Genomic DNA, 72089 nt, shown 5'->3' with positions numbered 1-72089 from the left:
AGTGATAGGAGTACTTGTAGTAGTAGTCCTAGTAGTAGGAAAACAGGAACAAGGAAACTAAATGTTTATTTGTTGATTTTGCCAGCAGTTGAAAGTGGTTGGACTAAAATACTTGAAGATGTTCTAGTCTGATTTTTATAAATTTTGAATTCTCCAGACCACAAAGAGCAAAGTAGAAATTGAAAACAAAATTATTTTTCAGTTGCTCGTATTATTCTTAGAAATTTTTAAAATGAAGGTACAGTTAAGCGTACAATTGCATGACAGTCAAATTCTTCTAACCTGTTCCCTTCAATGCTAGCAAATACCTTTCTCCATTGTCAGTTGCTTTCCCACATTTCCAAGTATTTAGGTATAGATTCATCATTGTAGAAGGCACAATCTATAGTAAGAGGTATTTCGGATACTCTTCAAAACAAATTTCACCGTAGTCGTCATCATAAATTGCATAGTAAGTACGTATCTCTTCCAAAGCAGGCAAAAAAAGAACTTTTGATGATGGGATATTTCTCCACTTAGACGTATGTTGGGGGAATTAGGGATAGAAATTTGCGTCTGGGGTTAGAAAGATTTGACTTCAAATGTGTCCACAGATTCTATCTGTGTGATCCTAGGCAAGTCACTTAATTCTTCTCCCTTTCCTTAGCCACAAAATGGGGATTATAATAGCACATACTTCTCAGTGTTGTTGGAAGAATCAAATGAGATAATGATTGTAAATCTCTTAAGGTTATGGCCTTTGTTCTTGGCACGTATTAGATACTTAAGAAATATTAGTTTCCCTGCTCCAAGGACATAAAGATCATTGTCCATTTTATACAAATAATACTACCTCCCAAATTTTGATAAGCATCTCCAAATATTGCAAAAGACTTTTCTTAACCTGGCTAATTTCAGTAGACTTGGCTTAGTTAAAAAACTATTATGAGTTCCAGTCTCATTCTTCTGAAAATTACTTTTCTTTTGAATTTGTATTCTTGAGAAATTTTTCAAGGTGTCAGAAATCAGCACTGGAATGAAATAAGTTTTGTTTCCCAAGTAGCTCCCCTATCACTCCTTGTCTTCCTTTCCCTCACCTTCTTTCTGGAAGACCTGGATTAAAATATTAACCGTCAAAAGCTTTTTGCATCAGGATGCAGTCAAGAAACTAGGTGTGAACTGACTCCTGGAAGTTTCAGCAAGGAAGCAGTAATTTAGAATCCATCTTTGGTAGGAAGAGGTAGGTCAATTAATTGGCATTCTGGCCAAACTGGCACTATGTCTTGTCTAATTTCCCTGATCGCGCAAGTTTTCACTATGGAAGATTTCAGTGAAATTACAGTTTCTCCCTTGTTCAAATGTTATTTCATCAATTAGTGAATAATAATTATGTGAACAACACTGTGATAGACCCTGAGAAGTATACGAAGACTGTGTGTGAGACACGCACTGTCTTCTTGAAGAATTTTCACTCTCTCTGGGAAGTCAATACAAAAGAGAGAAAGTTCATTTGTAGCAAAAAGTAGAATTTAAACAACTACTAAGTGAACGATATTCCTGTAAGTATTTATGAAAGAAGATATCAGTACAGGTGGAAATTAGAGCAGATGGTATTAATCCATTCATGTTTTTATTAATGAGAACATTACTCGATGCAAATTGGTTGAGTTAGCAGCCCTAGTGGAAGAACAATTGCTGAATACCTACGTATTATACATATATATGTATATATATATATATGTATATATATTTATACATATGTATGTACATTTATATATTTATTTATATTGATATATCTGTTCCTGTGTGGATGTGTATATGTACACACAAAATTATACATGTACACATATGGAATTACACACACATGTGTGTGTTCATATAATTATATGTCTGAAATCTGGTAAAACTGTCAATCTAAGGGGGACTTTTCCAAGATTTTGTGTTCTGCTTCAGTCCATTGCCATCCACACGACTTTCAGCAAATGGTTTTCTGTCGTTAGGCTTCTGGTTCTTGAATTATAAAATGATGTACTAACTCATCAGTAGTGTCCCCTTTTGCTCTAATAATCTATAGTTTCAAATGCGTGAACTGCACTTCTGTTCCACACTTAGCAATATAAATAAATATAAGTATTTCCCTCATAAAGGTTGTGCAAATTGTAGGTGAGATCATGTATTGAAAGTACTTTCCAGACACCTTGAAATGTCTGAAATAGAATCAGCAGTGTGAGATAAAATGTATGGAGAAAAGGAAATCAAATATACTGAAAGACAGACAGCTTTGTCGGTCCAAAAACGCGTTCCAAATCTTCGATTTATGATGCAGTTTTAAGTCCTGTTCTTTGCGCAAATTAACAGAATGGGAAATAGGTGAAACTCCCTCAGTTAACTTTTCCTCTGAAGACACTATGCTTCTTGGACCTTTGGCGTTTATTTTGAATTTTTATGGAAATATCAGAATTTATAATTTTATTTTGAATAACATTTTTTTCTTTTTCTTATCTTTAGGTTCCTCTTAGGAACGAAAAGGAAAAATACCTGCAGAAAAAAAAGGAAATCATACAGTATGAAGTTGCCATGCACCAAATGGAATTACACACAGTAAAAAGTAAGGATAAGCGCACCAGAAAGCACCACACAGAAGAAACTGAAGCGTTGAAAGAAAAGATTGAAGAGCTTCAACAGAAATTACAATTAAATAAAGAAGCGTTAAGAAAAATCGGATTTCAGTGCCGTCGACGAATAATCGTTCTGAAAGCTCAGAATGCCATGCTGAACTCTAAACTGCAGAATGCAGAACAAAACATTGAGAAACTAGAGGACGATGGGGCATCATACGCGTCCAGGTTGATCAAAATCGTTGGCAAATATGAGTTATCAAAATTAGCCCTTGAGGATTCCTTTGAGGGTAAAAGAGATGAGTGGCTTCATTTAAAGGACAAACTAAACCATGACTTGTGTAGTCTAAGAGAGGATAACGGTGTCCTTTCTGAAAAACTCTCTAAGACTGCAAGTAGAGCCAAGAGTTTAGAAAATGAGCTAGACCATGTCCATGAATCCCTCAGAGAGAAGACATACATTTTAGAAAACACACAGAGAGAACTGAAGCATGCTGAACAGAAGGCAGAGGAACTTGAAGAACCAAATCAAGTGTTAAAGGAAAAGGTCAAGAGATATAGTTTGGAAAATGAATCTCTCCAAGAAAGATTAGGCCAAATCCAGAGTGAAAATATGGTGCTGCAGCAAGAGCTTGAAGACACACAGAAGAAAATCATAATTCAAGAAAAGCAAATGAGTGATGCCCAGGTGCAATTTATTGATCTCTTCAATAAAGTTTATGCTGATATTGATAAACAAGCTCTTATAGTAGAAGAGAGCAATAAAGTATTAGTTAATGTGTGAATGGAACCACTTCAGAGAGCAAACGTGGAAATATGAAAATGAGAAGGCCGCAAGAGGGTTCGCTTTTGAAGTGTTTTGCTTGGATAAGTTTTAGTCGTTTTGAAATGAAATTCAATTTAATTTTTATCAAGATATCTTAGGAATTTGAATATTCGACAGGCTGGTGATGCTATTATCTTTCATTGTACAAATTCTGATATATAAGAATTGAGAGTGAGAATCCATGATATGATAAATAGAACAAGTAATATAATAATTTTTAAGATCAAATGAATATAAAAATGAAAATAACATGTACTGTAATACAATATAAGTAATAAAGCAAACAATCGAAAGCAATTTTAAACATAAAAATAATAATATAAAAGCTAAAAGTATAAAAATAATTTACAAATTCTTCTTTTAGGTAACGACACATTTTGCTTCAAGAAATCATGCAGTCCATGACATTTGGCTTAATAAATATTTGTATAGGAAATCTCTAGTATCCAAATAAAGATAAATTTTTATTTCATTAATTTTTCTATTATTCCATTTGAATACTGAAATATCACAAATTTTTTCAAATGCTGCAATTTAAGAAAAGTCTTCCAACATAATGCTAGGAACAATATTACAGTTGAAGTATAAAATCTCTTTTGAGATAACTGTGCAATATGCCCTTTACGAGTTTCATTAAAATTTAAACATACTCATCTGTCTAACTAGTTTCAATTTAGACACTTTTGAACTAATTTTTGAAACATTAACGATTGGATTCTATTTGTAGTGAAATTCCGTAGTCGAGCCACTACTTTTCTTTGAAATTTAGGACAGTGCTTCTATTCAGAAACATTATGATTCTTCATTAAGCGTTAATTTTTCAGTTACTAATCTTATTTTTTAATTGTACCCCACTATTTTTTCATCTCTTTTTTTATTTTTTTTTTTTGGTTGGACTAACAAGTCTTGCTCAGTTTCCAAAGTTGCCAGTTCTGGAATCACTCCTTTTAGTTCCTTAATATGAATAATTTATACAGTCTAATAGCAGATCACATTATCTGTGATTTTTCATATATGCAGTGAGGGTCGATTCTACCACGTATTGTCCTGGGTAATGATTTCATCTAAAAAATTTAAAATTTTATCTAGTCATTCCATAATAGAGTACAGTTTACTTGTAGAAATTCAGTGAATTGAGCCAATTTTACTTTCTGAACTTTACATTGTCTTCTCTTAGCCTTATGTTTTCTTCAAAAAATTTGGCGTGACTCTACTAAAATTGACTTTTACAAAGTACTTCATCTTGTCTAATTAGAAAAAAAACATTTGGCTTCTTTTGATTTTTGGCTTCATTTGGTTTTCATAATTTATGTAATAATTCCCCTTGCTCTGTAGTGAAAGAGGAGAAGAATTGTTGCAGTATATCATTCTATACACATACAGTTATGTTTTTCTGTGTGGATATCTACATATACATATATGTGAACGGATGAATACGTCTGTATGTCCAAAACTCTGTACTTCTAACATGCTATGTACACATAGCGTGTAGAACTAGCATATTTTCCATAGTTTCCTGTTTCTTCTCCATTGACTGAAACCAGGAGTGTAACTCTTATCTGAACAGAGAAAGCAACTTCCTTGAAGGCTTAGCAAGACTGTTGAAGATGTGAATAATACCTAGCTCCCATATTTGTTGTTGACATTTTGACTTTGGGCATGTTAAGTGCTTTTACCAAGCCTGACAAGCATATCAGTGCCTATGTTCATTCTCCAGCGTAAACCATGAGAGGAAAGAAAGCAAAACCTTTTCTTGTAGATGTCTTTCTTCTACGGACTGGCACACAGAAATAAGGTAGTCAACTTTTCCGAAAAATGGAATGGGAAACCTTTACATTTTCTACCAAGCATAAGAAAGTGTACGTTCTTCCCTCCTCTTTCCTTTACTTTGCGTGGGAATTTCACGTAAAATGTTTTAGTGCCTAGATAGCTTTGGAGGTGGTCTCATTCTTGTCAATTAAGATGTAATGGGGAAAGCAGGCTGACTGTACTGATTTCTGAGGAGTATTCTGAGGGAGTAGAAAGATCTCATTTGCTCCATGCTAAATGGAAGTTGAGTGGTATAATCTAAACAACTTTGCTGTCTCAGGAGCCAAGTTTTAATCTTTTTCTTTCTAAACGTCTACCTTTAGGACCTTGGTTACTCATTTAACCTCTTTGGAGTTTAGTTTTTCTCACCTGCAAAATGAGGTTGTTTCCTTAATCCCTAAGAGATTTCTGTCTTTCAATCTTTGATAATTATGAACATACTGAAGAAATTAAGTTGTATGCAAAATTATACAGACTTTTGATTTGAATTTTAAAATTATATTTATTTTATACGAGCTAATGTTGCTTTATGAAATCTGTAATATTAGTAATTTGGACATATTTCTATCAGGCTAGAGTAAGAAATCTTCAGCGAGAGCCACCTGTTTCCTGCAATTATCAGTCCCTGACAGGAGTTTCACAACAAGTCACATCATTTAAGGAAATTGATTATGAAGATAAGGACAAACTACAGAAGGAAGTAGATGAAACCAAAAGTCAAGTACGTATGCAAAAAGATCAGTAATTTGTTCTGGAAACAAATGAGTGGAAAGTATATTCAGTGTGACATTTCACATTTTTAAGCAATATATTTAGTTTTAATATTCTCCAATCACTACGACAAAACTTAGATTTTTTTTCCCTCCCCAAGAGCCATACAATTCTATATAGAATCTACATATACATTCCTACTGAGTACATTTTCACTGTAGTCATGCTGTGTAGAGGAACTAAAATAGATGGGAGAAATCATATAACAAACCAAAATATAACACACACACACACACACTCACACACACACAGAAATGATCTGTTAAATTCTGCGATTGAATTCCATAGTTCTTTCCCTGCATGTGGAAAGAATTTTGCCTTAGGGCATCATTGGGAATTTTTTTTTTCTATGAATATCGAAGTCTACCAGAAAAAGCTCTTGCACACTTTGGTGGTTGCTGTGCACAAAGTTCTCCTGGTGCTGCTCCTCTTGCTCAGCATCAAACCATGTAAATATTTTCAGGCTTCTCTGAAGTCATCTTGCTCATCATTTCTTATAGCGCAATAGTATTCCATTACATTCAGATACCATAATGTCTTCAGCCATTCCTCAATTGATGGGCATCCCCTTGATTTCCAGTTTTTGGCCACTACAAAGAGTGATGCTGTAAATATTTTTGTACATGTGGGGTCCTTTCTCATTTCTATTATCTCTTGGGGATACAGTCATATTGCTGTATATTGCTGGGTGAAGGGGTGTGCACATTTTTGTAGCCCTTTCGGCACAGTTCCAAAGCGCTGTCCAGAATGGGTGGATGAACTCACAGCTCCACAAACAATGAATTAGTGTTCCAACTCTCCCACATCCTCGCCAACATTTATTATTTTCCTGTTCTGTCATGTTTGCCAATCTAATAGGTGTGTTGTGTACCTCAGAGTTGTTTTGATTTGCATCTCTAATCAAAAGTGGTTGAGAGCATTTCTTCTATGATTATAGGTATCTTTAATTTCTTCCTCTGAAAATTGTTTGTTCATATCCTTTTACCATTTATTAATTGGGGAATGACTTGTATTCTGGTACATTTGACTCAGTTCTCTATATACTCTAGAAATGAGGCCTTTGTCCCCAACATTAACTGTCAAAATTCTTTCCCAATGTACTACATCCCTCTGAATCCTGATTGCATTGGGTCTAGTTGTGTAAAAACTTTTCAGTTTAGTGCAATCACAATTATTCACCTTTCCCTTCATAATGCTTACTGTCTTTTCTTTAGTCAAAAACTCTTCCCTTCTCCATAAATCTGATAAATACACTATTCCTTCCTCCTTCACTTTGTCCATGATATCAATCTTAATCCCTAGATCATGTACCCATTCATTCTTGTGCATGGTGTCATGAATTGGTCTATGCTTAGTTTCCACCACATTGTTATCCAGTTTTCCCCTCAATTTTCTCGAACAGTGAGTTCTTATCCCAGAAGGTAGGGGTCCTTGAGTTTATCAACCCAGAGACTGCTATATTCATTGCCTGCTATCTCTTGAGTACCTAGCCCATTCCACTTCTCTACCCTTCTCTTTCTTAGCTACTACCAAGTGGTTTGGGGAATTGCTGCTTTCTCATTTTACCAGTTTTGTCAATTTTCTGAACACTGTGTCTGTAATTTCCGTTGACTTAGAATTATTCCTCCAACTTCCACAATCTGTACACGTAAATTTTAATACTTATATTCACTCTTTCTGTGGTTGACCATTTGGTTTATCTGTCCTTATGCAAAGAGTGAGGTGTTTGTCCCAGGACCAATAATAGCTCAATCATTTCTATCATACTTGATTTTTAGAAACACCTTGACCTTCATTTTCTCATTTAATCCCCCAAACAGCACTGTCAAGTACAAATTCTTTGTTTCTTTCTGTTCAAACTCCTCCTTGAATAACAAGAAAATGTTATTTCTTCACATTTTGTACATATAGAAATTGTACATGGAAAGGATAAATTGGAGTTGAAGTAATTAGATGGATGCTTTCATTAATATTCCCTAACTTAATCAATCTGATCTCACCCTGTGGATTTCCACCTCCATACCTCCATCTTGTTTAGTTACTCTTCTTGTTTAGTTACACTTCCTCATCTGTGCTACCTATTCAAAACCTTTCTACTCTTCACATTCAAGATGTTTTTGAATTACAAAAGTATGATTCTTTTCTCATAATGCTTTTTGGGCTTTTCACCCCTGTTGATTCCTGAATCTCCTCAAATCCACTTTTCATCTGATACCACAAAATCTGGTATTTAATTACAGATAGATTGTCCTATGGTGATCGCATTTCTTATCAAACTATCAATTGCTTTATCTCATTGTTTTTTACCCAATTATAATGGAGTTCCTTGAGGACAGGGAGTATTCATGCTTCCTTATTTTCCATAGAAATTCCTTTTCCCAGGATGTTGGCAGTAGAGTAATTGTTATTATTGTAGTAGCAAAAGTAGTAGTAGTTGTTGTAATAGATTTGGTAGTAGTACTTCTAGTAGAAGTAGTAGTGGTACTGGTAATAATAGTAGTATTACTAGTGGAAAAACAAGAAGGACAAAACTCTATATTCATTTCTTGGCTTTGCCTAGGTTGAAAATGGAGTTAAAATGAAAATTGGCTCAAGGTGATATTTGGACGAAAGCACCTTGAGTTTGTCTATTCTGGTTTTTTATATATTTTCGGTTTCCCAGAGCCTCCAATGGCCACATATAAATTCAGTAAAAAAAAATATTGTTGTTATTATTATTAGAAATTATTAAAATGAAGGGGAGGTTACGCATAGAATACCAACACAATCAAATTCCCCTAACGGGTTTCCATTATTAGGTCAAGTGCCTTTCTCCTTTTTCATTTGCTTTCCCATATTTATATCTAGTTGTGTGTGCTATTCATCATTATGCCTGCCAAAAAGTATAGAAGTGGATATTTCTGACATTCCTCAAACATATTTTCAAATTAGTACCCATCATAAGTGGTAAAGCAAGGGAAATCTAAGCCAAAGTGATCAAAAAGAGAATTTTGTATGATGAGATGTTTCTCAACTTGAAGGGGATTGGCAGCAATTATGGATAAAATCTTGAGCCTGGGCTGAGAAAGATCTGATTACAGATATAGCCTCAGATGCTCTTGGTGTGATCTTAGGCAAGTCACTTAATCTTTTCAGTATTCTCAAACATGAAATGGGGTTGATAATAGCACCTACCTCCCAGGGTTGTTGTGAGAATCAAATGAGATGATAATTGCAAATCACTCAACTTTATGGCCTTTGTTCCTTGCACACGTTAGACACCGACTAAATGCTAGTTTCTCTACACTGAAAACAAAAGACCATTGTCATTTTCATACAAATAACCACTGCCTCCCCAATTTTCATATCTACCTCCTAATTTTTCAAAAGCCTTATTTTGAACTCGTTAATTTCCGTATACTTCCCTTAGCTATGACATTATTACAAGGTCCAATCTCATTCTTAGAAAAACTTCTTTACTCTGGCATTTGACCCTTGAGACATTTTTCTAGGTTTCAGAACGCAGTACGAGAGTGAAACAACTTTTTTTTCCCAATTAACTCCCCTATCCCTCATTGTCTTCATTTCGCTCACATTGTTTGTGGAACACATCGATTGAAATATTACCCTTCCAAACCTTTTAGTTTCAGGCTGCAGTCCAGAAACTAGGTGTGGACTGAGACCTTGAAGGTAAAGTAAGGAAGAAAAAAGTCAGAGTCCCTCTTTGTCAGTACGAATTACCTCATGTAATTGGTATTCAGTGCAAACTAGCACCCATTTCTAATCTAATTTCCCAGATCATCCAAGTTTTCGCTCTGTAAAAATTAGTCAAATTACAATTTCTTCCTTGTTCAAAATTTACCTCATCAACTAGTGAAAATCCATATGTGAATTCCACTATGAGAGGTTCTGAGCAGGTAGCAAAAGCTATGTGTAAGACATGCACTCTCTCCTTGAAGAATTTTCAGTCTCTCTAGCATTCCAATGCCAAATAGAGGAATTTCATGTTTAATACAATGTAGCATATAAACAACTACTAAGTGCATGGTAAACATGTAAGCATTTATGAAAAGGAGAGATCACTATAGGTGGAGGTTAGAGCAGATGGTATTATCCAGTCCTGTTCTCAGTACAAGAAGTTCCCAGAGCAAATTTGCTGAGGTAGCAACTCTAGTGGAAGAAAAATTGCAGAATATCTGAATTTTATATATGCGTACACACATCTATACATCTGCACATATGTATGTTAATTATTGATAGCATATATAGGAGGGTGAACTTTCAAAATTTTGCGTCCTGGCTCAGCCTCTTGGCATACAACTTGTTTTTATGAATGTTTTTCTCTCTCAAACCTTGGATTCTTCATTTATAAAAAAATCTGTACTAACTCATGACTTATCCATTTTTGCTCTGCTTATAGTTCTAAATGAGTATAGTGCAGTTGATTATCCTGAAAATATTTAGTGAATTCCTGCTAGGTCCCTATACAATATATCACCAGTAGACACTGAAATAATAAAGAACTAAAATGAGAGGTGATTCTCAATGTAGGCATTAACCCGAATAGCATACTCACTCAATGCTGCAGACAAAAATCTCAAAGAATGTAGTGAAGGCAAGGTTCATTGAAGCAAAATAGTAAGGAAAGCATTGAAGAAAAGTGAGAACTTTGAGTTGCCTTCGAGATTTGGGAAGGGATCAGCAGTACAGGAGAGCAATGGAGTCCAATAGGCTAAGAAAGTGATGGATTAGTAGGATAGGGAGCGATAGGAAAATACGAAAAGCATAGGAGTGTGAGGAGGGGAGCCGTAAAGCAATTAGAATTAAAAGTTGGAAAAATGTGATGAAGTGAGATATAAGAGAAAAGAAGACGGAGAATTTAAGCCTCAATCTGATAGCCCATAGAAGTTCCTGTACATGGCAGTAACATGATCTCAACGATGTTTGATAGTACTTGGCTTAGCATTTTGTAGGAAAGATTGGTGTGCGGGCAAAATTAGAACAGAAAGACTCTGTAGCCCTTTTGTTTTTAATTAAACTGTATGCAACTGATTTAACACCAGTGTGATTGCTTCCTCCTTTGTAAAATGAGAAGGTGGGATTAAATGCTCACCTCCCTCACTCTTTGATCCTCGGCTTGAAGTCATGATCCAGGACCAAAGGGGTCTCCATGAGATAGAAGAGGAAAGAGAAACAGGGTGAAAGGATAATTTATAGGGAAAATAAATTACCAATCACAGAAGAGAAAGAGGATCTATGTTTCAGTGAAGTCAGAGACTAAGAAGAAAAGTTTTTGGATACCAGTATGACTTCTACCTCTTGAGAATGCAGTTGTAGTAGACTAGTAAGGAGGGAATAACTGATTTTATGGCAATGAAGAAAGGCACTATATTTTAGGAATAGAGATCTTGCCTCAGACGTAAGCGTAGGTTGAAATCCCAATGTTGACATAAATGGCTTCATGAACCTGGGCCAGTTTTGTATAATTTTGGTGCCCTAAGTTATTCAGTAAAACTCTGAGAGTTGCAGATTCTGAGATGTCGGTTGAGGGCAGGGCCTATTTGTACTGATACGTTATAAACGTTATGACTGGGAATTTCCTATACCAATTAAGTCACAGATAAATAGAAAATAAATAAGGGAAGAGTTACAGATAAATAGATGAATGAAATGGAAATAGGAAATGAAGAAATTGCAGCTGTGGTAATCATTCATTGGAGAAATGTGGAAGCAAAGAGGAGAAATGCGGTATTCACCACAATGAGCAGACTTCTGTCTTCCTTTGCAAGAGAGTAAAGAGCACCTGGCTCATAATCGGGAACAACAGATAACCACTCAAGGAGAAAAAGAAAACGTCAATTTACTCACGTTGCATCTCTCTTATTTCAGTACAAAGAGATTAGCAGAACTGTTTTACACCCTTACTTACAAAGACATACATTGTCATTTCAACATAGGAATGTGTGGAACATGGGTCAGGTGTGCCAACGCAAAGGGGAAGTGGAGCTGAACGGATAATTATCATGGGCTCTAGAGAAATAGGAAAGGCCAATGTTCCTCCAAGGTGTGGTGTGTTGGGAAACTTGGCCCACTTTCTATTCATTCCTATTCATTTCAATCATTTCTAAATTTATGAATATTGTCAGTAAAAGTAATACCTATATTGAATCAAATCAGAACTTTCATTGATTTAAATTTCAAAAGAAAAGAAATAGTTTGTAGTGAAATCACAGGAAAGGTATGTCATGTCAAGGAAGATCAATCATTTTCAAATCTTTCCATATTTGTTTTGGTTTAACAATCTATGCTTAAATTGATATTTACAGTTGCAGCTAGAGTTAATGAAGAGAATCCCTTTGAGAAATGCCAGTTCAATTGTGATATTTTTCATTGTAAAATTTTTTTAAAGCTTCGTATTGAAAGGGAAAAATTCACGAGACTCAATGAGTGGAAGCAATGTCTGGAAGATTCTCTAGAACTACAAATGAAGAGAAATGATGAATTAGAGGAAGATTTAAATCGGTAAGACCCCTTTTGGCAGGCCTTTCAAAGGAAACATTAAGTAAGCAAGGATTTCACTCTTTTGTTAAATACTGAGTACAAATTCATTTTGTATATTAACACTTAAAGAATTCCACCATGGATGATTCTAAGTGAACAAAGGGGTTTTTTTTTTTATTTTCATTTTCTTCACTAACCTACCGCTGACAAATATACCTTGTGTCCTGCATCTCTGAAGCTATAGTAAAATGCTGCATAGCACCTGTACCTTAAAGTATGTTTGGTGGAATGATACTATACAGCATTTGACAGTCGCTTGTTCTGTATACTATTTCTGGACACAAATGCTTCTCTAAGGTAAATTTCTATGTTTTCTGTCCTAATTTATTTCCTTCCTTATTTATCTAATTTGTTCAATTGTCATTCAGTCAAAAAGTATTATCAAACATCCATTCTATATAAAATACTGTGCTGGTCCTGGAGTGACAGGGGTCCATGACTAATGTGCAGTCCCTGCTTTGACAGTGAGTGATTGTAGGCTATTCAAAGAGGTAATGTAGGGACCCAAATAAGCTGTGCAAATGAGAATGTATTAAGTGCTTTAGAATGGTCGAAATGAAATGCAGTCAGAGACTGAAGGAGTAAAAGGCATCTTCTAATTTTGTGGGATCAGCCAAACTAAGTTAAGTATATGACTTTTGAGCTAGACCCCACAGCATTTCTTGACCTGGGATATAAGGCTCTTCACGATGTGCCAGCAGCGTGCCTTTTCTCTCTTCAATTATATTATTCTGTCTTCTATACTTTACACTCCTGTTCAACTGGACTATTCTCTGTGCTTCAAAACATGCCTTGGGCTTTCCCAAATCTGTCCTGTGCCTGTGATATTTACCCATGGTATCTACACTCATCCTCACCCAAATTCAGTTCCTCACTGAGGCCTACTCTGATCTCTGTTTTTGGTAATGAATGACCTTCCCCATCAGAGTTGACATTGAAATTTCGATTACACTCCCCTAAAGCTCTTACACGTGGTTGTATATTGTCATTATCTGCACATTTATTTCATATCCCACTTGGATGAGAGCATCGACCATAGTCTGTCTAAATTCTGTATTCTGTCACACTTTTGAAAGTAAGCATTTAATGCTTTCAAATTGCATTGTAACTGAATTCCAGAGGATGACTTCTAATTGAATGTGGCAAGAAGTTATCACCGCTGAGGTATCAGATCTTCTTACCACAGGAGAGAGGTTGCCGTATTAGTGGGAGAGGAGAATCTCCAAATGGTCCTGCATTTTCCAGGACTTTAATTTAGCAGTGTTATGATAGAATTAGTTTTTGCGGGGCTTTTATTGAACTGCTTTTAAGAGTACTACCTCTGAGTGGGAGGGAGAAATGCCTCCCCTGTTCCACAAAGTCAGTTTGCAAAGGAGCGTTTGAGATCCATCTGATTTTTCAAGTTAGAGACTACCTGTAATTCCATCCACTAAAGCAACATTTTAAATGCAACTTGGTATTCCAATAGCATTAAATGAGATCATTTGTGTTTTGTAGCCTAGGACCTTTAAACACTTGCCCAGCCAATTTACATGGATCGACAATTAAAATAACGAAGACACATCACAGCACTGTAAAACTTTTTTTATTCAAAATGAATTTCCTTATCCTTTAATTGTTGTATTATATTATTTGGAAGGCATCCTTCGTTCTACAAATATGACAGCATAACGAGAAATCATGTGGGCAGTGTTCTAAAATGAAGTGACATTAATGTAGAGCTGATGACGAATATATATCTTTTGAAAGAGAGATGAAATCATTGGTGAGGCTACTGTTTTTCTGGTTTTATTTCCCAAAATATCGTCAGATGTGTTGAGTAATGACAAGAACTCTTTTTATATTTATTTTCTTCTCTATGATTGAGGATAATTTAAGGTAGTGGTTCAAAAATTACCCTTTTGAAATGTATAATATGTAAGCTATGAAGACATTGACTTAATTATTCTGTTCATTGTCACAGATGTTTCAACGCGTTGCAAACAGCCACGACGGCATTAAAAGAATATGAAAATGGAGATGTTGTTGACCAGGGTGGGAGTGAAGTGAACTCATTCTGAAATGGATAGAGAAATTAATGCTTTAAAAAAATCAGGTAATTCTGAATATTGAATTGTGTCAAATGACTTCCCTTGATATACCTTTTGAAATAGTTACAATATGCACCAGGCCATTGGACACCAATGTCCTTGAGATTTACATCTTCCCCATGCTAGGAAGACAACAATTACTATTTCAGGCCTAGTCTCCTCTTGCTGTTCTTAGCAACTCAGTAAACAAGCTTGGGACTTGATAATCTCCCTGAAAATTCTGGGCTCTACTAACTTTCTTTCTAGATTTATATGCTAGAAGGTTTTCCTCTTCTGCCGTCTTGGAACTTATATCAAACAGAATGTATTTAAATATATTGTGTTAATGATACTTCTCAAGGATTAAAAAGCTTTCTCAGGTGAGAGAAATATTAGATTTGTTCTACTCATCAATGGAAGTGTGCAAAGACACAAATTTAGATTGGACCTCAAGAAAAACTTTCCAGCAATCACAGTGCTACCAGAGGGAGATAAGCTATTTGAAGAAACACATGATAGAAAGTCTTTTAGGGGCACTGATTGCAGGATCTCTTAGAACTTCTGAAGTTCTTCTGACACTTCTTCTGGATTTCTAAAGATCCAAATCATATCCCCCCAAAAAAGATGACTACTAAGCAGAAACAATTTGAAAAGCACTCGCTCTTTAAGAGCTTTTAAAATGGCAAAAACACCACCCCCCCCACAAAAAAAACAACAACGAAAGCAATTTGATTGCAAGGTGATTACCGCTGATTAAGAACCTTCATAATACAAGGTAATTGAGTTACAAGATTTAAAAGTGAAAACAGGACTTGAGTTGTTTTAAGAGGAGAAAGGAGTGGAATACTTAGGAGATTTTCATATCATTCCACCAGGACGTGGGTGAAACCGACTTCATTGCAGTATGGCCTATACATTGCTCTTCTGTTTTAGGGAAGCAAAGATTTTCTCGAACTTGAGGAATAATAAGTTGAGTAATTCATCTTGAACTATTTCTTAATTTGTAAGGATTCTAGTATTTGGTAATATTGAGCCATTTCCCCAACTCCCAGCAGGAGTTGGGGGAAATTCCTAGCAAGGTTTTGAAAAACAAGTGTTCAAATGTGATCCCACTGATAATGCTTAAAGTGCTATTTAAATGCTAACTAATAGTAATACTCTTTTTTTCTGTGTCAAGTGACTCCTTAGAAACATTTTATCTTAACTCTCATTAATGTTCGTAGATGATATCTCTTGTCTTGCAGTTCTCATCAATATTTATCATAAAGAATTAACTTCTTAACATTTGTTGAGGATTGGTCCTCTGGAAGGCAGTGGTAGCATATGTTTTATTGATCACTTATTTCATTCTGTCCTCTAACCCCTGGGTCTGAAGGAATAACGATCGAGTCCTGTTTAGCGTGTTGGTTTATTCCCTTAAAGCACTTGGGGAGCAGGAAGACGGCCATTTCACAACAGACGCTCTGAGAAACAATGTGATGTCCCTGGGTACTGTCACCTGAGTTTTGAGAAAGACCTCTCTGGTTTTCTCTGGCTCTGTAACCCAAAATCCTACCATGTCGCCTTCAAATGGCTATAAATGTATTTGCTTTCTCAGTGAAGTTTCTGAACATAGAATCAGTGTTCTCATTAGAATGAGAAAGGAAATTGCATGTCTTTCCAAATTCCTTTTGAGATGTCTTGATGCCTTAGGCCTGGCATAAGTGAAGAATTTATTGATCTCCTTCGAGTATGAATTTTATTGATATCTGCGCACTGTATTAAGAGCTGGAAAAAAGATGCATGAGAAAATTAGAGATCACAGAAGAAAATATGGGATGAAATATGAAATGTGGATTACACAGAGTATCAGAGCTAATCAAAGAAATTCTTGGTTTATCATTTCAGTCTTAATTTTGTTTTTGATTTGTCACTTTACCTGAGTAATCATTTCAGGAAATACAATTTGTAGCTGTAATATGTAGAGAATGATGCATTTAATTACAACTGAATTCAAAATAATTTAATGTTATCAGTTTAAAATTAGTCTTTAGTTTGAAAGACCTAAATTGAATTGGTGTAACTTGATAATGTTCTTTTATACAGATTAAATACCTTACACAGCAATTGGAAGCAGCATTTTCATTTTATAAACACTTGGCATCAATTAATCAAAATCTTCAAGAAGAGGTTTTTTTTCACGAAAACCTTGCAGAAGAAATGTGACCAGTTGGAAGCAGACAGCAAACACCTGGAAGAAGAAGTTGTTGCTATTAGACATCATCTGGAAATTCTTAAGCTAAAATGCAGCTAAATGGCACAGAATAAAAACATGATCTTGATGAACGAGCATGGCTGGAAACTGATGAAAAACCAAAGGAACTCCATACATTCCTCCAGGTAACTTCATTTACCACGACTATGATTGTAAAATATTTCAATGTAAATGAAATTTTAGGATATTTTTCCCGGTTCTACACCCAAAGTAAGCATTCCCAGAGATTATGGAGTTGAAGACAACTTTTGGAATTATACATGTTTTTTGTAATGATCCTAATACTAGCACCAGAGTAAATACCAGAGTGCAAACTAATGACTAACTTCCTGTAGAAATAGGGCTGTTGTTGCTTTTAGTTAAAATTTAATTCAGATGAACTTTATGATCAATACTTTCAAAGTTCGAATCTATTTTTAGAAATTGAGAATCGGTCTCTGGATCTCTGACTGAAATTAAAGTGAAAGCTAAGAAGTAGACATCTGTTAATTTCCACGATAAAACTGGGCAGTTTCTCATTAATTTCATTCTTTGTTTTCCGTTTGGTTTAGACTCAGCAGAGACAGACAAGTTAGAACAATGAAGAGAAAATAAATTAGAAATATTTATAATTACAAATTAGAAAATAAGAATGCTCATCTAAGGAACCAAATGGAGCAACCAATAAGAGAACTGGAATCCCAACTCTCAAGAATGACAAACTCATATCAAGACGGTACTGAGGGAGAGAGAGACAGAAATATGCCCAGCTTTCTTTTGAAGATTTAAAAATGAGACAATTATTGTCAAACAAATTATACAGGTAAGCCGAGGCAGAGAAATAATACTTGAACTTATCAGATTGCTCTTGAGCTTTTCGATGATGATTTTTAACAAATCCTTAAGTCAGAAATCCATGACTCCATTGGGAACTCGGTATCAAGAGTAGACATTATATTCATTAATAGAAATGAGTAAACCATTTTTTTTCAAAGTTAACTAGGTAGACAGGAATGAAGTGTGGTCCATTGGAGAAACGTTGGCTTAGCTGTAGAAGCAGAGGACCTGAATTCAAATTTTGCCTGTGATGCTTACTCCCTGGTCTCTCTCATTCCCTGATCCTGAAACCTCTGGTTATTTATTCGCTGTGTCTATCAGATAAAACACAAACTGAAGAAAATGAGTAATAACCTTCATCTTTAAAAAACAATCTTATGTATCTGCTTTCGAAAGGCTGTTAATGTTCAGACTCTTGACAGCAAACAGTGACTGAAGAAAAATGTAGGCAATAGGAAGTCAGAAATATAGATAGTAGGAAATGAGTTCATTGGAATCAGGAAGAAAAAGAAACAAAGAACTCTCTTACTTTCATAAAGTTTGAGGGAGGGTATGAAGGCCTCAGTCTATACTGGGAGTTCTTATTACTGAGTTTTACCCAGACATATGTTTTCCCTCCCTAAATTCATTTATTCAAGAATAGGTTATGCTTTTTGCTCTCACCCTTCTTTGCACCTTTTGCCTCCTTTTCTTGGCGTGTTGCTATCTTGATATGTAGTCTAAGGATATTCAAATGTGGTGGGCATAGGGTAATGTACAAAGTTAAAAAAAATATTTCCAATACCCAGCAGAAAAACACACCTTCCAGCAAATGTTCAGGAGATGAAGGAGCGCTGCCTTCTAGGACCCTTGACAGTAGGACTCTGACCAGTCTTAATTCATCCTGCTCGTCTTCACTCTCATTTTTCAGCCAAACTGCTCTACCACTTACTCTGTATTTTGTCCTGCTCTGTATCCATTCGGGCTATTTGTTGAAATCTCTCTCTTCCTTCAGACACTTTCACAGGTGTAAATTCCAGGAAGCTTTCCTGGATTTTGCTCATCTCCCTGATAATCATTTCCCAATAAATTGATTTATTTGTTTCTTTTAAAGGCATACTAAATAAAAACTCTATCAATTAATGTAACAGAGTACCTACTACTACATGCATGATAATGTAATCCATCCCAAAGTTTGCCAAACTTTGACGTAACAGCCATTTTTTTCTGAACTATTCATAAAGGGAAAGAGTGGACCAATATTAAATAGAAATGACAATGATTATATGTAAGTGTTCAATTATCCCAGGGATCCCTGAATTCATTGGTCTAGACTCTAGCCCAGATTCCCTAAAACTGATACAGATTGAACCCGAGAACCTTTCTCCATCTGGTCTGAGTTACCTAGAGACTTTTTTATTCACTTCTCAGCAAAAACAATCAGCACCTTATTGCCAGGATTTGATTGATCCCCACAAGAATGTACATATAGGGACCAACTTTGATCACATCCAGTAGCATAAGCTATCCCTCTCTCCTGGAAATTAAACCCGTCTTCCAGTTGCCAATAACAATTCCACTGTATCCTTCCTCAACCTGAAAATGCTTCCAGTATGTATGTCCTCTGTTCTCAAAGCAGACCAAAATGACATCATTGTGCTTGAGTCCAGATTCAGTGTGTCTGACTGTGGCTGATGATACCAGTTCCGACTAGCAATGGTCTACCTCACTTTAGGCAGAAATGGTCCTTGTGAGTATTTGTGAACAAATTTGGGTATCCTGTGTTTCCTTTGAGCTATCTCAATTCAGATTTGTTCACAGAGCACAACACCTTTTATGATGTGGTCACCCCATGATGAGCAGTCCTGTGCCAGTGTCTCCGATGTCACATAATGAATTTCAAAGTTCTTAAGAGAGACCATGAGAGTGTCCTTGCATTGCTTCTTCTAACCACCGTGTGAATGCTTGTCCTTTGTGAGTCCTTCAAAAAAGAGTCTTTTTTGCAAGCGTAAGTTTTTCATTCAAACCATGTGACCAGCCCATCAGAGTTGGAGAGTTTGAAGGCCTGAACATTCAATATCTAGAAAAGACCTCAGTCTGGTACCTTGTCCTTCTAGATAATCTTCAGAATCTTCCTAATACCATTCAAATGGAAGAGATTCCGTTTCCCGCCATGGACCTGCTATAGTGTCCAGGTTTCACAGGCATACAACAGTATAATACAGTTTCTCTTCCATAATATTCTTTGGACCCTCCCAAACACTGAGTTAGATCAGTCAGTGCCTGTGTCAGCCTCATTACCAAGGCTGTGATGCTAGGTAAGGTGATGAAAGAAAAAGACTTCAAAAAGTGTGATCAGATTTAGCAGTGAAGATACCATTGGCAACCTTGGAGTAAGCAGTTTGAGTAGAGTTTTAGGGTCACAGTCAGATAAATGGGTTTGAGGAGTGACTGTAAATAACTCTAATATTTAGACAGGGAAAAGGAGGGGAGACACTACAATAAAATATCCTGAAGGGATGCCAAATTCAATGAAGATAGGAGAAATTTTAAAAACCCAGAAATTAAACATATATTGGATAGTGTGGTGTTTATATCACCTTTCATACATCATTGTCCTTAATTTGCACTTTTTGAGCCTAGTATAAAGGTCATGTTATAATATCTGAAATGAGAATACATAAACTCTATAAACTGTTATTTGCATTTTAGATTTGTAATGCATATCGAAAGTTAAAAGGTTAATCATGAAGAATTTAGAGTAAACTTTGAACTACCTTATATTCTACTCACATTAAAATCCGTCCTTGGAATCCTAGCTAACTCTGTGGTGCTGGACAAGCCACCTAACATCTGTGAAATGAGTTTGAGTAATGTTTGTCTCACAAAATGGTTGTAAGGATGCCACAAGATGATGTATATAAAGTGTTGTGAAAACCCTCATGTGTGAGAGAAATGTTAGCCACCGTTATTATTTTAAAGATTTCTGATTTTTTTTTGAATTTTCCCCTACTGTTACTTATTTTACAGGACAAAGTGGTGTGCAAATGATTGGGAGGACGTCACTTAGTCCTCTGAGACAAATAAAGAGGATGACGATTTATCTCCCTTAAACTGTAAGAATATTTTGTTATTGGTTGAACAGCTCAGTAGTGATTGCAAAGGTAAGTACAGTTTAAAATTTCCAAACATAATAACTGTTAAACAGAAATCGAGGACGTGCGTGTATACAAGAAGAGACCATTGCAACCTTATGCCATTCATTCACAACAAAATAGAGGAAAGCCAATCACTGACAGGCCTTGGCCAAGGGGAAAGGGATTGTGTTGATTGCAGGGTCATAAATTTTTCAGCCATCTTCTACTTGTGTCATTTCAAAAACAATTACTAAGGACCTATTTTGTGCTGAATACACAAAGTTTGTATAAGTTATCTCACTGAGTGTGCAATCTAATAGGGGATATACCCTGCCTAGGTAACTCGAATACTGATATGTATATTCATATAAATATAAGTGCATGTGTACCTAAGTAGATATATGTGTACACATGTATATACACGTATATAAATACATATATATGTATTTATATATATAAATATTCATACAAATGCATATTTGTATATATACGCATATGTATGAAATGCACCGTCATAATGCTCTGTGAGCTTCAGTGGGGGAAAGAACACTAACTTTCAAGAAAAAATAACCTGTGTGTGAAGGTAGCATGTGAGTTGAGTTTTAAAGGATAGCTATAGATCATGGGAGTATAGGGAGGTGAAATGAACCTTTGAACTATGGAAACTGAGTAAAAAGGCAGAAAAGTGACAGCGAAAAATCGAGTTTTTCTGGACAGTATTTAGCAGTGAGAATTAAATATGGAAACTTAGGGGATTACAAATTTGCCGAGGGCCGAGATTTTTTCTGTTGCCAAGCACTTAAACTTGGAGCTTCAGTTTCTTAATCAAGAAAATACCATAGTTCACAGGATTTTTTGGGGGGTGGAATGTATCTTGTAAGCCTCTAAGTGCTATATTATATAATGTGTGTTATTAATACTTCATGGTAGGATAAGGTGCATTAATTTTATTTGCTTGGTTGGTGAAAGGAGAACCATTGAAGAGATTGACTTGACTTCAAGTATCAAGAGATCAGGCAGTGATCTCTTTCATGAAAAGAATGGTTAAATTACTAAAATCTTCCATAAAACGGCACAAAATGTCAACAATCTTGTCAGTGTTCTGCCTAATTTTTGTAATTCTTCTGTCAACATGACATATAGTACAGTGTACTGGACACCGTACCAGAAATGGCTAGGTTCAGATTCTGCCTTATACACATACCAATTGTGTGAGTATTAACATGCCTTTTGACTTCTCTGTGCCACAGCTTCTTCCTTTGTTTTGAATCTTTCAGCTTATCATTTCTCTTACCGTCAGCTTCACTTCCTGCTACAATCAGTGTGGCTCCATCTAGCAAGCGAGTTTTGTCTTGTTGCCTCAGTTTTGCTAAACACTGAAATATACGAAGAATTGAAAGTTACCAAGGGAAACCCAATATTCAAATCTGTTGAATCTGTAACTTGACATAACACACGTTACTACCTCTGGGTTAGGTAACAATTTGGCTCCATACCTCTCTGAAGAGTAAAGGGGCAGCTATTTTGCTTAATACTATAAAGAATTTTTCACTTTCCTCTGCTGTTTCAGCTATATTTGTTTCAAGTTACTAGAAGTCTGGCCAATGAATAAATGAAGATTGATATTACCATGTGAATCTTGAACGGTTTTTGCTATTATAAATCTCTAAAGGAGAAGCCGTGTTTCCACACAACTTTGTAAAATAAAACGCATTTATGATACTTATAAAATCATTCAGTATATTTGAAATATATAGATATTAGGTATAGCATCCATTATATTAATCTTATTTGTCCCATCCAGAGTCCACATCAGAATATTTACTTTCCACATATATTTTTCTCATAATGTGAAGAATTCTGAGCTTTCATATATTTTTTTCTATTAAGTAATTTATCCCTTAGTGATCTTTTATCATTTTCTTCAATGCTCACAGAAAAATAGGTTATTCTGATACACAATGTGAAGTTTTTGACCAAGTAATATTTTGTTATATTCTCCGGATTTATGCTTTCATATTATTTTGCCATTGCAAGAGCATTTCAGTTCTGGGAATACTGCTACTGTCTTGCAGATTTTAAAATACTCATATTTTTATTTTGTGTTTTTGTCTGTATACATCTTATTAAACTTGTGAAACCTGAGGATGCTGTTCCTGGATAGGACTGATCACTACAACGTGAAAAAAGGCATTGCCCACTACTCACCAGAAAAGTTAAGAGTTTACAAAGCAAGATTCGTGGACTACAGGAAGAATGGCCAGAAACAGGACAAAGGATATGTGAGTTCGTACACCAAAAAGCAGAATGGAACAGAGAACTCCATGGCCTTAGGTATGAAACTCGCGATTTTAAAGAAAGCCTTGGAAGCATTTTTCTTACTGTTGAAGAAATGTGACAGGGGATTTGAGATTAGAAAGGCAAAAGGACTACGTCATTAAAACAGTATTATTGTTGAGCCTTACTTATTGATTTGCGCTCTAGGGATGTAAGGAAGAGATGTATTTTGAGTGAAATTTGAAAATGGTAGCACAATTATTTGTGTTTTATTTTTCAAAATGAAGTAAAAAAGTCAACTCTGAATAATCAATAGTGATGGGAAAATGGATAGAATTTTATGTACATGCCCTTCTACACATTTCTCCAGAGTCATCCCAATGCATCAAAACTCAGGAATAATGAAAAAAGTCTGTTGTTCTAGCTATATAGAATTTATGGAATTCCTTTTCATTGAATACAAAAAAGAAGTTGTACACAAATAAGAATATGACCTATTTTTCATAGAACTATAATGCCCTAAAGTAGCCTGGATAAAAAATGGGTTCCTCACTGATTTTGATGAAGGCTAGAAGGGGGGCAGTGAGACCCTTGCCAAGATCATAGTACAAGGGGCAGTTCACTTCGAATGAATGCAAAGACTCAAGCATTTCTGAACTCAAAGTAAAGATTTACATTTTTCAGCGGACAAGGGTCCTTAGGGCACCTGCAACCTTATCTGTGTACAGGTAATGTTTCTAGAGCATTTTCTATAGTAAAACATGTGTCAAATAGGCTAACTAGATGATTCAAGGTGGGATTAGGGAATGGTTAGTTCTTAAAGGAACATGTAGTTTTGCTACTGGGGAGGTATTTTACCCAGCATGCGTCTGGAAACGAATAAGTGCCACTCCATGGAGGTATGATTTTAGGCCTGAAACCTCACTAAGTCAACTAGTGGTCAGGACTGACCACTGGCCACAGGACTGGCTAAAGAATACCGTCCTGATCTCATGAATATCTTGTTGGAGGAGATAAATGAAAGGGAGTGTACTTATATCGAAGTCTAAGATACATATGATTGGTCAGTGAGTAGTGAATGTCATTATGATCAAGTACACAAACAGGTCAGCCAGCATACAGCTGTTTAAACTCATGAATTCTCTAGTTGGAACTTGCTACTGTATCAGTAAATGAGAAAATAGTGGTTGCTGGGGCAGGCTGTGTTCTTGGCCTGGGGGGAAACTGCCTGAGATAGGGTTTTGAGGCTAAGAACAAATGTTATCTTTGAAGAGAAATGTGATTTTAGAATAGGAGTCCAATCACATGCACCCAAGCACCCCATCAATTTCTAACATGTCCTGACTTTGTGGGCCTGTGCAGGCCAACAAATTCTCAGTGCCACAGGTAATACGAAAAGGTAAGCTTCAAGGGGTAGAGCACGGACCACTCTGCATCAATAGAGGGAGTTTCTTGACAATGAGTTCCCTACATGGATTTAGTTCAGCTGAAATGAACATTCTTTTTCTTTTAGACATCCAGATGAGTATATTCAAATGGCATTTATTACTTCCTTCCACTGAACTGTCATTGAAAAAAGGCAATTTTCACCTAGGTTTACTCTGAAACAAGAGGAAGTGAAGCAAGTGACTGCAGAAATGCCATTTGAAAATATTAGACATCAGTTCAGGAAAAAAGAATGATGATGTAAAAAAGTGGAGCTCAACAGAAACTTCAATGCTTTCTCAGAATTCTGGACCTTGAACTGAGAACAGTAGCAAATCATTTGAATCAGGGAAAATGAAATTTAAAAGACACTATTTCCATCTCTTTTTGTTAAGAATATGTATGGGTTGCCTGGAATAGGGAGGTGAGTATTATAGTCTTTTTAATCTTAAGAAAGGGCTATGATTTTTATATCACATAAATCTAAATTGGTCCCAGGTCATAGAAGAGCTCAGAAAGGATTTTGAAAATCACATAAGAGAAATAGAGGGAAATTTGGAAGAGAAAAGAGAGTAAGGCAAAAAAAATCATAGGCAAAATAGGAGTCAACAAGTTCATAAACGAGACCAAAAATATCTTGAAGGAAATAACGTGTTAAAAAAGTGGACTAGGCCAAAGGGCAAAAGAGGTGGAAAAAAATCAATGAGGAGAAGAATGCCTTAAAAAGCAGAATCATCCAAATTTTAAAGGAAACTCGAAAGTTCGTTGAGTAAGTGAGTCCTTAAAATTAGAATGGAGCAAACAGAAGATAAAGAGTGTATCAGAAATGAAGAAATGACGAAGCAAAACCAAAAGAATATAAAACACAAAATAATCTGAAATATCTAACCGAAAAACATCTGACCTGGAAAATAGATGCAGGAGGAATAATTGAAAAAATCTTCGACTACTTCAAAGACATGATATAACAAGAGTCTCTACATCATATTTCTAAAAGTTCTAAAGGAGAACTGATATTCTAGATATTCTAGAAACAGAGGATAAAATAGAAATTGAAAGCAGGCACCTATCATCTCCCGGAAGAGATACGAAAAGGAAACCTCCCAGAATGTCATAGCCAAGTTCCAGAGGTCCCAGGTCAAGGATAAAAAGCAGCCAAAAAGAAATCATGCAAATATTGTGGAACAACAATCCCAATACCACAAGAATTGGGCGCTTGGGCAATATAAAAGTCAGAGAACTTGGAATATATTCTAGAGGTCAAAGTAGCAAGGATTAAAACTGAGACTTACTTACCTATCAAAACTGAGTGGGGGAAAATTATATTCAATGATGCAGAGGAATTTAATACATATTTGAGTAAAACAGAGCTCAACAGAAAAAGAATCTTACAAATACAAGACTTAAGAAAAGCATGGAAAGGAAAGTAGGAAAGAGATATCATAAATAACTTATTAAAATGAAACTGTTAACATTACTATATGGAAAAAAATTTGTAACTCATGAGACTTTTCTCATTATGATAGTTGGCGGGCACTGGGTGAGTTGAATATCAAAGGATGGTATTGAAAAGTAATATAAAAGTTGAAAGAGGAATGTACCGGGAGGAGGAGAAAGGAACAAGGGACAGGTGGAAGGGAGCAATTTATCTCACACAAAAGTGGTAAGAGAACGCTTTTACAGTGGACGGGAAGAGGAGGGAGGTGAGAGTGAGAGAGTCAACCTTACCATCATCAGAATTAGCTTAAGGAAGGAATAACATCCACACTCTCTTGGGTATGGACATCTATCTTACCGTACAGGAAAGTAAGGGGAAGGGCATAAGAGGGGGGGATTGACAGAAGGGAAGAAGTTTGGGGGAGGGGGTAATCCAAAGCAAACACTTTGAAGGAGGAACAGGGTGAAATGAGAGACGAGAATAAATGGGAAGTGTGATTGGATGGAGGCAAATATAGTTATTCTTTCACAATATGATTATTTTGGAAGTATTTAGTATGACTTCAAATGTATAACATATATTGAATTGCTTGAATTCTCAATAAAGGTGGGTGGGGAGGGAGGAAGGGAGAGAACTTGGAACTCAAAGTTTTGAAAACAAATGTTATAAAATTGTTTTTACATGGAAATGGGAAATACAACAGGCAATGCAGTTTACCAAGCTACTTCATCCTAAACAAGACATAAAATAAATAATGTCTTAAATAAATAAGTTATGTTCAATCATTTGTAAATATGTACACATAAATATAAAACAAACAAAAAAATTCCCGTCTAGTATCATTTGAATGTAAAATTACAGTCTAAAAGGCCATGGAAAAGTACAATGGAATTGGTACTTTGTGAAGTATTTCTCCCAATACAGAATCAGCATGATGTAATGAATACAATAAGCCTCAAGTCCAGAAAGATCTGGTTTCAAATGTTGACACAGAGTTCATCTTACCTGACTCTGAGCCAGAGGTCTGAAATTGCCCCAAATTTCTTCACAAAACTCAGTCCTGGGGGCATCTATTTGACACCACTGATCTCTCCTCACCTTCCATAAGAATATAAGTTCCAGAGAAATCCTCTCTTTTTGCAGAGAGTATTTCCTTACCTGAAAATTCTTGGCGAATGAAATTTCAAGTTCATTCCCTTTTGCTCTTCCTTACATTACACTTTAGTATACATCCCTCACTATTTCAGAATAGTTCGTTGCTCTCTAGGATCTTTATCTTTTACTTATTTTCTTATTAATTTACGTAAAATTATTCAAGTCTTTCTACATGGAGGAAAGACAAAGTCTTCATAAGTCAGAGCACTGGATGGAACCTGTTAATCACATGAAATTCAGTAAGAATGAATACAAAATTATATAATTAAATACAAAATAGTTTCATAAGTATAAGTTGGAGGAAATAGAATTGGACAGCATTTTGTCTGAGAAGATGTTAATCTTAGTCAGTTCTAAACTGAAGCTGAGTTGGTACTGTTATCTGAGAACCCAAAAGCTAGTGTAATTTTGCATCCTATTCAGAGAAGCATAGCTTTCAAAACAGACAAGGTGAAAATCCCTGTGTACTCTGAAGTGAATAGATTGGCTTATCCTGATTAATTCATTTGTGGCTCTCACAGAATTATGATAAGTAGTAAGCACGATGCCTAACAGGAAGACCCTGGGGGTCCATGACTTGTGAGGATCTGTTAAAGGAACTAAAGATATTGATTCTTATGTCTTCAGGATTTTGAAGGACAGTCATTTTGAAAAAAGATGAAGCATTCTGTGCTTCAGACTGAGGATCAGAGCTCGGAGCAATGGATCAGAGTTTCCAAAATGTACATTTTTAGAGTGAATGTCAGGAAAAAATTGTTAACCAACACAAACATCTTGAAACAGAATGCGCTCACTTGAGACGTGGTGGCCACCCCCACCTGTGAAGCCTTCAAGTTGAGGCTTGTAAGAGTTAGGTCCGTAAGAATTGATAAGGCTTGCCTTGGGTAGTGACTGAGGTTGCTTTCCATCTTTGAAATGCTATTATATTTTGGCTTTTCATTTTCAGTAGCATGCATTTCTTTTAATCTATAAAGCTAATTTCCTTGCTTTTTCACATTCTATAATCTAGTTGAAGGTCAAATGTTGTTGCTGACTTTGGAAGGAAAAAAGACGATTTAAAATTTTCTGAAATTGTTGTCCCCAGGACGAAGAAGAGCTCATCTCAAAGAGACTTTTTTCTGGAGCTAAAAGCCAGAGTTGAACAAGGTGGAATTGTGAATAATCCTCTTGGAAGCAGAAAGAAAAAGAAGTAGCTTCTTCCCAAATCACTGAGATTTCTGAGGTATTCACTTTGATCACTTTCCAACCTATGTCCATATTTTCAAAATCAGGATTGTGCTTCTTCATTTTGGGACATATTTGTCATCCTCAGTCCGGTACATCTGTCTACAGCACACAAGTCGGGACATGGCTGGTTATCAAAATCCGCATATGCTGTTTGTTATGTTTGGTTGTTCCTTTTTCCTTTTTCATTCAATGGCCATTCTTGAGACCCAACTCTACTTCAACTCAAAAAATCCCTGGATTTCAGTAATGCCTTTGCCTTTTCTGGTCAGAGAAAAAGGGGAGCTCATCAGTGTCATTCACCCCTAAATTAGTGGGAGAAAGGAATGCAAAGAGGTAGAAAGTGACACCTCCAAAACAAACCATTTTTATTCCTTGATTAAGCGATTCATCTCTTTGTACTTTTCACGAGAGAGATTAAGGGTTACTATATATATATATATATATATATATATATATATATATATATATATATATATATATATATATATATATATATATATATATATATATTATATATATATATATAATATATATATATTATATATATATATATATATATATATATACAGAGAGAGCAAATATATAAAAATAGAGCAAATTAATAATATATAATAATATATATAATTATATATAATATAATAATATATAATATATATACATACATATATATGTATATATATACACACACACACATATATATATATTATTAATTTGCTCTATTTCACTTTGTTGTCTCATTCATGTCCCATGAAAGAGAAGTAAAAAATATTTGCCACAGAAAAGCTTTTCTTAGATTTCTGACTTCTGGCTTTATCTGTGACCTGAATTCCTACATTCATTGTAATTCAACATTGCTCACAATGATAGGAATACATATTCATCAAATTCTAAGTTTACAGTTTTGCATTTTCATATTTTCTTCAAAAGTTGTTTGAAGGAAATCATTTGTGTTGGTGGCCCCGAGTAATCCTTGGTTAATGGTGCCCTGGGGTGCTCCTTTTAACTCAGCTGAAACCTCCTCATACCCTCCTGCTACACTTCCAGAAAGGATGTCACAGCATGGAGCTTATAAGCTTTTTGATGTAACTCTTTCCACCAGTCCTGAATGGGGAACAATGCTCCTGGACCAGTTTTACTATGATAGGAGTGCAATATGCGCTTTTTACACTTTGGCCTCAGTAATGCTTTCATCATTCTTTTAAAATATGATGGTGAAGGGTAGGTTACCATCACTAGGAGAACACACTGCAGGTCTCACTTTTTCCATCCCGAAAATGAGAGGTTTTGACTTAACAACTTCTAAAAGATTTAAATCAGTGTTGCTGTGAAAACGCTACCGCTATCAGCAAAGAGAATTTTCTGAGGACTTCCACTAAGAAATTTATGACTTATCACTTCATTGTTCTGGAGATAATATAATTGTACCAAGACAATGATTCTAAACGTAGGACAAATGCTTGTCTTCAGCTCCTAAGAGGAATTAGCTATTGCAACAGCATGTTTGATTTGGAGTTTGAAGAGACGTGGTTTGAAACACTGCTACTACTACGTACTGAGTGTGACAATGGGCAGGTTATTCAGTAATATCTCCTACCCTAAGTCCTGATGTGTAAAATGGGGAGAATAATCTAAATATTTCCTTCTTAAGTGTGTTGCAAATTTTAGCCGTGATAATATATTGGAAGAACTTTCTAAAATACCTTAAAAGGCAACGTGGCATGAAGACTTCACACAGGCCTGAAAGGATTTATTAGAAGTGATGATTAGTGATAGGAGTAGAACCAGGAAAACTCTGTACACAGAAAAAACCACAGTGTGCAATGAATTTTTCTGGTACACTTAGTAATTCATTGCCATGCAAGTACCTAAAAGATTCTGAATGGCCTCTGGAGGCAAACCGCCTTGCACATCCTGAGACAGAAATACTGAACTGGATAACAGAATGAAGCAGACCATTTTCCTTTGGATTATGTTTTGTTTTATGGTTTCTCCCATTCATTTTAATTGTTCTCTGCAACGTGAAAAACAGGAAAATGTGTTTAATAGGAATGTACGTGTAGAACCTATATAAGATTGTACACAGAATCAGGGAGGGTGTGTGTAGAGAGAGGTGATGGAGGAGAAGGAAAGGGAAAACATCTAAGCTATATGGAAGTGATTCTAGAACACGGAAAACAAAAAAATAATTTAATATAAAAAGGCAACGTGTAAATATTAAGTATTTTTATTTTTATTGTAGCGCTTTGACTATCCAGTTTGGAATAGAATGGATAGAGCAAAGGAAATAAAATATGCTGAAAGGCAGCTTCGTGGGACTAGAAGTTTACTTCATATCTTCAGATTGATGAAGCACTTTTAAGACCTGTTCTTTTTGAAAACTGAGTTGGACAGAAATGTGAAATAGGTGAAACTCCCTTAATTTAATTTTTTCTGAGGAAACTCTGCTTCTTGGCACCTTGGCATTTATTTTGAATTACTAAGGAAAATCAGAATACATAATTTTGTTTTGAGTAACATTTTTTTTCTGTTTGTTATATTTAGATTCCTAACGGCAATGAGAAAGAAAAATGTCTGTTGAATAAAAATCTAATCCTACACGACGAAGTTGCCAAGCTCAAACTCGAACTAGACACAGTAATAATTAAGGATGAAGAAAAAGAATGTCATTGTATGGAAGATATAAAAGTTTGAAAAGAAAAGATTGAGGAGCTTCAAAAGAATTACAACTGAATGCAGAAGTCTTAAGAAAAATTACATTCCAGTGCAGTGGAAAAGTACATGATCTGACGACTGAAAATGCAGTGCTGAACTTTAAATTGAACAATGCAAAACAGAGACAGAGTAGAGAGAGTAATTGCATCATGAAGTTCCCATGCGATTTCTGCTGTTCTCGATCATGAGCAAAGTGAGTCATCAAACTAGCCCATGAACATTCCTTTCAGGGAGAATGAGATGAGTGGCTTTGTTTACAACACAAGCTATCATGACACCCCTAGCTTAAGAGAGAACAATGGTGTCCTTCCTCATGAGCTGTCTAAAGCTGAAAGAAAAACCAATAGTTTAGAGAATTAGCTGTCTGGTGCACGATTGCCTCAGGGAAAAGACACCCATTTAAAAAGCATACAGAGAGAATTAAACCTTGCCCAACAGAAGAAAAGGAACTTCAACACACAAATCAACTGAAAAAGGGGAAAGTGAACAGTTACATTATCAAATGGGAATCTATCCAAGAAAGATTAGCACAAATCCAGATTGAAAATATGTTGTTTCAGCAACAGCTTGAAGACACCCAAAAGAAAACCATGACTAAAGAAAAGTTCTTGAGTGAATCCCAGGTACTGTTCATTGATCTCTTGAATACAGTTTGTGCTGACACTGAAAAACAAGTTCTTACGGTAGAATAGAGAAGTAAAGTGTTGACCAGTGAATGTATGTACTTAAGAGAGCAAATGTGTATATATGAAAATGTGAAGGCTGAAAGAGAGGTACGGTTTTAAAAATTCTGCTTGGGTAAACATTTAACTTTTTGAAATGAAAGTCAAAATTGATTTGATGAAGATAATTTAAGCATTGAATTTTCAGCAGGCACGCAATATTATTAACTTTTATTGTCAAAATTTTGAATTGTAAGAAAGAAGAATGAGAAGCAATAGTATGATAAAATAATACCATAAAAATGCATAAGTAAGTGTGAATTTAATAATAGTAATGAAATGTAATACAGTAAAATACAGGTAATTAAGTTCATAAAAGTAAATGCTTAACATATCAAATTAAAATTTTTATTAAATAGAAATAAATTTTCATAAAGAAAATATTTATGTAGAAATAAATAAAAATAAATACATAAAAGTATAAAAACAAAATAAAAAAATAAAGTGTCAGTATCATCTTTTAGGTAAGATGACTCACTTTGCTTAAAGAAATTGTATAGTCAATGAAATTTTCTTTTCATTAGCATAGATAGTGTTATCTCTTGTGCATAGATATTGATTAATTTATTATTCTCATTCCTTTCCAAATATTCCATTTTCTTAATGAAATACAATAAATTATTTGAAATGCTAAAACTTCTGAAGAATCCTACAAAATTTTGCTAGGAATAATGTAGCAATTAAAATCACATATCTCCCTTGAGATACTCGTGAGTATTACCGTTACCCTTTTCATAAGATTTTTAAAATATTTATCAGTCTGACGAGTTTTTCTTCATACTCCTTTGAACTAGTTTTAGAAACATTGAAGAGTGAATCATATTTTTAGTGGAATTCCAATGACTAGTCTCTACTTTTCTTTAAAATTTAGGACAGTATTTCTATTAAAAGGAATATAATTATGCACTAAGCATTAATATTTTTTGTGTTAATAAACTTATTTTTTTTTTTGCAGCTACAAAGTCAACCAGTACATATTTACTTTTTTTTTGGATTTTTTAAAAATTTATTTATTTAGCTTTTAACATTCATTTTCACAAAATTTTGGGTTCCAAATTTTCTCCCCATTTCTCCCCTCCCCCCGCCCCAATTCACTGAGCACTCTAATTGCCCCTATTACCGATCGACCCTCTCTTCCAACATCCCTTCCTTCCCTTGTCCCGATCTTCTCTTTTGAACTGTAGGGCTAGATAACTTGTTATACCCCATTACCAGTATTTCTTATTTCCTAATAGTAAGAACAATACTTGAGAGTTGTTCCTAAAACTTTGACTTCCAACTGTTCTTCATCCCTCCCTCCTCACCCATTCCCTTTGGGAAACAAGCAATTCAATATAGGCCATGTCTGTGTAAGTTTGCAAATGACTTCCATAATGGTCGTGTTGTGTAAGACTAACTATATTTCCCTCCATCCTATCCTGCCCCCCATTGCTTCTATTCTCTCTTTGGATGCTGTTGCTCCCCAAGAGTGATGACTTCAAATTGCTCCCTCCTCCCAATGCTCTCCCTTCCATCATCCCCCCCACCCTGCTTATCTCCTTCTCCCCCACTTTCCTGTATTGAAGATCAGTATTCATACCAAAATGAGTGTGCATTTTATTCCTTCCTTTAGTCGAATTGATGAGAGTAAGCTTCATGTTTTTCTCTCACCTCCCCTCTTTTTCCCTCCACTGAAAAGTCTTTTGCTTTCCTCTTTTATGACAGATAATTTTCCCCATTCCATTTCCCCCTTTCTCCTCCCAATGTATTTCTCTCTCACCACTTAATTCCATTTTTTTTAAAGATATGATCCCATCCTCTTCAATTCACTCTGTGCTGTGTGTGTGTGTGTGTGTGTGTCTGTGGGTGTGTAATCTTACCAACTACTCAGATACTGAAAAGTTTGCAGAGTTACAAATATTATCTTTCCATGTAGGAATGTAAACATTTCAATTTTAGTAAGTCCCATATGACTTCTCTTTGCTGTTTACCTTTTCATGCTTCTCTTCGTTCTTGTGTTTGAAAGTCAAATTTTCTTTTCAGCTCTGGTCTTTTCATCAAGAGTACTTGAAAGTCCTCTATTTCATTGAAAGACCATTTTTTCCCCTGAACTAATATACTCAGTTTTGCTGGGTAGGTGATTCTTGGTTTTAGTCCTAGTTTCTTTGACTTCTGGATAATCACATTCCATGACCTTCGATCCCTTAATGTGGAAGGTGCTAGATCTTTTGTTATCCTGATTTTATTTCCCCAGTACTTGAATTGTTTCTTTCTAGCTGCTTGCAAGATTTTCTCCTTGACCTGGGAACTCTGAAATTTGGCCACAATGTTCCTAGGAGTTTCTCTTTTTGGATCTCTTTCAGGTGGTGATCCGTGGATTCTTTCAATATTTATTTTGCTCTCTGGTTCTAGAATCTCAGGGCAGTTTTCCGTGAAAATTTCATGAGAGATGATGTCTAGGCTCTTTTTATGATCATGGCTTTCAGGTAATCCCAAAATTTTTAAATTGTCTCCCCTGGATCTATTTTCCAGGTCAGTTGTTTTTCCCCATGAGATATTTCACATTATCTTCCATATTTTCATTCTTTTGGTTTTGTTTTGAGATTCCTTGTTTTCTTATAAAGTCATTAGCCTCCATCTGTTCCATTCTAATTTTTAAAGGACTATTTTCTTCAGTGAGCTTTTGGACCTCCTTTTCCATATAGCTAATTCTACTTTTTAAAGCATTCTTCACCTCATTGACGTTTTGAAACTCTTTTGCCAATTGAGTCAGCCTATTTTTGAAGGTGTTATTTTGTTCAGCATTTTTTTGGGTCTCCTTTAACAAGGTGTTGGCCTGCTTTTCATGCTTTTCTTGCATCTCTCTCATCTCTCTTCCCAGTTTTTCCTCCACCCCTTTAACTTGATTTTCAAATTCCTTTTTGAGCTCTTCCATGGCCTGAGCCCATTGAATATTTATTTTGGTTGTTTGGGATACGGAAGCCTTGACTTTTATGTCTTTCCCTGAGGGTAAGCATTGCTTTTCCTCATCCAAATGTATGGGAGGAGACATCTGCTCACCAAGAAAGTGACCTTCTACAGTCTTATATTTTTTCCCTTTTTTGGGCATTTTCCCAACCAGTTACTTGACTTTTGGGTCCTTTGTCAAGAGTAGGGTATTCTCCGGGAATCTGTGAGATTTCACTTCCTCCAAAGTGGCACAATCAAGCGTGTCCTGGTCTGGATGCAGAGAGGGATTTCTATGCCAAGAATCTTAGCAGATACCTCTCCACTGGCACTTGGCCTCGAGTTCCCAAGTCAGCACTTGGGGCTGATTTTCAGATAGGCTGGATGGCAGGGCCACCATTCAGTGTGAAGCAAAGAGCAGCTAGCCCAGGGCCTCCACCCAGGGCAGAGGCAAGACTCAGCTCTTCAATGGCCCCAGGGGTTTTTACGCTCCAACAAGGGAGCTACCATAGGGGCTGCTGTGCAAGATCTGTGGCCACTGCCTGCTGCCAGAGCTATGGGGAAGCCATCTCCCTTCCTGGTCTGCTGATTGAACCCCATCACTGGCCTTTGGTGCCTGTGGGCCAAGGGGTTTGAGGCCTCACTGTTGCAACTGCAGATTCAGCCCCTGAGGTGTCCTCACTAAACTTATTTTTTAATTGTTTGGGCATCCCTACTAATTTTTTTTTTTCTCAGTATTTTTTATTGTTTTAATAACTATCCTTGCTCAGTGTCCAAAATTGCAGTTTCTAGAATCATTGCCTTTTATTTGTTGAATATGCATTGCCCCTTACAATCTACTAGCAGTTCTCATTCTCTCTGATTCATCATCAATTCAATGGGGAAACACGTCACAAAAAAATTTTTAAATTTTATTTTTAGTATATGTGGTCATGAATTTGAATCCAGTCCTTCCATACTACAATTCAGTTTACTTGTATGAATTTAGTTAATTAGGTCAGTTTTATTTTCACAAGTTTTTATTGCCATCTTTCTGCTTTCTGCTTCCTTCAAAAATTTACTAGACGTTATTTAAATTTAGTGTTTCAAGGCACTTAATATTATCTAATAAGAGAAAAAAAAGCTTTAGTTCCTTTTATTTTTTGGTTTCATTTTCTCTTACTCATTGGTGCATTCATATACTTTACTGTATGGTGAAGTGAAGATGATATTTTGTAGCATATCTCTCTATGCATTTGTGACTGTGTATTTCTGTGCATATTTGGACATATGGATATGTGCATATGGATGAATATACTTAAGTATGTAGAAACACTGACCTTGCAATATACTGTGTATACATAAGTGGGAAAACTATTTTTATTGTTTCCATTTTCTCTGTCCATTGGCTACAGCCAGACGTGTAATTCCCATTCTAATGGATAAGAGAATTGCTTTGAAGGCTTGGCAAAGAGAGTTGAACATGTGAAAGGTAGTTAACAAGGATATATGTTGCGGTTTTGGCTGCGAGCAAACTAAAACATACTTGTCAAGTGCTTTTACTAAGCCTGATAAGGATATCAGCGCCTATGTTCATTCTCAAGGGGAAACTATGAGAGGAACGAAAATGCATCCCTTTCTTATGCATGTCTTCCTCATTGTAAAGGCAGGGGCAGAGAAAGAAAGTAGTTCACGTTTCTGAAAAAGGGAAGGGGAAACCCCTAATGTTTCTATCAAATATAAAAACTATTGATTATTCCCACTCCATTACATCACCTTCCATGTCAATTTCAGATAAAAGAGTTTAGTCTCTAGGTAACTTTGGAGGTCTTTTAATTTTTCTCTGAAAGAGGTGATGGGGAAATCAGGTTGAATGCATTGCTTAATGGGGAGTACACTGAGCAAGAAGAAGACAGCATTTGATCCATGCTGAGTGGAGGTGAAGTTGTATAGTTAATTGAGGTTTGTAGTCTCAGGAGCCAAGTTCCAATCCTTTTCTCTCTCAATGACTGCCTTTAGGACCGTGAGCAATTCATTTAACTTCGTTGGGCTTCAGTTTTCATGTTGGCAAAATGAGGTGCTTGTATTAAATAGTCCTTAAGATATCTCTAGCTGTAAATCTATGGTAATTATGAATATATAAATGAAGTTAAGTTGAAAGAGAAAATATTAATTTCTGTACATTTTAAAAGTGTATTCGTATTTTTATGAGCTAATATCATGTCATGGAATCATGAACAGAAATAATTTGGAAATATTTCACTCAGGTTACAGTAAGAAAGCTTCAACAAGAACTTGCTGATTCTTTGTGATATCATTCCATGACAGTAGTTTCACAAGTTGCATCATTTTATCGAACTGATTTTGAAAATAAGAAAAAACTACAGAAGAAATTAGATCAAAGGAAAAGTAATGTATGTATGCATAAAATCTGTAATTTCTCACTGGTTAACGGAAAGTGTGTTGAGTGTGCTATTTCCTTTATTTCATCAATATTATAAATTTTCTGAACACTATGCCTGTCATTTACACTCACATAAAGCCAGACATAAAAACTCCACCAACTGTACACTTGAATTTTAATATATTAAATTATATTATATTTAATAATTTTTTTTAATTTTTCATTTGTAACATATTTCATATCACATAAAACAATTCCCACCTTTGGTCGGGTGATATCTCTTTTAAAGTGTTCACAATGTAGACCGCAATGTAATTTTTTTTAGCAGTATCCAACTGAGATACTAATGATAACTATGTATGCTAACTTCATAAGCCCTTGTCCTAATTGTCTCCACATTCCTACTAAGAAGTAGACGACCTTAGCTTACTGTTGTTGTTCTGAACTCCTAAGCCTAATAGCTTAATTTTAGACTTGACCTTGGATGTTCCCCTACCAACAAGCTATAATTTAATTGATCTCGTATTAGGCTTACCACCCTTTTGACTAGAGGAAATTGCCACTAAGTGTTAGGACATTGCAGCGAAAAACAAATCTCCCCAAATTCCTGTCAGTTTCAGGCAGGAATAGATTGTCAACTTGCATTCACTGAGGCTTCGAGTCTGCCAGCTATCAGTGGGGAAATTGAGTCAGGAGAATCCTACCTCAGCCCAGGCTGTACAGCCGCTCTCCCACCCTTCCCATGAGATCACCTTTTTCAATTCCTATACAGGCTTAATGGCACCATGGATTGGAGGCTCAGATTACTATTTTGCTATCCATATATGGAGTTAGATTCAGAATAACAGTCACTTAGTAGTCTCATAGCATCTTCAAATAGCAAGTTGCAATGACCACGGTTTCAGTTATGACTATAATTTCACATTGGCTAAGGCACATCTTTTGAGAGAAGTCTTAAGTGACTTTCATGCCGTTCTATACCTGTTTTAGTTCCCACTTAAATAACGATCATAAAAACAAATTTACCAATCAAACCTTAACCTTTCCATCAATGCCCATTTTACCCCAGGTTACCTGACTCTAGGAGGTTTAGAATAAAATGCATTTCCCCAATCTAACGATGTCTCTGGTGTAGTCTCAGTAATTAATTCTGTCAATTGTTTTAATGTTAAGTGCTTTAACATCACTTTGTAACATGTCCAATTATTCTCCCTATCTCTCCCGTCCCCCCACCCACTAATTCCCTGCATTCTGATTACCCCTTCACTCAATGAGCCCTCCCTTCCATCACACCACACCCTTCCCTTTTCCCCATCTTCTGTCTTATCTTGTAGGGCAAGATAAATTTCTGTACCTCACTACCTGTGTTACCTGTTTATGGGTTATATGCAATAAAAATTATCAGCATTCCTTTCTACTGCTTTGAATTCAACCTTCTTTCCATCCCTCTCTCCTTCTCTCCCTCCCTCCCTCCCTACTCATCCCCCTGAGAAGGCAAATAATTTAATACAGAGTAAATACAGGCCGCTTTGAAGAAGACTTCTATAATAATCATGTTTTCTAATACTAACTATATTTCCCTGTATCCTGTTCTATTTCCCGTTATGTTTTATTCCTTCATTTAACCTTCTTCCTTCCCAAAAGTGTTTATTTCTAGTTATTCCCTTCTTCCATTTGCCCACCCTTCTATCATTCCCCTCACCCCTCTTGTTGCCTCCTGCGCTACATTCCTCTAGTATAACAGAGATTTTTATACCAATTTGAGTGAGCATTTAATTTCCCTCCTTTAGACGAATGTAGTGAGAGTAGCATCACTTACCCCCTGTCCTCTTCTCCCTTTTCTCCTCCATTGAACTAGATTTTTCTTTATCTCTTTATGAGTTATAGCCCATCCCATTGCATTTCTTCCTTTCTCCTCCCAGTATGTTACTCCCTCACACTTCCGGTTTTTTCTATATATTATTTTTGTAGATATCCTCTCTTCTGATTCAACACAGCCTGTACTCTTTGTCAATGCGTGTGTGTGTGTGCATGTGTGCATGTGTATACAATCCTTCCACCTACCCAAACACTGAGAATAGTCTCAAGAGTTACAAATAATTTCCTTCCAAGTAGGAAGATAAACACTTCAGATTTAGAGAGTTTTTTTATGACTTTTCTTTCCTGTTTATCTTTTGAAGCTTCTCCTGATTTTTGTGTTTGAAAGTCAAATTTTCTGTACAATTCAGGTCTTTTCAACATGAATGCTGCAAAGTCCTCTATATCACTGAATGACCATTTGTTCTCCTGAAGTATTATACTCAGTTTTGCTGGGTAGCTCATTCCTGGTTTTAATCGCAGTTCCTTTGACTTCTAGAATATGCTTTTCCTAGCCCTTCAATCCCTTAATGATGAAGCTAACACATCTTGTGTTATCCTGATTGTATTTCCACAACACTCGAATTCTTTCTTTCTAGCTGATTGCTGAATTTCCTACATGACCTTGGATCTCTGAAATTTGCCATGATCTTCCTAGGAGTTTCTCTTTTCGGGTGTTTTTCTGGAGGTGGTAGGTGGATTCTTTCAATGTTTATTTAGTCCTCTCGTTCTAGAATATCAGCACTGTTTTCCTCAATAATTTCATGGAAGATAATGTCTAGGCTCCTTTTTTGATCATGGCTTTCAGGTAGTCCAATAATTTTTATATCGTCTTCCCAGAATCTATTTTCCAGGTTATTTGCGTTTCCATTGAGGTGTTTCACATTATCTTGTATTTTTTCAAACTCTTTTTTGTTTGTTTTCCAACTGCTCGGTTTATCTTACACTCATTCATTTCCCTGAACTCAGTTCTCTGTTTCAGAGAACTGTTTTGCTCACTGAGCTTTTGAACCTTCTCCTTCTTTTGCCTAATTCAACTTTTTATTGCCTCCTTCTCCTCCCTGGCTTTTTGGACCTCTTTTCCCAATCGAGTCAGTCTCTTTATAAAGGTTTTATTTTCCTCAGCATTTTTGTGATTGTCCTTGAACCAGGTGCTACCTTGCTTTTCGAGTTTTTCCATTGCCTGAGTCTACTTTAAGTTCAGTTTGGAGGCCCTGGAGGCAGAGGTCTTAACTTCCTGTGACAGTAAGTCTTGTTCTTTCTTGTCTGAAACGATGGGAGGAGACAGCTGGTCACCAAGAATGTAACCTTTGATGGTCTTACATTTGTTCCCCTTTTGGGGCACTTTCACAGCCATTTACTATCACTCAGGGATGACGTTTAGATCAGCTGCTCCCTACTGCCAGAGGCTTTCAGTTGAGCTTCTTGAGCAATGGACCCAGGTTACTTCCCACCCTCTGTGGCTTCCCGTGTCTGCTCCTGGCCTCTGCCATCACTTTGGGCTATTGCTGAAGAAATCCCTTTACCTCTCCCCAGCTGGGAAATCCCTCCCCCATTGACTTTGGGTGATTTCTGTGTTGCTTGTGGGTTGAAGTAAGTGGGATCCTCCCTGTTAGGAGCTCTTCCCAGAGGTCTCTTCAGGTCCTCTTCCTCCCAGTGCCGCGTGGCCAGGGTTGAGCTCTGCTCTGCTCAGCGTCCTGTGAGATAGACCTTTCCTGTAAGCCTGCAGGTTGCCTTTGACTGGAAACCTCTTTTGCTCTGTTGTTCTGAGACTTCTGTTGCTCTACACTTTGTGGAGAGACCTTTTTACCGTTATTTTGTGGGCTGTAGGGGAAGTGCTAAAGTATATGCATCTTCCTACTCCTCCATCCTAGCCCCACCCAATATTTAATCATTTCACGGCATTCACTCTTTATGTGGTTGCCAATTTTGTTTTTCTAGCCTTACACAAAGAATCAGGTGTTTTTCCAACTGCCAATAATAAGTAAATCATTTCTATCATACTTCATATTTAGAAAGACCTTTACATTTATTTCCTGATTTATTCCCCCAAACAGCACTGTGAAGTAGAAATTATTTGTCTCCTTCTCTTCGAACTACTCCTTGAATAAAAGCAAAATGTCATTTCGTCAAAATTTCTAAATATATAAACTACACATGCAAAATGCCATTGAGAATGGAAGTAATTAGGTAGAGAATCTCATTATTATCTTCTACCTTAATCAAAGTGACCTCACCATGCTGATTTCCAGCTCCATACGTTCAGCACCCTCTTCTTCTCACTTAGTTACACTTCCCTATTTAGTATACCTATCTAAAACCTATCTACTCTTCACTTCAAGGTGCCTTTGAATTACAAAAGTATGATTCTTTTGCCATAACACTTTTTGAACTTTTCATACCTATTGAATTCTTAATCTCCTGAATTCCACTTAGATTTGGACAAACCATAATTTAGTGGTTAACTTTATACTGATTGCCTTATGGTGTTCACATCTGTTAACAAATTATCATGTCCTGATTCTAAGTCTGTTTTTTTCAACTAGATTGTGGTTCCTTGAGGACAAGAATTATTTATTCTTCATTTACTCAATAGAGCTTCCTTTTCCCAGAGTGTTGGCAGTATAAGTAAGTGTTATTACTGTAACAGTAAAAGAAGTTGTAGTAGTTGTTCTAGCAGTAGTAGTACTAGTAGTAGAAAAATAAGAACAAGGAAAGTAAATGTTTATTTGTCGATTTTATCATGAATTGAAAGTTTACCCAACATTAAATTTGTTCTAAGGCAATAATGGGCCTAAAGCATTTTTTTGTTTTTCTGGTCTTATTTTTTATGCATTTTCAATTTCCCAGAGACCCAGTGGCAAAATAGAAATTCAGTATAAAATTATTTCATTCTCAACATTTTTAGTATTAGAAATTGTTACGATGAATGTGAAGTTAATCGTAGAATAACATGGCAGTCAAAGTCTCACAACCTGCTCCTTTTATTACTATAAAATGCCTTTCTCCATAATCAGTTGCTTTCCCACAGTTACATGTATTATGTAGTAGGCTATTTATCATGATACCAGCCCAAAATTATAGAAATAGATATTTCTGATAACGTTCAAAACACAGTTTCAACCTAGTATCCATCATACGTGGAAAACTAAGCAAAATCTATGTCAAAGCAGTCAAAAAGAGAACTTTGGATGGTGAGAATTTTCAGAGATACATTGGGGAATTTTGTATAGAGATTTGAACCTAGACTTTCAAAGATCTGCCTTCATATATGGTCTTAGGTGCGAAGGCATAGCAAGGAAGCAACAATTTAGAGTCCATCTCTGACAACATGAAATTGGTCATTTAATTCACACTCAGGGGAAAGTGGCACCATTTCTTGTCTAATTTTCCTGATGATGAAAATGTTCACTATGTAAGACTTCAGTGAAATGATAGTTACTTTCTTCATCAAAACTTATTTCATCAACCAGTGACTGTTAATTATGCAAATAGTACTATGATTGATTCTGAACAGGTTACAAAGACTTGGTGTAAGACATGGCCTCTTACCTTGAAGAATTTTCAATCTCACTGGGAAGCCAATACAAAACAGAGGAAGTTCATTTATTATACAAGGTAGAATTTAAAGAAGTATTAAATAAATGCTATACCTGTAAGTATTTATATAAAGGAGAGATTATTATAGTTGGAGATTAGCGCAGGTGATGTTGATCCATTACTTGGTTTCCAACGCCAAAAATATTCCATATAAATTTGCTAAGTTAGTACCTCTGCTGGAAGAACAATTGCCGAATACCTACATTATATATGTATATATCTATATATATATATATATATATATATCTATACACACACATGCATATATATGTATATATGCATATGTGTATATGTGTATATCTGTTCCCCTATATATATGTACACAGAAACATATGCATGTGTACATACACAAATTGTCCAAAATCTGCGTCTGACTGTGACTTTTACCAGATTTTGAGTCCTACCTCAGTCCATTGCTATCCACATGATTTTCAACAAATGGCTTCCTGTTTCAGGCCTCTGATTCCTCATTTATTCCATGACGTGCTAACTCATCGCTAGTATCCCTTTCTGCTCTCACAATCTATATTTCTAAAAGAGTAAACTGCACTTCTGTTACACACCTAGCAATGGATATGAATTGGACTGAATAGTTGTTGAGGGTCCCTTACAATTTTGAAATGATATCCTTATTCCCTTTCGTTTTCAATAGCCTCCTTTTCTTAGAATTTTTATCTCTTTTCCATCCTTTCTCACATTCTATATTCCAGTTAAAGTTAAAATGTCTCTGCAGAATTCTAAAGAAAAAAGTGATGAAAAACTTTACAATATTGTTCTGCCCAGGTTGAAGAGCAAAATGACACTCAAAGACAAAGGCAGGGTCTGAGTGTCAGTTCTTTGCAAGATGGAATTCTGAATAAGCCTCCATGAGTGAACAAAGAAATAGAAGCTACTACTTCCAAAATGACTCAGGCTGGTCACCATTTCGAGTGAGCAGTAACGCCGATGGGTGAGTGGCGATACAAATACATGGAAGACAACACTCCATCAGGAAAAAGCTGTTCAGAATATCTCTGTCAAGCCAACAGATGGCTATTGGCAACCCCCTTCCACCAGAGTACATAAATGCCAGAAAGACTGTCCTCCTCACAAACCAACTGCAGTAACTGCAGAAGGTTGTCCTGAAGGCTCTATGGCAGCACAGTTTCTCTTTACCCTTCCAGCAGACTGTGGATGCGGCCAAGCTCACTCTCCCAGATTATTACAGCCTCCTAAAGCTCTTGGAACATAAATACTATGCGGAAGCCTCAGAATGTATAGAAGACTTGAAAATATTGTTTTGCAATTGTTTTGCAAGCCAGGTGATGACATTGTTCTAATGACACAAGTCTTAGAGAAACTGTTTCTGCAAAAACTGTCTCAAATGCCTTCAGAACAACTAGTGGCAGGTGGAAAGGAAAAAAAATGAAAAGGTACTCAACAATCTTCAGGAGTTTCCACTATGAAAGAAAAACCATTCCCTAAGGCATCAGAAAAGATAGCTAAACAGCAAGTGATTCCATCTCCTCTATGTCCTCAGACGTTACTTTCTGCATTGCACATTGCTAAACTAGCTCCACCAAGCTATAACACACAAGCTGTAACATAAGTGAAAAGGGGTGTGAAAAGGAAAGCAGATACTACAACCTGTATAACGTGGATAGATACAGCAAGTAGTGAATCTTCATCAAGCCTGGTTGAGCACAAATCTGCTAAAATACCACTTGTAATAGAAAAAGTTGTCAAGAATATCATACCAGATTCTCAGCAAAAATATAGAGTTGGGAACATGTTAAATTAACTGAGTAATTAAAATACCGTAATGAAATTCTTGAAGAAATGTTTTCAAAGGACGAAGTAGCATATACTTGACCTTTCCATAAGCCTGTTGCTAGTACTGCTCTAGGACTCCATAAGTACAATGATGTTGTCAAAAATCCAATGGACCTTGGCACAACTAAAGAAAAAGGTATAACCAGAAATGTAAGGATGCACGTGAATTTGCTGCAGATGTTCAGTTAATGTTTATGAATTGCTGCAAGTATAACCCACCAGATCTTGAGGTGGTAGTGATGGCAAGAACACTTCAGATGTTTTTGAGATTCAGTTTCCAAGATCACAGATGAACCCATTGCAAGAATGTCTATGTGCTATATAGAAAAGGATGTCACCAAAGCATTCTGTAGAGAAAGTAGCAGTGATGCTTGCCAGGCCTAGAGGCCTGAGGGCTACCCGAGTCTTCTTACCTCTATCCCGAGGTCTTCGGTTGGCCAAACCGGATGCTCGTATGAGAGAAAGGACGTTCCAGAGTCGAACAAGGGTTGAGCTTTATTTCAGGGTCTAGTTACAAGTGCAGGGGAATTCTTCCTTAGGAGGGAACGAAGAATCTCCCAAGGAGGCAAAGATCTTACAATAAGAGATTGGAAGTAGAAGTATAAGTGGGGAGAGAGGGGGAGGGGAGAGAAGAGAGAGGAAAAGCTGAGCCTTGTTGTCCTCACCACTCCGTGCCCCTCCGCCCAAGAGAGCTTTCAGGCTTTCCTGATCCTACTTAAACCCTCTAGCAGCATAGTTTTCTTCTGAATTCCGGGCTGTTAGATAACAATAGTGTGCCCAGATCTGGAACAATGTCGAGGGCGGGGAGAGCTCTCTCCCATCACGTTTCTCACGGGAAGAGGCGGAAATACACGAGATAGCTCGGTTCACCTCGATTCCCAGTCGTTTCCTGGGGGGTCTCGTGAGAACTCTAAGATTTAGAAGTTCCCACCTTTACCCGCCCGAGACTGTCCACCTGGAATTGAGCTTCCATCCCCAGCAGATGCTTCCTTTGAAGACAACTCTTTTGGAGAGTCTCCTGATGAGAGAGTGAAAAACTGCAGGAGCAGCTTAAATGTGTTCATCAACACCTGCAAGTTCTGTCTGAAGGACCTTACCAAAAGCTGAAGAAAAAGAATAAAAGATCTAAAAGAGAGAAGCAGAAAGAAACAAAAAAAAAATGTATCAATAAAGATGAAAGTGAGAGGAAAAAAAATTAAGCAAACAACTACAGAAAAAGCTGAAAAATAGCCTGCCAAACATTTCAAGGAACAAATGTTGGCAATAAATCTGCGGAGGAAGATAATGCTAAGCCTAGGAACTATGATGAAAAAAGGCAGTTAAGCTTGGCTATCAACAAACGCCGCAGAGATAAACTTGTGTGAGTCGTCCATATAACAGAGTTAGGAGAGCCATCTTTACTGAATTCTAATTCTGATGACATAGAAATTGATTTTGAAACACTAAAAGCATAAATCCTGAGAGAAATAGAAAAATACGTTATGGTGTGGGAAAGAGACCCAGGAAATCTCACACTGTGAAAACACAAGTGTCCAAGGACATGCGGGGGCGGGGGAGTGCGGGGCACAAGGTTGAGCCAGAAGAGCAGCAGCAGTGACGGCGGTGGCAGCAGCTCCTCAGGCTGGGGTAGCAGCAGCAGCAACTCGAGCTCTTCTGATAGCAGGGATTCACGTTCAGGTTAGTGTCCCTTTTCCATCTCTCTGTGTAGGTGGCACACCTGTTCCTTGAAAGACCAGAACTGTTCTCTTTATGGAGTATTTGTTGCATCCAACAGGAAGGTGTGATTTGTACTTCCAGGTCCATTTGCCTTGCTTTCCATCCCAATCTTTCCCTCCCACCTTCAAGTATGTGAACTTGTATAAGTCTCTCATAGACTGGTAATGTCCCAGAGATAATTAATAGTTGATGAAAACAGAGACGATTGCTTAATAAAAAGTTTGAAAATGTGAGATCTCCATCAACTTATCACAATAATAAAGGGTCGCTAAAGGCATGTCACTTCATAGTGACTGTGACTATCATCTGGTTCCTCATGGTAAGCAAGCCTAAAAAATGTTGTCTCTGGTGTGGGATACTTCAGTCATAAATCCTCATCAGCAAAATGGGGAGGATGACTACAAATATGTCTCTCAAAAGGTTCATCAAAGTTTTAGGTGACATGATGTTTTGAAAGTACTTTTGAAAAACCGTAGAAGGCCCACATAAATAATTAGGTTTTGCTATTTTTATTGTAACATCGTGACTAATCCGTGTGGGATAGAATGGATAGTGCAAAAGAAATCAAATATACCGAAAGCAGACAGCTTTGTGGGCTTAAAATTACAGTCCATATTTTCTGACTGATGAAGCACTTTTAAGACCTGTTCTTTAGGAAAATTGAGTCTGACAGAAATGTGAAATAGAAGAAACTTCCTCAGTTTACCGAAAACACTATCCATCTTGGCCTCCTGGGGTTGATTTTGAATTTCTAAGCAAAACTCATAATTCATGAATTTATTTTCACTAACATATTTTCTGTTTATTATGTTTGGGTTCCTGTTAGGAATGAAAAAGAAAAATATCTTTTGGATAAAAATGGAATCATACAGGATGAATTTGCCATGTTCAAAGTGGATGTAGACGCAGAAACAATTAAGGATCAGGAAAAATAAAATCAATATGTAGAAGACATTGAAGTTTTAAAAGCAAAGAATGATGAACTTCAAAAGGAATTACAACTGAATAAAGAAGCATTAATTAAATTCATATTCCACTAGGGTGGAAAAAATAAAAGTTCTGACAACTGGGAATGCAGCGCTGAACTCTAAATTAAACAATGCAAAGGGAAGGACAGCAGTCTAGAGAAAGAAACTGCATCATACTGTTCCCTTCTGATTTTTGCTCTTCATGCTCATGAGCCAAATGGGACATCAGAGAGAGCTCTTGAACATTCCTTTCAGGGACAACGTGAAGAATAGCTTCGTTTACAACACAAACTAAGTCATGACTTTTCTAGCCTAAGAGAAAACCGTGGTTCCCTTTGTTAAGAGCTCTCTAAAGGTGAACATAACCACTAGGTTAGAAAAAGAGGTGTACCATGTACATGATTCCCTCAGAAAAAAGACATTCATTTGAGAAAGCATACAGAGAGAATTACACCATGCAAAACAGAAGGCAAAAGGAATTTGAAAACACAATTGACAGGAAAAGGATGAACCGATCAAATGCGTTGTCAAAGGGGCATGGTCAAGATGCTGGAGTAGAAGCACGCACCTCTAGCACTCTCCTCCCACAGCCCATTAGATACGTGTAAAAATTAAATCTAAACAAACTCGAGAGCAGCACAAGCCACAAAATGTCAGATTGAAAGAGATTTCCAGCCCTGAATAGCCTTGAAGTCCACAGAAAAGGTCTGTCATGCTGTGCAGAGTGAACCACAGAATAGGTAGCACAGTGACAGGGACAAGACTGGAGCAGGCCTCAAGAAAGCACCAGCAGCAGCTGCAGGTCCCATATTCCTCAACTCACAAATGCCAAAGACAGCTTCAAAGGTCAGTGAGAAAGCTCTTTCATTTGGGTGAGAAGGGAATGCAGCAGTCTAGGTGCAGGACCCTTGCAGTTGCATCTTCCATTGTTGGAGCCCTGGCCTAAACCCCTGGGTGAATTGAGAAACTGATGTGGATCTCAATCCTGAGTGGGGACCTTGGGGTTAGAAGGAATGGTAGCTGGTGTGGTGGAGCTAGTGGAGTCTCTGTAGAGGGAATACTGCTCACTGACCCGACCAGAGGCCAGGAGAGGAATCAATCCCTCCCCCTTGTTTTTGCCACCTCGCAGGAACTGAGAACTTACATGTAACCAGAGTAGACCCTCCTCTTGAAAAAGGATTCAAAAGTCAAGAAACTGGCTGGGGAAAAGTTCAAACAAGGGAAAAACCATGAGTATAAAAGACTATTTTCTTTGTGAACGGGTATTTCTTCCATTCTTTGGATGAGGAAGAACAATGCATACCATCAAGGGAAGTCAAGTCTTCTACATCCTAAACCTCTAAAATACATATGCAGTGGTCTCAGGCCATATAAAAGGTCAAAAATGATTTTCAAAATCAGCTAAGAGAGGTGGAGGAAAATTGGGAAGTGTTATGAGCGTAATGCAAGAACATCATGAAAAACGAGTCAACAGCTTGCGAAAAGACAACCAAAAAAATACTGAAAAATTTAGCACCTTTAAAAATAGACTATCTCAAATGGCTAAAGAAGCCCAAAAAGCCAATGAGGAGAAGAATGCTTTAAAGAGCACAATTAGTGAAATGGAAAAGGAGGTTCCAAATCTCACTGAAGAAAATAGTCCTTGAAAAATCAGAAAGGAGCAGATGGAAGCTATTGACTTAATGAGAAACCAAAAAATTACAAAACACCACCAAAACAATGAAAAGTAAAGAAGATAATGTGAAATATCTCACTGGAAAATCAACTGACCTGGAAAACAGGTCCAGGAGAGACAACTTAAAAATTAAGGAACTACCTGAAAGCCATGATCAGAAATAGAGCCTAGACATCATCTTTCATGAAATTATCAAGGAAACTTGCCCTGATATTGTGGAACCAGTGGACAAAATAAATACTGAAGGAATCCACCAATCACTTCCTGAAAGTGACTTGAAAAAAAAACCCACCTAGGAATATTGCAGGCAAATTCCAGAGATCCCAGGTCAAAGAGAAAATATTTCAAGCAGCCAGAAAGAATCAATTTGAGTATTGCAGCAATACAATGGGGACAACACAGGATCTGGAAGCTTCTACATTACGGGATCAAGGTGCTTGCAATATGATATTGCAGATGTCAAAGAAAATAGGACTAAACTGAAAGATCACCTAGGAAGTGAAACTGAATATAACACTTTAAGAGAAAAAAATGGTCATTCAATGAAATCGAGGACTTTCAAGCATTCTTGACGAAAAGACCAGAGCTGAATAGAAAATTAGACTTTCAAACACAAGAATCAAGAGAAGTATAAAAAGGTAAACAGTGAAGAGAAATCATAAGTTATATACTAACCTGAAATATTTACATTCTTACACGGAATGATAATATTTGTAACTCTTGAAACTCTTCTCAGTATTTAGGTAGTGGAAGGGATTATACACACACATACACACACACACATAAGTAAATATATATGTATATATGGAGAGAGAGGGAGAGAGAGAGAGAGAGAGTGAGAGAGAGAGAGAGAGAGAGAGAGAGAGAGAGAGAGAGAGAGAGAGAGAGAGAGAAGAGAGAGAGAGAGGGAGAGAGGGCAGAGATTGACTTAAATAGGAAGGGATGATATCTAAATAAATAAAATTAAGGTAAGGCAGAGGTGAGAGGGAAAAAGTGAAGCTTGCTCTCATCACGTTTGATTTAAAGAGGGAAGAACATGCAAACTCAATTTGGCATGAAAATTTATCTTACACTACAGGAAAGTACGGGGGAAAGGGATAAGTAGGATTTGGGAGATGACAGAAGGGAGGGTAAATGGGAGGAGGAAGTAATTACAAACAATCAGTTTTGAGGAGTGTTAGAAATGACTCTTGTGAATTGTTTTTTCACATAACTGGGAAATAAGAAATGCAGGTAATGGGGTGTAGAAAACTGTATGGGGTATAGAAATGTATCTTGCCCTACTGGAAAAGAGAGAATATAGAGATATGGGAAGGAAGGGGTGTGATACAAGGGAGGGGAGACTGGGGGAAGGGGTCATGAGAATGTACACTGTTTTGGGGGTGGGGGAGGGGAGAGATGGGGAGAAAATTTAAAACTCACAATCTTGTGGAAATGCATGTTGAAGATTAAAAGTAAATAAATATATTGGGAAAAAATACGCAAAAATACATCTTGTCAAAAACGACCTTATCCAAGAAATACGTGCCCAAATTCAGTGTTCAAATATGTTCCTTCAGCTACAGCATGAAGACACCCAAAAGACAGTCAGCCTTCAAGAAAAGCTATTGAGTCTTGCCCAGGTACAGTTTCTTGATCTCTTCAATAGAGTTTATGCTGATACTAAAAAGGAAGTTCTTGTGATAGAAGAGAGAAAAAAATTGTTAAATCAGTGAATGTAACCAATTTAAAAAGCAAATATGTAAATATGAAAATGAGAAAGCTGAGCAGAGGTAGATCTTTAAATAATGTATCTGATAAGCATTTAACTTTCAGAAATGGAAGTTAAAGTAATTTTGATCAAAATAATTGAGGAATTTGAATTTTCAGCAGGTAGACATTTTTAACTTTATTGTAAAAATTCTGCTATGTAAGAAAGGAGCATGAGAACCAATAATATGACATATGATAAGAAAATAATGACATAATAGTCTCTAAGTTAATATGAATGTAATAAATTAGTGAAATAAAATAAGCGTAATGAAATAAAGAAATGACAATAATCTTAAATAAAAAATAAAATAAAAAATTAAATTATACAAATAAAATTTTAAAATCATCTTTTAGGCTAGATGGCTCACTTTGCTGAAAGAAATTATGTACTGCATGAAATTTTGACAATAAATATTGATAGGGGAAATCATTAATGCAGAAGTACTGATAAATTTATTGTTCTAACAATATTCCTAATGTTCCATTTTAATACTGTAATGGAATAAATTATTTGAAGTGCTAAAACTTAAGAAAAATTCTACAATGTCATGCTAGGAATAATATCACAATTCAAATCAGACATCTCTTTTGAGATACTAGAGCATATTACCATTACATGTTTTACAAGAATGTAAACATGCTGAACAATCCGAGTAGTTGCAACTCAGACTGCTCTGAACTAACTTTTGAAACACTAAAGATTGTATCATATTTTTAGTGAAATTCCAAACACGAACCACCACTTTTCTGTAAAATTGAGGACAGTAATTCTGTTCAAAAGGATTATGTTTATGCATGTAGCATTAACTTTTGGGTGTTACTGATCTTATTTTTTAATTGTGCTTCCCTAGAATTTTTTCATTTATCTCCATTTTTTTTTATTGCTTTGGCACTTAATCTTGCACAGTGTCCAAAATTGCAGACTCTGGAAGCTAATCTTGTTTTATGAAATCAGTAATAGAAATTATTTGGACATATTTCTATCAGGCTAAAGTCAGATACCTGCAACAAAATTTCGTCTTTCCCTCAAATATCAATTGCAGACAGTAGTTTCACAGCAAGTCACATCATTTTATCGAATTGATAATGAAGATCAGAAAAAACTACAGAAGGAAAAAAATAAAACTAAAATCAAATTACGCAATTAATAATTTGTCCCTGATTAATGAAAAGTATATTCAGTATGATGTTTCTCTTTTTTCACCAATATTATAAACGTTCTGAAAACTACTACTACTAATACTAATGCTACTGCCAATGCTACCCCTACTACTAGTACTAATAGTACTACTGTTGCTGCTACTACTACTACCACTACTACCTCTACCACTACTACAACAACTCCTCCTACTCTACTCTTCAACTTCAAGAGACTTTTGACTGAATGTTTTCCCAGGCTCCTTTTTGGACTTTTCACCTGTCTTGACTTCTTAATCTCCTGAATTCCACGTGTCATCAGATAGCACATAATTTAGGATTTAAGTGTATATTCATTATGGTGTTCACATCTGTTATCAAACTATCATTTCTTTTTTCTAAGTCTTTGTAACTCAACTAGAAAAATGTTCCTACAAGACAGGGATTACTTATACTTTGTCATTTTTGAAAGAATTCCTTTTCACAGCATGTCAGCAGTAGAAGTAATTTTATTATTGTAGTAGTAAAAGTAGTACGAGTAGTTGTGATAGTAGTGGTAGCAGTAATTCTAGTAGCAGGAGTACGAGTATTAGCAGTAGTACTAGCAGTAGAAGAATAAGAACAAGAAGAAGAAAACGAAAGATTTATTTGTGGATTTTGCCATGAGTTGAAAGTTAAGCTAAAATTAAAATTGTTGCAAGGTGACATTTGGACTAAAGCACTTTGAGTTTTTCTAGTCTGATTTTTTTAAACAAATTTTCAATTTCCCAGAGCCCTCAATGGCAAAATACATATTCCATATATAATTATTGTATTGTTACTATTATTATTTTTGGAAATTGTTACAATGAAGGCAAAGTTAAGCGTAGAATAACATTGCAGTCACATTTTCCTAAAGAGTTCACTTTATTACCATCAAGTAGATTTCTCCATTCTCGGTTGCTTTCCCATATTTGTATGTAATTATGTATGCTATTCATCATTATGCCAACGAAAAAAGTATGGAAGTGGATAATAGCGATGTTCTTCAAAACATATTTTCAACCTAGTACCCATCATACGTGATAAAGTAAGTGAAATTTAAGCCAATGTGGTCAAAAACAGAATTTTTGAGGATGAGATTCTTTTCCACTTAGAGGTACTTTGAAGGAATTATGGATAGAAAGTTGAGCCTGGGGTTAGAAAGATCTGATATCAAATGTTGCCTCAGATGCTATCTGTGTGATACAAGTCATTTAATCTTTCTCATTTGGGGGATAATAACAACAGCTGTTTCCCAGGATTGGTGTAAGAATCAAAAGAGATAATAATTGTAAATCTCTTAGCTTTGTGGCCTTTATTTTAGGCATATATTAGACACTTAATAAATGCTACTGTCTCTGCTCCAAAAACATAGTGACTGACCATTCCCAATTATGTAAAACTAATCACGGCCTCCCACATTTTCATAAGCACTTCCTAATTTTAAAAAAGTGTTCTCTTCACCTGGTTCATTTCAGTTTACTTGTCTTAACTAAGAAATTATTGTGAGGGTCAGTCTCATTCCTATGGAAACTTTTTTCTTTTGCATTTTCATGTTTCAGAAATTTTTCTAAGTTTCAGAAATCAGTATAGCAAAGAAATAAGTTTTGTTTTCCATTTAACTCCCCTATCACTCATTGTCTTCATTTCCCTCCTTCTTTTAGGAGCACATTGATGGAAATATTAACCTTCCAAAGCTTTTGGCTTCAGGCTGCAGTCAAAAACTAGGTGTGGACCGAGCCCTCGAAGGTAAAGCAAGGAAGCAATAAGTTATAGTCCATCTTTGTCAGTACAAATTGCCTCATTTTATTTGTGATCAGGGAAAACTGGCACCCTTTTTCGTCTAATGTCCCAGAGCATGCAAGTTTTCAGTATGTCAGCTTTCAGTCAAATTACAGCTTCTTCCTTGTTCAAAACTTACATCATCAACTAGTGCATGTTAATTATGCTAATTGCACTATAGTAGGTCCTCAATAGGTTGCAAAGGCTTTGTGTAAGACATGCCCTTTCTCCTTGAAGAATCTGTAGCCTCAATAGGAAGCCAATGCAAAATAGAGGAATTTCATTTTTAATATAAGATAACACATAAACAACTATTGAGGGAATGATATACACATAAGTATTTATAAAAGGGAGAGATCACTACAATTGGAGATTACAGTGGATGGGATTAATCCCGTGGTGTTCTTCTTAACACAAGAAACACTCCATGCAAATTTGCGGAGGTAACACCTCTACTGGAAGAACAATTGCCAGATACTTAAATTTTATGCAGGCAAATGTACTTATGTTTTTATGGATCAACTATCCTATGCCATCTGTTACGTCCTCAGTTGTAGCCATACATAAATGAACACATTTTATGTACCCGTGACTAGTGCCGCTCATATTCTTTAAAATGAATTCTGTTTCCTCATTAACCAGTTCTTAGACATGAGTTTTATCTCCTCTGATTGTTTTCCCATGGTACTGGCATCTTAACACTTAAAACACAGTCTTTCTGTGATCCTTCTGCTTTTTTTTAGAACGTCTTCAACATCTATATAAACACAAAAAGCCATACCCATATCAACACATCTTTTTTATTCAATACTGTAGAGAAATCTTTGGCAAAGTCATCACATATAATATAAAGAATTACATCCTAATTTAGTTATTAGTTTCTATTTGTATGCGTATTTTCTTCAACTAAGATTAGAAACTTAAAAGGTATTGCATATCTATGGCATCTTTCTCTCCCTTTATAAAACGTGCCTAATTCTAAGGACCTCCCAGAGCCAACATGATAAATGTAATGCAGTCAACATTCAATACAGCAAATGTTTCATTTTTTTTAAATACACTACTAAAATGCCTTAAAAATATATGTATTGAATGTGTTAATCACTCAGGGAAGATGAAATGATTAAGCATTTTGGGTCAAAGGCTTGTAATCTGAGTGATTTAGTTATGATAAGGAAACATGAATAAAAGTTAATAAACATGTCTTCATTGTGAAGTTTTAATTAAAACGTTCACTTTGAAAACAGATAGTTTTGCAATTTTTAGGAAAACTTTTCATGAGAAAGTCTCCTTATTAAGCCACAGTTGACCACTTTGTTTCACTTGTACATAGATAGGAATTATAATTACTCCTTCCCTTTGCCAATCAGCTCACCTTCACTTCATTTTATTTCATTGAATCGTGTGGCGTAAGATCTATACATGTGTTCTTACTTCTGCAGCTCCTTAATCAACAATTTGTTTCACCCTTCTGTTCTCTGCAACTATATCTATGAAAATGGGTGTACTCAATATTACTCAATGGTCTTACTTGCTCTCTGTTCATGGCTTGGACCACCATAGATGCTGGGGCATCTATATCACCATATAATTCCCTTATGAATAGAAGTTTATTTTTGCCATTAAAAAAAAAAACAAACTAGTCTATATTCAGACTGTAGTTAGCTGATTCTGATGTCATTTCCAGGAACCAATCTTTTCTTTTCTCATAATAACCAATTTCATTTCTTCTTTGTGTGTGGTTTTGTTTTGCTTTGGGTAGTTACCTTCAAATTCTTCTGGAAAAAAATCATCAGAAGAGACATGCAGACAGAGAAATATTCTAAATCATCGTAAAAGCCTTTGTTCTCTTTCATTTCTCAAACGTGAGTTATGTTTTTCAGCATACCTTCTAGAGTCCCCTTTTCTTCCATCTTTCTTCTGAAGTCACTAAACATCAAAAGAAGTTATGATTTGAATAAATACCTCTTTATTTCTCACAGAAGGTCTCTTCTTTGCTCTATTCAACACATTATTGGCATGGAGGTAACAATTATCTTCATGGTGGTCTTTTTATAAAGACTTGTCGTAATCATTGCTGTATGTGATGGCCAATTATGTGGAAAGATGGATCTTGTTGCTTTGGAGCACGTAGTGAAACCAACAATGATCGATCCCTCTAAGCTATCTTTCAGTTTCACTAGAATTTTATTTTGTCTTCTCCCTTATTGTGGTGACTTCATTAAGGGTGTTAAGGATTTTTTGCAATAACAGAGCAATTTCTCAGTCATCGTACACTGAAATTACCAACGGTTAAGCTAATATTCATAAAATGACTTAAACTATGATTGTCTCAATACCATCTCCACTGCGTGGAAGGAGGGATGCCACTGAAAAGGACTAAAAGCCATTTACGCTTTTATCTAAGTAATTACGAAGCATATACACACTACCTACAAACTCATTTGATTTGCATGGTCGGCATATCAACTCGTAATGAAAATAGGACTTGGACGCACTTGAACTGAGCTTTCAAAAGATACTGGGAATTCTGAAAGACCCAGGGAAGGTGGGATTATATGCCTGGCATGGGAGAAAGTCTTTGGAATATCTTGGAGATAGAAGATGGAATAACATGTTTTTCTTTTTTAATTATTATTTTATGTGTTTCCAGTGTTCTACAATCACTTCCATATATCTTAGATTTTTTTCTCATCCCGTCCTCTCCGTCCTCCTCTCTGCACCCGCCCTCCATGAGAAAACATACAATTTCATATGGGGTCTATACATACATTCGTACTCAATTCATTTTCATCTTATTCGTGCTCCTTAGAAGAATTAAAACGAATGGGAGAAATCATCAAACAAAAGAAAACATAATACAAAAGAAAATATTCTCCTTCATTCTGTGATCCAATTTCGTAGTTCTTTGTCTGCATGTGAAAGGCGTTTTACCTTAAGAGACCATTCTGAATTTTTTAAGTCCTTGCATTGCAATGAAGGACTACGTCTACTAGAAACATTTCTCACACACTGTGGTTGGTGCTGTGCGAAAAGGATTTCTGGTTCTGCTCCTTTCACTCAGCATCATTTCATACAAGTTTTTCCAGGTCTCTCAAAGTCTTCCTCTTTATCATTTCTTATAGTATATTCACATTCCGTTACAGTTAAATACCACAGTTTATTCAGCTGTTCCCTAATTGATGGTCATCGCCTTGATTTCCAGTTTTGGGCCACCACAAAGAGAGCTGCTATAAATATTTTTCTCCATGGACACGTACATGTGTTTGTTCTTCATCCCCGAAGAACACCTTCCCATCAAAGAATTGATGACACTTGAATTTGTTCTGAGTGAGGGAGGGCTGTGCAACGTCAATAGAATCACTTCGTCCACAGAGCCATCTGCATCTAGTGAAGTGATATTCCTCAGGAAGCCTGGAGATGACCACAGATGCAATGGGAGACCTTGGCACTTTTAGGCCAATGGCTATACAGGTATTCCATTAGGGGGACTCAATGCTCATTCATTGAATAGGCCTCTTTAAGAAGTAGTCAGAGTATGGACACTCCTGACTTCAGAGTGATTATTAAGAGTCCAAATACTAAAACCCAAAATAAACCCTCACCTCAGAGCGTAGATACTCTTTTCAGGGCTGAAGGGCAAGACTATTGTGACTCTGTGCCTCGTTAGAAATTAGCAAAACATGTCTGAAGCCCATTAATGGATGGGGAGGTCTTGAATTCTTCCCCCATGAACCATTAACCTTACATTAACCTTACGTTCAGCCCGAAGGGCATCCTTGACCCTTACGTAGGCAACAAACATTATCATTACTTAGGTAAACACGAAATAATTCCCACAAACCCATCTTGAACTTCACATTTGCAGAATACAGAACGCAAAAACTAATTACGAGAGTGGCCTTAAGAGTGGAGGCACAAAATTACAGTACATGAGAAGTCGGCATACTCCACCCCAGGTCACACTCAATACAAACAAAATGTCCAAATAATGGTGTATGTGTATGTTGTAAGATTGACCTCATATCTATCTATACTATTCAATCTATTTCATTTGTCTCCTGAAAGGGAAACTATACCATTTTAATCGTTATCAACAGTGATTTCCCATTTCATCTTCTCTTTCTGTATCTATGAAGTGGTTTTAAGAATTGAAGTAATGAATGAGGAAACAATCTTTCCTTCCTTCTTTACAAGTTAAAGATGGAAGTAGAATTTATCTTAGCGTGGTTTCTAAAATCTGCAGAAGGAGAAAGCATATATTTTGAAACTCAAATGAAATCAGTGTCTGCCTGGATAAAGACATAATTCGAATGTAACAGACAATGCAGGAGCGGCTTTCATTTAGTACTCTCTGCCCTTCCTTGGCGATAGTGTATTGTATTTCATCATTTCCAGGAATTTTCTTTTCTGTTAAGGACCACTTACGGGTCATTTTCTGTTTATACTGAAACTTAATGAAGACAATTTTAATGTTTGAAATTAAGTATTTTAAGCATAGAATATGAAATTGATTTTCTTTTTAACGAAAAATGTTATATTGATCCAATGGAAATAAAGAGGGCACAATTTGCTTAACACAGACGAAAATTGTATTCCCAACCTGAGACATGACTACTGTGCTAAAAATGTTCACATGTCTCTTTGTATTTAATCGTCAGAAATTCATGATTGTGTTCATAATAATATTAATTTATTACGTCAACAACTTTTCTGTGGAATGTCTAAAATCAAATATACTGAGGTCTTAATTTTATTAGTCATTTCTTTGGATGTCTGCATTCTTTATAAGATTTTTTGAGTTCTGTGTATCATCTTGACTTCCCCTTTCCTCATTTACCTCACTGTTCTGACTTGTCTTTGCATTTGACTTCAGATGTGACAGGAGTTGGAAGAAAATATAACTAGGGAACTCAATGAAGGTATGTCCTAACTGCTCACAAATAAAATGTTATAATTAGATCCTATACCTGATTTTTAAATATGGTGAAAAACTTCCACAGAGGTGCTGTTTCATTTCCACATCCCTCTTCTTCATCACGTTGAAGCAACCAGGGATTCTTCTTTGCAGGTGAAGTGCAAGATTTAGCAGCTTCTTTCCAATAAGCTAGAAAGGTGGCACAAGCCCTCTTGTGTCTGTTTCCAGAAGAGAAGCCTGGTCAATTACAGAGAGACTGACATGCCGAAGCCTGGTCAGTAAGTAATGAATCTTTGGCCACCATATCCCATGAAACAGAAGGAAGAATAGTGCTGAGTTCTCGGTAGCACCTTCTGATCTTCAAATGAGAAATGAGTCACATTGAGCGAATGCCATCAAGATGATAGAGGATCAAGGACTGTCTGGATTAGAAAGCTATTGAAGTCATATTCAATCCTGAGATTCTATTATTCTGTTTAATCCTGTGATTCTACGATGATTTCATGAGGGTGAAGAGAGAGGGGGCAAAAGGTACTAAGAATGCCAGGATTGAAAAACTGTTTACAAATATCAATAGAATTGTTAGTACCTCAATTGACACTCTTTTGCTCATGACCAACGGTACTGAAAATCAAAGCAAAATTTTTATTGGCGCCCTGGGTATCAGTTTAACCAAAAGATACAAAGAAGTTGCCGCTAACTGCTATTGTGGTTCTTATTTTCTTGAAATAGGCAAATCAAATTATTGGCATGATTGATTGTGTGGTGAACTCAAAAGCAAACATTAGCATTCTTACGTAGGAAGTAAAGTTCAGAGGGGACCAGAGGAGCCCGAGAGTGGCGGGCGAGACCAGCGGAGCAGGAGATAAGCCAGGCCGAGCCGGTGAGAGCCGCTGAGTGCCAGACATCAGCGCAGCAGCCCTTGAAATCTTCAGCCTGAAGACGGACTTCTGTGGGTCACTACTTGAACTTCCAGGAACTGGGATGGCAGAGTAATCAGTAAGTGCTCTCTCCTCCCCCCTGATGACCGTGAGGGAACCATAAAATTCTTCCCCAGATTAATCCTGGATCAGCGGGAACAGCAGAAGGGGGCGGGCGGTCTCATAACACCAGAGGCTGGAAAAGTGGCAAAGGGGGATTCTTCCTACTGTGGTGGAGGCGATCTGGAGGGACAGACGACCCAGGGCAGAGAAAATTCTCACTGAGACCCAGGCAAGCCTCAGAGCCGGGAGACGAGCCCCAGGAGGGGCGGGAACACGCATTAGCTTCTAGGCGTGCCCCAGCCCTCCAGGGGAAAAGGGAAGACAATAGGGAAGCTGGGATCACCATCCCCTGACCTTGCCTTTGCCTCAAGTCAGCTGAGGAGATATCCTGAGACCAGACCACACCTCCCACACACCTAACAAGCTAACCCCAGGGTTGATTGGGGAAACAAAAAACAAAAGCCTGCTTTTAGCCCAGACACACATCAGCTCAACTTAAAGATCTGTACCTTCTGACTGAAAGAACCAAAAGCTACAACACTCAGCCAACATCATGAATCGGAAAAAGCAGACGAAAAGTGAAAAAACCATAGAATCTTTCTATGGGGATAAGGACCAAAACACAAACACCAAAGAGGTTAGAGCTGAGACTGTACTTCCATCTGAAACCTCAGATGGGACTATGAATTTCTCGCAAGCACAACTAGATTACCTGGAACGTCTGAAGAAGGATATAAAAGAAAAACTGGCCAATGATTTTAAAACTATAAAAAAAGAATTCACTGATGAGAACATCACCCTGAAAAAGAAAATTGAAGAAATGGAAAAGGAAGTTCAAAAATTAACTGGAGAGAATAATTCCCTAAAAGGAAGAGCTAATCAAATGGAAAAGGAAACCCAAAACCTAATTGGGAAAATTGATCAGATGGAAAAGGAAACCCAAAACCTAACTGGGAAAATTGGTCGATTGGAAAAAGAAGTACAAAAATTAAATGGAGAAAATAGCTCCCTAAAGGGAAAAATTGGTCAGATGGAAAAGGAGATGGAAAAGCTAACTGAAGAAAACACTACGATGAAGATTAGAATTGGGCAAGTAGAAACTAATGACTCAATGAGGCAAGAAAAATCAGTCAAACAAAATCTAAAGAATGAAAAGATAGAAGAAAATGTAAAATATTTAATTGGAAAAACAACTGACCTGGAAAATAGATCCAGGAGAGAAAATCTAAGAATTATTGGCCTGCCAGAAACCCATGATGAAGAAAAGAGTCTGGACAATATCTTCCAGGAAATCATCAAGGAAAACTGTCCAGAAGTACTAGACTCAGAGGGCAAAATAGTCATCGAAAGAATCCACCGTTCCCCTCCCGAAAGGGATCCCAAACTCAAAACCCCAAGAAATATAGTTGCCAAATTCCAGAGCTATCAAGTGAAGGACAAAATACTACAAGCAGCCAGAAAGAAACAATTCAAATATCAAGGACACACAGTCAGGATCACACAGGACCTTGCAGCTTCTACATTAAAAGATCGAAAGAATTGGAACCCAATATTCCGTAAGGCAAAGGAGTTGGGACTTCAACCAAGGATCAACTACCCAGCAAAGTTCAGCATAACATTTCAGGCAAGGAGAAAGTCATTCAACGAAATAAGGGATTTCCAGAGCTTCCTGACCAAAACACCAGAACTCAATAGACAATTTGATCTTCAAATGCAGGTCTCCAGAGAATCATAAAAAGGTAAACAGAGGGGAAAAAACAAAAACAAAAACTTGCTACTCAATTAGGGAAAACTGTTTACCTCCCTATAAGGGAAGATGATACCTGTTAATCTTGAGAACTGTGCAGCTATTATGATAAAAGGGATATATGTAGAGGGAACGGGCATAAAGTAAATGATGTCATGTCAAAAATATGATTTAAGTATGAGAAGGGAATGTAATAGGAGGTGTGGAAAGGAGGAAGCAGAAAATGGCAAATTATATCACAGGAAGAAGTACAAAACTATAGTAGAGGGAAGGAGGGGAGGGAGATGAGCATTGTTTGAGAGGTACTCTCATCTGATTTGTTCAAAGGAGGGAACAATAATCTTAAGTAGATAAGCCTAACTAGCTCTATAGGTAGTAGGAGGGGAAGGGGGAAGAAAGGGGAGGGTGGCTAAAAGGGAGGAAAGAAGCAATAAGAGTAAAGGGAACTAAAAGGGAGGGGGGTCAAAAGAAGGAGGGGAAGGCTGCAGGAGGAGGGGGAGAAAAGTGAATACTATTGAGGAGGGGAAGGGAGACAGGAGAGCTAAAAGCACAAATGGTGGGAAAGAGGTTGGAGGGAAATACACAGATTGTAATCATAACTGTGAATGTGAATGGAATGAACTCTCCCATAAAACGGAGACGGATAGCAGAATGGATTAAAAGCCATAATCCAACAATATGCTGCTTACAAGAAACACATTTGAAACGGGGGGATACACATAGGATAAAGGTCAAAGGATGGAGCAGAATATATTGTGCTTCAGCTCATGTAAGAAAGGCAGGAGTAGCAATCCTAATCTCAGACAAAGCAAAAGCAGAAATAGATCTAATCAAAAGGGATAAGGACGGAAACTATATCCTGCTAAAAGGCACCATAGACAATGAAGCAATATCATTACTAAACATATATGCTCCAAGTGGTATAGCATCCAGATTCTTAGAGGAGAGGTTGGGGGAGTTGAAGGAAGAAATTGATAGCAAAACTATACTAGTGGGGGACCTCAACCTCCCCCTCTCTGAACTCGATAAATCCAACCTCAAAATAAACAAGAAAGAGGTTAAGGAGTTAAATAAAACTCTGGATAAGGTAGATATGATAGATCTTTGGAGAAAATTAAATGGGAATAGAAAGGAATATACTTTTTTCTCAGCGGTACATGGAACATTTACAAAAACTGACCATGTACTAGGACATAAAAATCTCACAATCCAGTGCAGAAAGGTAGAGATAATCAATGCATCCTTTTCGGATCATAATGCATTAAAAATTACATGTAATAAAAGGCCATGGAAAGAGAAACCAAAAATCAATTGGAAACTAAATAATCTAATTCTAAAGAAGGGTTGGGTTAAAGAAGAAATCATAGAAATAATCAACAATTTCATTCGAGAGAATGACAATAGTGAGACAACATACCAAAACTTATGGGATACTGCAAAAGCAGTTATTAGGGGAAGTTTTATATCTCTGAATGCTTACATAAATAAAATAGAGAAAGAGGAGATCAATGACTTAGGCTTGCAGTTGAAAAAGCTAGAAAAAGAACAAATTGAAAATCCCCAAGTAAATACCAAATTAGAAATACTGAAAACCAAAGGAGAGATTAATAAAATTGAAATTAAGAAAACTATTGAATTAATAAATAAAACCAATAGTTGGTTTTATGAAAAAACTAATAAAATTGATAAACCTTTGGTCAATCTGATTAAAAAAAAGAAAGAAGAAAACCAAATTACTAATATTAAAAATGAAAGGGGTGAACTCACCTCCAATGAGGAGGAAATTAAAACAATAATTAGAAACTACTTTGCCCAACTTTATGCCCACAAATTCGATAATCTAAATGAGATGGATGAATATTTTAAAAAATACAAATTGCCCAGATTAACAGAAGAGGAAGTTGAATACTTAAACAACCCCATCTCAGAAAAAGAAATTGAACAAGCCATCAATGAACTCCCTAGGAAAAAATCTCCAGGGCCAGATGGATTCACCAGTGAATTCTATCAAACATTTAAAGAACAGTTAATTCCAATACTACATACACTATTCTTGAAAATTGGGGAAGAAGGAGTCCTCCCAAATTCTTTCTATGATACAAATATGGTTTTGATACCCAAACCAGGAAGAGACAAAACAGAGAAAGAAAATTATAGACCAATTTCCCTAATGAATATAGATGCAAAAATTTTAAATAAGATTCTAGCAAAACGAATACAGCATCTTATCACGAGATTAATACATTATGATCAGGTAGGATTCATACCAGGACTACAGGGCTGGTTCAATATTAGGAAAACTATTAGCATTATCGATCACATCAACAACAAAGCTAACAAAAACCACATGATTATCTCAATAGTTGCAGAAAAAGCTTTTGACAAAATACAACATCCATTCCTACTAAAAACATTGGAGAATGTAGGAATAAAGGGAACTTTCCATAAAATAATAAGCAGTATCTATCTAAAACCTTCATCAAGCATTATATGCAATGGGGATAAGCTAGATGCATTCCCAATAAGATCAGGGGTGAAACAAGGTTGTCCATTATCACCACTATTATTTAATATGGTACTAGAAATGTTACCTGTAGCAATTAGACAAGATAAAGATATCCAAGGAATTAAAATAGCCAAAGAAGAAACTAAGTTATCACTCTTTGCAGATGATATGATGATTTACCTAGAGAATCCCAGAGATTCAAGTAAAAAATTACTAGAATTAATAAACAACTTTGGCAAAGTTGCAGGGTACAAAATAAACCCACACAAATCTTCTGCATTCCTATATATTAGCAACAAAGTCCAACAGCAAGAGATAGAAAGAGAAATCCCATTTAAAGTTAGGGTAGACAGTATAAAATACTTAGGAGTCTACCTGCCAAAACAAACCCAGGGATTATATGAACACAATTAGAAGACACTTTTGGCACAAATAAAGTCAGATTTAAGTAAATGGAAAAACATTAGTTGCTCATGGGTAGGCCGGGCTAATATAATAAAAATGACAATTCTACCCAAATTAATATACCTATTTAGTGCCATACCAATTAAACTATCAGACAATTACTTTCTAGAGCTGGACAAAATAATATCAAAATTCATTTGGAAAAACAAAAGGTCCAGAATATCAAAGGGACTAATGAAAAGAAATGCTTGGGAAGGTGGCCTAGCGCTACCAGACCTCAAACTGTACTATAAAGCAGCAATTATCAAAACCACTTGGTATTGGCTAAGAAACAGAGAGGTAGACAAGTGGAATAGACTTGGCACTCAAGATGCAGTAGGCAAGGAATATAGCAACCTTCTGTTTGATAAACCCAAGGACCCCAGCTTCTGGGATAAGAACTCATTGTTTGACAAAAATTGCTGGGAAAACTGGATAACAGTGTGGCGGAAATTAGGCATAGACCCATACCTGACACCGTACACAAGAATAAAGTCCAAATGGGTACATGATTTAGGTATAAAGATTGATACCATGAATAAACTGGAGAAGCAAGGAATAGTGTATTTATCAGATCTATGGAGAAGGGAAGAATTCTTTACTAAAGGAGAGATAGAATGCATTATGAAATGCAAAATGGATAACTTTGATTACAGTAAACTCAGAAGTTTTTGCACAACCAAACCCAATGCAACCAAAATCCGGAGGGATGTAGTAAATTGGGAAAGAATTTTTACAGCTAAGCTCGGGGATAAAGGCCTCATTTCTAGAATATATAGAGAACTGATCCAAATGTATAATCATACAAGTCATTCCCCAATTGATAAATGGTCAAAGGATATGAACAGGCAATTTTCAGAGGAAGAAATTAAAGCTATCTATAATCATATGAAAAAATGCTCTAAATCACTATTGATTAGAGAGATGCAAATCAAAACAACTCTGAGGTACCACATCACACCTATAAGACTGGCAAACATGACAGAACAAGAAAATGATAAATGCTGGAGAGGATGTGGGAAAGTTGGAACACTAATTCATTGTTGGTGGAGCTGCGAGCGCATCCAACCATTCTGGAGAGCAATTTGGAACTATGCCCAAAGGGCTACAAAAATGTGCATACCCTTTGACCCAGCAATATCGCTACCAGGACTATATCCCCAAGAGATCATAAAAATGGGAAAGGGTCCCACATGTATAAAAATATTTATAGCTGCACTCTATGTAGTTGCCAAAAACTGGAAGTCAAGGGGATGTCCATCAATTGGGGAATGGCTGAATAAATTATGGTATATGAATGTAATGGAGTACTATTGTGCCATAAGAAATGATGAACAAGAAGACTTCAGAGAGGCCTGGAAGGACTTATATGACCTGATGCTGAGTGAAAGGAGCAGAACCAGGAGAACTTTATGCACAGCAACAACCACAGTATGTGAGAGTTTTTTCTGGTAGACTTAGATTTGTGTAATAACACAAGAACTTCTTAACAAAAAAAAAAAAAAATCCCAATGGAGGATCTCAAGGCAAAATGCCTGCCACACTCAGAGAGAGAAATATGGAAGTCACTCACATATTGTAGCAGATCATGTTTGTGTATGTGTATGTGTTTGTGTATCATGTTCTGATTTGTTATACGATTTCTTTCATTTATCTTAGTCTGACTACATAGCATGACTATAGTGAAAATATACTCAATAGGAAAGTATATGTAGAATCTATACAGAATTGTATGCAGTCGTGGGGAGGGAGGGGGGAGTGGGTGGTAGGTGGGGGGGATAAAATCACAATTGTATGGCAGTGATTGTTAAACATTACAAAATAAAAAATATAAATAAATGAATTCTATTTCCTCTTTAACCAGTTCTTAAAGATGGGTTTTATCTCCTCTGATTATTTTCCCATGGTACTGGCATCTTACCACTTAAAACACAGTCTTTCTGTGATCCTTCTGCTTTTTTTAGAACGTCTTCAACATCTATATAAAAAAAAAACCATACCCATATCAACACATCTTTTTTATTCAATACTGTAGAGAAATCTTTTGCAAAGTCATCACATATAATATACAGAATTACGTCCTAATTTAGTTATTAGTATTAGTAAAGTACTAATAGTAAAATAGTAAAATAGTATATTAGTAAATATCCTATATGTATGCGTATTTTCTTCAACTAAGTTTAGAAACTTAAAAGATATTGCATATCTATGGCATCTTTCTCTCCCTTTATAAAACGTGCCTAATTCTAAGGACCTCCCAGAGCCAACATGATAAATGTAATGCAGTCAACATTCAATACAGCAAATGTTTCATTTTTTTTAAAGACACTACTAAAATGCCTTAAAAATATATGTACTGAATGTGTTAATCACTCAGGGAAGATCAAATGATTAAGCATTTTGGGTCAGTGTCTAGTAATCTTCTGAGTGATTTTGATATAATGAAACATGAATAAAAGTTAATAAACATGTCTTCATCGTGAAGTTTTAATTAAAACGTTCATTTTGAAAACAGATAGTTTTGCAATTTTTAGGAAAATATTGCATGAGAAAGTCTCCTTATTAAGCCATAGTTGACCACTTTGTTTTACTTGTACATAGATAGGAATTATAATCACTCCTTCCCTTTGCCAATCAGCTCACCTTCACTTCATTTTATTTCATTGAACCATGTGGTATAAGATCTATACATGTGTTCTTACTTCTGCAGCTCCTTAATCAACAATTTGTTTCACCCTTCTGTTCTCTGCAACTATATCCATGAAAATGGGTGTACTCAATATTACTCAATGGTCTTACTTGCTCTCTGTTCATGGCTTGGACCACCATAGATGCTGGGGCATCTATATCACCATATAATTGCCTTATGAATAGAAGTTTATTTTTGCCATTAAAAAAACAACAACTAGTCTATATTCAGATTGTAGTCAGCTGGTTCTGATGTCATTTCCAGGAATCAATCTTTTCTTCTCTCATAATAACCAATTTCATTTCTTCTTTGTGTGTGGTTTTCTTTTGCTTTGGGTAGTTACCTTCAAATTCTTCTGGAAAAAAATCATCAGAAGAGACATGCAGACAGAGAAATATTCTAAATCATCTTAAAAGCCTTTGTTCTCTTTCATTTCTCAAACGTGAGTTATGTTTTTCAGCATACCTTCTAGAATCCCCTTTTTTTCCATCTTTGTTCTGAAGTCACTAAACATCAAAAGAAGTTATGATTTGAATAAACACCTCTTTATTTCTCACAGAAGGTCTCTTCTTTGCTCTATTCAACACATTACTGGCATGGAGGTAACAATTATCTTCATGGTGGTCTTTTTATAAAGACTTGTCGTAATCATTGCTGTATGTGATGGCCAATTATGTGGAAAGATGGAACTTGTTGCTTTGGAGCACGTAGTGAAACCAACAATGATCGATCCTTCTAAGCTATCTTTCAGTTTCACTAGAATTTTATTTTGTCTTCTCCCTTATTGTGGTGACTTCATTAAGTGTGTTAAGGATTTTTAGCAATAACAGAGTAATTTCTCAGTCATCGTACACTGAAATTACCAACGGTTGAGTTAATATTCATAAAATGACTTAAACTATGATTGTCAACCCATCTCCACTGTGTGGAAGGAGGGATGCCTTTGAGAAGGACTAAAAGCCATTTATGCTTTTATCTAAGTAAGTACGAAGCATATACACACTACCTACAAGGTCATTTGTTTTGCACGGTGGGCAAATGAACTCGGAATGAAAATAGGACTTGGACGCACTTGAACTGAGCTTTCAAATGATACTGGGTATTCTGAAGACCCAGGGAAGGTGGGATTATATGCTGGCATGGGAGAAAGTCTTTGGAACATCTTGGAGATAGAAGATGGAATAACATTTTTTCTTTTTTAATTATTATTTTATGTGTTTCCAGTGTTCTACAATCACTTCCATATATCTTAGATTTTTTTCTCGTCCCTTCCCCCCCTTCCTCCTATCTGCACCCGCCCTCCATGAGAAAACATACAATTTCATATGGGGTCTATACATACATTCCTACTCAATTCATTTTCACCTTATTCATGTTCCTTAGAAGAATTAAAACGAATGGGAGAAATCATCAAACAAAAGAAAACATAATACAAAAGAAAATGTTCTGCTTCATTCTGTGATCCAGTTCCGTAGTTCTTTGTCTGCATGTATAAGGCGTTTTACCTTAAGAGACCATTCTGAATTTTTTAAGTCCTTGCATTGCAATGAAGGACTACGTCTACTAGAAACATTTCTCACACATTGTGGTTGGTGCTGTGTGAAAAGGACTGATGGTTCTGCTCCTTTCACTCAGCATCATTTCATACAAGTTTTTCCAGGTCTCTCAAAGTCTTCCTCTTTATCATTTCTTATAGTATATTCACATTCCATTACAGTTAAATACCACAGTTTATTCAGCTGTTCCCCAATTGATGGTCATCGCCTTGATTTCCAGTTTTGGGCCACCACAAAGAGAGCTGCTATAAATATTTTTCTCCATGGACACGTACATGTGTTTGTTCTTCATCCCCGAAGAACACCTTCCCATCAAAGAACTGATGACACTTGAATTTGTTCTGAGTGAGGGAGGGCTGTGCAACGTCAATAGAATCACTTCGTCCCCAGAGCCATCTGAATCTAGTGAAGTGATATTCCTCAGGAGGCCTGGAGATGACCACAGATGCAATGGGAGACCTTGGCACTTTTAGGCCAATGGCTATACAGGTATTCCCTTAGGGTGACTCCTTGCTCATTCATTGAATAGGCCTCTTTAAGAAGTAGTCAGAGTATGGACACTCCTGCCTTCAGAGTGATTATTAAGAGTCCAAATACTAAGGCCCAAAATAAACCCTCACGTCAAAGCATAGATACTCTTTTCAGGGCTGAAGGGCAAGACTATTGTGACTCTGTGCCTCGTTAGAAATTAGCAAAACATGTCTGAGGCCCATTAATGGATGGGAAGGTCTTGAATTCTTCCCCCATGTACCATTAACCTTACATTCACCTTATGTTCAGCGCGAAGGGCATCCTTGACCCTTACGTAGGCAACAAACATTATCATTACTTAGGTAAACACGAAATAATTCCCACAAACCCGTCTTGAACTTCACATTTGCAGAATACAGAACGCAAAAACTAATTACGAGAGTGGCCTTAAGAGTGGAGGCACAAAATTATAGTACATGAGAAGTCGGCATACTCCACACCAGGTCACACTCAATACAAACAAAATGTCCAAATAATGGTGTATGTGTATGTTGTAAGATTGACCTCATATCTATCTATACTATTCAAACTATTTCATTTGTCTCCTGAAAGGGAAACTATACCATTTTAATCGTTATCAACAGTGATTTCCCATTTCATCTTCTCTTTCTGTATCTATGAAGTGGTTTTAAGAATTGAAGTAATGAATGAGGAAACAATCTTTCCTTCCTTCTTTACAAGTTAAAGATGGAAGTAGAATTTTTCTTAGCGTGGTTTCTAAAATCTGCACAAGGAGAAAGCATGTATTTTGAAATTCAAATGAAATCAGTGTCTGCCTGGATAAAGAAATAATTCGAATGTAACAGACAATGCAGGAGCGGCTTTCATTTAGTACTCTCTGCCCTTCCTTGGCGATAGTGTATTGTATTTCATCATTTCCAGGAATTTTCTTTTCTGTTAAGGACCACTTACGGGTCATTTTCTGTTTATACTGAAACTTAATGAAGACAATTTTAATGTTTGAAATTAAGTATTTTAAGCATAGAATATGAAATTGATTTTCTTTTTAACGAAAAATGTTATATTGATCCAATGGAAATAAAGAGGGCACAATTTGCTTAACACAGACGAAAATTGTATTCCCAACCTGAGACATGACTACTGTGCTAAAAATGTTCACATGTCTCTTTGTATTTAATCGTGAGAAATTCATGATTGTGTTCATAATAATATTAATTTATTACATCAATAGCTTTTCTTTTGAATGTCTAAAATCAAATATACTGAGGTCTTAATTTTATTAGTCATTTCTTTGGATGTCTGCATTCTTTATAAGATTTTTTGAGTTCTGTGTATTATCTTGACTTCCCATTTCCTCATTTACCTCACTGTTCTGACTTGTCTTTTCATTTGACTTCAGATGTGACAGGAGTTGGAAGAAAATATAACTAGGGAATTCAATGAAGGTATGTCCTAATTGGTCACAAATAAAATGTTATAATTAGATACTATACCTGATTTTTAAATATGGTGAAAAACTTCCACAGAGGTGCTGTTTCATTTCCACATCCCTCTTCTTCATCACGTTGAAGCAACCAGGGATTCTTCTTTGCAGGTGAAGTGCAAGATTTAGCAGCTTCTTTCCAATAAGCTAGAAAGGTGGCACAAGCCCTCTTGTGTCTGTTTCCAGAAGAGAAGCCTGGTCAATTACAGAGAGACTTACATGCCGAAGCCTGGTCAGTAAGTAATGAATCTTTGGCCACCATATCCCATGAAACAGAAGAAAGAATAGTGCTGAGTTCTCGGTAGCACCTTCTGATCTTCAAATGAGAAATGAGTCACATTGGGCGAATGCCCTCAGGATGATAGAGGATCAAGGACTGTCTGGATTAGAAAGCTATTAAGTCATATTCAATCCTGAGATTCTATTATTCTGTTTAATCCTGTGATTCTACGATGATTTCATGAGGGTGAAGAGAGAGGGGGCAAACGGTACTAAGAATGCCAGGATTGAAAAACCGTTTACAAATATCAATATAATTGTTAGTACCTCAATTGACACTCTTTTTCCCATGACCAACAGTACTGAAAATCAAAGCAAAATTTTTATTGACGCCCTGGGTATCAGTTTAACCAAAAGATACAAAGAAGTTGCCGCAAACTGCTATTGTGGTTCTTATTTTCTTGAAATAGGCAAATCAAATTATTGGCATGATTGATTGTGTGGTGAACTCAAAAGCAAATATCAGCATTCTTAAGTAGGAAGTAAAGCTCAATATGAGCATAAGTAAAGAAGTTTTTATGAACATCATCCTGATTGTTATGTATATAGTGATTTCTACGGCAAAAATTTAAAAGGAAGATCATAGTAACAATTTGCTAAAATCAAATCAACACACATCTTAAGGGTAATAAAAAGAGGAACTTTATTATAGCACTTGAAACATTGAAAGCCTTGTGTTTGAACTTTAAAACACCTTGTATGGTAGATGACTTCCCCAAGAGCTTGAGTTCAACTCATCCCTATGATAAGATACATGCTGCCTATGACACCATGACCAACTTCCTTCACTTCAAAGGGCTCAGGACACTCTTAGGCTCAGTTGGACCAGTGACAATTTTCATGCTTCTCACACACAGAATTCCTTCCTATAATGAATCCTTTGTCCCAAGTAAAAGTAAAGAATTACACACATACCTACATGTGGTATGTGTATACATACACACATATAGACGTACATATATATAAGGTCAATAGATTTTCCTTCTTTGCTTTCCCAGCAGCTACTGATAAACTTTGATTTCAAACCTTGACGGACTTCTCCAGGAGACAACAGACTAAAAAATCCTTGAGAATGCCAAAGATGAATCAGCATCCGGAAATACGCTTAGAGGAAGAAATAATGTTTATGTATCAAATGAACTATGTTTAACAATGTTTACTGCTTTTCCATTAAATATACAAAAGTGAACAAATCTTGACTTCGAAAATATGTTGTGTCTTGTTTTAATATGCACCATGTGTATATGTATGAAAATATGTTTGTACAATCCTTTATTAAAAACGTTTATTTCACTATATTTTTAACAGTGTCCCTCAAATTGTTAGTTGTTGCAGGAATTCTAGAGACCACTAAATTGGCTAGAACACTTTAATTACCTATCGTTGAACGTTATAATGTAATTTCTATTTAAGAGATAATAGGTAAGACAGGTTTACTTCTTATTCAGATACAATTGCTAAACTAGTTGTCATTTTTTAATTAAAAAAGAAGACAAGCTTACTTTCAGATGTATTTTTCCTTCCGTTTTGTGTACTGGAGAACACTGGTTCGACATATGTGAGTTCCTGCTGCTGATTGCTAACATCTTAGTGCATCAACCGAGAGTTAA

At 36.3% G+C, this 72089-nt stretch overlaps 1 protein-coding gene, 2 long non-coding RNA genes and 2 pseudogenes across 4 annotated transcripts in view; all 5 read left to right on the top strand.

Moving 5' to 3' along the window:
* The window catches only part of LOC140522491 (uncharacterized), a gene marked incomplete at its 5' end in the record, with an annotated part of 18939 nt that extends 4336 nt beyond the window's left edge, over positions 1-14603 (top strand). Inside the window, 5 exons of the mRNA XM_072637917.1 lie at positions 2488-3285; positions 5804-5953; positions 8386-8490; positions 12392-12504; positions 14507-14603. Of these exons, the coding sequence (XP_072494018.1) occupies positions 2488-3285; positions 5804-5953; positions 8386-8490; positions 12392-12504; positions 14507-14603 (1263 nt within the window). The remainder of the gene's footprint in view (positions 1-2487; positions 3286-5803; positions 5954-8385; positions 8491-12391; positions 12505-14506) is intronic.
* Positions 14604-30563: 15960 nt separating this feature from the next.
* Positions 30564-37110, top strand: LOC140523407 (uncharacterized). The gene is made up of 3 exons (XR_011973392.1): positions 30564-30724; positions 30862-31655; positions 36926-37110. It is a non-coding gene; the product is annotated as an uncharacterized lncRNA (long non-coding RNA).
* Positions 37111-40351: 3241 nt separating this feature from the next.
* LOC140522490 (bromodomain testis-specific protein-like) lies at positions 40352-45179 on the top strand (annotated as a pseudogene).
* LOC140522489 (bromodomain testis-specific protein-like) lies at positions 45123-48376 on the top strand (annotated as a pseudogene).
* Positions 48377-70059: 21683 nt separating this feature from the next.
* LOC140524354 (uncharacterized) lies at positions 70060-71672 on the top strand. 2 transcript variants are annotated; one of them, XR_011973683.1, is made up of 2 exons: positions 70060-70162; positions 71481-71672. It is a non-coding gene; the product is annotated as an uncharacterized lncRNA (long non-coding RNA). The 2 variants fall into 2 exon arrangements; XR_011973684.1 differs by having other exon boundaries at positions 71478-71672.
* The last annotated feature ends 417 nt before the right edge of the window (positions 71673-72089 follow it).

This window comes from Notamacropus eugenii, chromosome 2 (genome assembly GCF_028372415.1).
Source record: "Notamacropus eugenii isolate mMacEug1 chromosome 2, mMacEug1.pri_v2, whole genome shotgun sequence".
Lineage (NCBI taxonomy): Eukaryota > Metazoa > Chordata > Mammalia > Diprotodontia > Macropodidae > Notamacropus > Notamacropus eugenii.
Note: the sequence above shows the minus strand (reverse complement) of the source record. Positions and strands in the feature narration are given on the sequence as shown.